The 63,913-nt window shown below is 49.3% G+C and overlaps 2 protein-coding genes across 6 annotated transcripts; one reads left to right on the top strand and one right to left on the bottom strand.

Annotated features, from left to right (window-relative positions):
* Window positions 1-17,619: 17,619 nt before the first annotated feature.
* Window positions 17,620-21,687, top strand: IRGC (immunity related GTPase cinema). 2 transcript variants are annotated; one of them, XM_054463473.1, is made up of 2 exons: window positions 17,620-17,768; window positions 20,141-21,687. In XM_054463473.1, the coding sequence occupies exon 2, from the start codon at window positions 20,206-20,208 to the stop codon at window positions 21,595-21,597; it is 1,392 nt and encodes a 463-aa protein (XP_054319448.1). In that variant the 5' UTR covers window positions 17,620-17,768; window positions 20,141-20,205; the 3' UTR covers window positions 21,598-21,687. The 2 variants fall into 2 exon arrangements, with proteins under 2 accessions (XP_054319448.1, XP_054319449.1); XM_054463474.1 differs by having other exon boundaries at window positions 17,676-17,768; window positions 20,104-21,675.
* An 11,235-nt stretch (window positions 21,688-32,922) lies between these two features.
* On the bottom strand, window positions 32,923-56,994 carry SMG9 (SMG9 nonsense mediated mRNA decay factor). 4 transcript variants are annotated; one of them, XM_054463482.2, is made up of 15 exons: window positions 56,586-56,802; window positions 52,385-52,540; window positions 49,751-49,825; window positions 49,407-49,671; window positions 49,216-49,313; window positions 46,563-46,675; window positions 41,922-42,033; window positions 41,485-41,544; window positions 39,945-40,040; window positions 39,420-39,505; window positions 36,180-36,286; window positions 35,401-35,508; window positions 35,099-35,227; window positions 34,634-34,778; window positions 32,923-33,444 (listed from the first exon to the last, which is right to left on the bottom strand). In XM_054463482.2, the coding sequence occupies exons 2-15, from the start codon at window positions 52,532-52,534 to the stop codon at window positions 33,366-33,368; spliced, it is 1,623 nt and encodes a 540-aa protein (XP_054319457.2). In that variant the 5' UTR covers window positions 52,535-52,540; window positions 56,586-56,802; the 3' UTR covers window positions 32,923-33,365. The 4 variants fall into 4 exon arrangements, with proteins under 4 accessions (XP_054319457.2, XP_054319456.2, XP_054319459.2 ...); XM_054463481.2 differs by having other exon boundaries at window positions 56,492-56,793; XM_054463484.2 differs by lacking the exon at window positions 41,485-41,544 and having other exon boundaries at window positions 56,586-56,994.
* Window positions 56,995-63,913: the final 6,919 nt, after the last annotated feature.

Here is a 63,913-nt window from a genome sequence, read left to right on the forward strand (position 1 = left end):
CTCCACCCTGGGCAACAAGAGTGAAACTCTGTCTCAAAACAAACAAACAAACAAACAAACAAAACAAGATCACCAATTTCACTTTAAGAGTTCGTCAACAGGGAGATAATCTTGGTGAGCTTAATCTACTCACACAAGCCCTTTAAAAGTAGAATGTTTTCTCTTGCTGGTAGCAGATTTGAAGCATGAAAAGGGTTTGATGTGGCATTGCGGGCTTGAACATTGAAGGACTCAGGTGGAAAAGACCCAAGAGTAGCCCCTAGGGGCCAAGAGTGACCCCAGACAAGAGCCAGCAAGAAATTGGGGGCCTCAGTTCTATAACTGCAAGTAACTGATTCTGTTGAACACCTGAATGAGCTTTTCTTTTTAATGTTTTTTTTTTTTTTGAGACAGAGTCTCGCTCTGTTGCCCAGGCTGGAGTACAGTGGCACGATCTTGGCTCACTGCACCCTCCACCTCCCAGGTTCAAGGGATCGAACCGCCTCAGCCCCTGATCCCCACCACTCCTGGTAGCTGGGATTACAGGCATGTGCCACCATGCCTGGCTAATTTTTGTATTTTTAGGAGAGACAGGGTTTCGCCATGTTGGCCAGGCTGGTCTCGAACTCCTAACCTCAGGTGATCCACCCACCTCGCCCTCCCAAAGTGCTGGGATTACAGGCATGAGCCACCGTGCCCTGCCTTTTTTTTTTTTTTTTTAGAGACGGAGTCTTGTTCTGTGGCCCAGGCTGGAGTGCAGTGGCGCGATCTCAGCTCACTGCAACCTCCGACTCCCGGGTTCAAGGGATTTTCCTGTCTCAGCTTCCAAAGTAGCTGGGACTACAGGCGTGTGCCACCACAACCAGCTAATTTTTGTCTTTTTTAGTAGAGACAGGGTTTCACTTTATGTTGGCCAGGCTGGTCTCGAACTCCTGACCTCAGGTGATCTGCCCGCCTTGGCCTCCCAAAGTGCTGGGATTACAGGTGTGAGCCACTGCACCCGGCCTACCTTAATCACTTCTAAGTGTACAATTCAGTAACGTTAAGTATATTCACATTATTGCGGAATCAATCTCCAGAACTTTTTCATTTTGCGAAACTGAAATTCTATACTCGTTAAACAACTCCTTCTTTCCCTCTTCCCAGCCCCTGGCCACCACCATTCTACTTCCTATTTTTATGAATTTGACTACTCTAGATACCTCTTATAAGTGGAATCATACAATATTTATCCTTTTGGGACTGGCTTATTTCACATAGCGTAACGTCTTCAAGGTTCATCCATGTTACAGCATGTGTCAGAATTTCCTTCCTTTTTAAGGTTGAATAATATTCCATTGTATGGATAGACCCAAATGTTGTTGATCTGCTCATTAGTTGATGGACACTTCGGTTACTTTCACCTCTTGGCTATTGTGATGCTGCACCTGCTGAATGATGCTGCAATGAGCATGAGCATGGGTGGGTATACAACTGTCTCTTCAAGACCATGCTTTCAATTATTTTGGATATATACCCTGTAGAATTGGTGGATGTTGTGGTTATTCTTTTTTTTTTTTTTTTTTGAGATAGATTCTTGCTCTGTCGCCCACGCTGGAATGCGGTGGCGCAATCTCGGCTTACTGCAACCTCCGCCTCCCGGATTCAAGCAATTCTTCTGCCTCAGACTCCTGAGTAGCTGGGAGCCACAACGCGTGGCTAATTTTTGTATTTTTAGTAGCGACAGGGTTTTACCATGTTGACCAGGGTGGTCTTGAACTCCTGACCTCGTGATCCACCCGCCTTGGCATCCCGAAGTGCTGGGATGACAGGCGTGAGCCACCGCACCCGGCCTGATGTGGTAATTCTATGTTTAATTTTTTGGGGACCACCGTACTATTTTCCATAGTAGCTACACAATTTTGCATTCCCACCACCACTTGTTATTTTCTGGTGTGTGTGTGTTTTAATTTTTTAATATTTTTTTTAGAGACAGGGTCTCACTCTGTCACCCAGGCTGGAGTACAGTGGTGCAATCATAGCTCACTGCAGCTTCGAACGCCTGGGCTCAAGTGATCCTCCTGAGTAGCTGGGGCTATAGACATGTGGCACTATACTCAGCTAATTTTTTTTTTTTTTGTAGAGACAGGGTCTTGCTCTGTTTCCCAGGCTGGTCTCAAATTCCTGGGCTCTAGCAATCCTTCTACCTCAACCTCCCAAAGTGCTGGGATTTTGAGTGAGCCATCACACCCTGCTTGTTTTTGTTTTTTACAGTAGCCTTCCTAATGGGTGTGTACACATGGCTGCTATTTTAAGCCCCTAGGCTTGTGGTAATTCATTACTCGGCACTAGGTGCCCTTGGGTGAGCATCTCAAGAGAGGGAAGCCAAGTTGCTTTTCTGATGCGCCCTCAGAGGTCGTACAGCATCACTCTTGCCATATTCTGTTCGTCCAAGTTCAAGGGAAGGGGCAAAAGAATAACAGGGTTCTGAAGGAGCATGTAGGGCCTGAAATATTGCTGTGTTCATTTTTGTAATACCACACGTTGGCGGGTTAGGGTTTCAATATATGAATTTCAGGAGACACAAACATTCCATCCATATCACTATTGAAAGTAGGTGGGAATTGAACAGTGAGAACACTTGGACACAGGGTGGGGAACATCACACACCGGGGCCTGTCGTGGGGTGGGGGGAGGGGGGAGGGATAGCATTAGGAGATATACCTAATGTAAATGACGAGTTAACAGAGTTAACGGGTGCAGCACACCAACACAGCACATGTATACATATGTAACAAACCTGCACGTTGTGCACATGTACCCTAGAACTTAAAGTATAATAATAAAAAAAAAAGAAAGGAAAGAGGGAAGGAGGTATTATTTCTGGCTAGCACTGTGTGGATGTTTCACATAATTTATTGCATTTGATGCCCTATGATGTAGGCATTATAAGCCCTTATTTTGCAGATGAGGGATGGAGACTTCTGAGTGTCCATCTCAAAGTTGAACAGCAAGTAGCTGGACTCAGCTATGACTGCTGATTCATGATTCATGTGGATCAAAAGGTCAACAGGTCCCATGTTGGAAGAAAGGTCAGGGATGTCCTTACAAGGACTCTGAACTGTGGGCGGAAGTAACTTAAGTCATTTCCAGCAGATTTCAGAGCTTGAGTGGTTTGTCAGCTGGGTGTGGGGGCTCATGCATGTAATCCCAGCACTTTGGGAGGCCAAGGCAGGTAGATTGCTTGAGCCTAGGAGTTCAAAACCAGCCTTGGCAACATGGCAAGACCCTGTCTCTACAAGAAATTTTAAAAATTAGCCAGGCATGGTGGCGCACACCTGTGGTCCCAGCTACTTGGGAGTCTGAGCCAAGAGGATTGCTTAAGCTCGACAGTTCAAGGCTGCAGTCAGCTATGATTGTGCTATTGCACTCCAGCCTGGGTGACAGAGCAACACCCTGCCTCAAAAAAAAAAAAGTGATTTGCCCTGTCACTGCTCTCTCTGCCATGTGGACCACAAGGTTCCTGATAGAATCCATCTGCGGGTTCTGGAGTGAAGCTGACATTGAACAGAGCCACAGTGGACTCCAGCAGAGATGTGATGGGAGTGAGCAACTCTGCTGTTGTAAGTCACCAAGATGTTGGGGCTGTTTGTTACTGTAGCATCACCTGGCCTATCTTGACTAGTCCAGAAGTCTCCAAGGGGATTGATGACAGAGGTGAGGGGAGAACCAAATATCTCAAATTGCTGCCCCAGATAGGTTGGTGAAGATCTTTGGACTCTTCATGTACCCTATAAATATATGCACCTAATATGTACCCATAAAAATTAAAATAGGGGCCGGGTGTGGTGGCTCACGCCTGTAATCCCAGTACTTTGGGAAGCCGAGGCGGGCAGATCATGAGGTCAGGAGATCAAGACCATCCTGACTAACACAGTGAAACCCCGTCTCTACTAAAAATACAAAAAAAAATATTAGCCAGGCGTGGTGGCGGGCACCTGTAGTCCCAGCTACTCGGGAGGCTGAGGCAGGAGAATGGTGTGAACCCGGGAGGCAGAGCTTGCAGTGAGCCAAGATTGTGCCACTGCACTCCAGCCTGGGCGACAAAGTGAGACTCCGTCTCAGAAAAAAAAAAAAATAAATTAAAATAAAAAAATTGAAAAAAATAAAAGATCTTTGGACTCAAACAGACTTGGCTTTGTGGTGTGGATTCACAGTTTATCTGCAGTGTAGTCTTGGACAAGTTTCATAACATCTCTGAGCCTTGTGTTCCCATATTGTAAGGTGTTATTGTAAGGTACATTAAGTACAAGGCTTGGCCCACCCTAAGCTTTCAACCAATTGAAATAGTCATGTCTTCAGGTTGTTAATCATGAGGACTGTGCTATTATTTATCCACATTGTATAGAGGAGGAAACTGAGGCTGAAGGAGGCTAAGAGACTGCTAGTATGTAGAACATTGGGACTGAACACACATCTGTCTGACTCTAGAAGATAAAATTCCCCCCACTTAAACATTAAGAAAACGTCCAAATATACACAAAAGTAGAGAAAATAGTATAATACGTATAATAGACTGATACCCCAATCTATGATGGGACCAAAATGTGACTGAGCCCAGAGCCCATGGCAGACGCTCAGGAAATGTTTGCAGGCAGAAACGGTCATTAAATGACCCTTCAGGTATCAATCTCCCAGTGTCCAAAATTATCCACATTTTGCCAAATTATCTCTCTCTTCCTTCCCCTCTTCCCTGCCTCCTCCTTTCCTACACCTTCCCCTCTTCCTCCCTCCTCTCCTCTCTCTTTTGCTTTTTTTTTTTTTTTTTTGAGATGGGGTCTCATTCTGTTGCTCAGGCATGATCTTGCCAGTAGCATGATCTTGGCTCACTACAACCTCCGCCAACCAGGTTCCAGCGATTCTCCTGCCTCAGCCTCCAGAGTAGCTGGGATTACAGGCATGCATTACTGTGCCCAGCTAATTTTTGTATTTTTAGTAGAAACGGGGTTTCACCATGTTGGCCAGGCTGGTCTCAAATTCCTGACCTCAAGTGACCCGCCCACCTTGGCCTCCCAAAGTGCTGGGATTACAACATGAGCCACTGCTCCTGGCCTTTCCTTTGCTTTTATCCTCCCTCCTTTGCTCTTTCTGTTTCCCTTCTTCCTTTCTTCCTTCTTTCCTCCTCTTTCTCTTTCTCCCTCCTCTCCTCCCTTCTTTCTTCCTTTCTCCCTTCTTTCCTTCCTATATTCCCTCCCTCTTCCTTTCTTTCCTTTTTGTGCTGAGACATTTAAAGCAAATCCCAGATATCATATTTCACCCATAAATACTTCCGTGTGCATCAGAGCCCATGCTTTCGACTCTTGAAGGACGGACACATCCTTTCTGGGAGGGAGGATGGAATAAAATAAAGCATATTGAGAGTTTAGCATAACCCGCACCCATCCCTGCCTGTTTGCAGAAGGCCTAGAATATCCTAATCCTTCAGGGGAGATCTCCCTTCACCCATGGATCTGTGACATTCTTCCACATCCTTCATAGAAAGCACATATCAAAAGTGACTAGTTCACCTGTCTCTACAAAAAAGTTAAAAATTAGCCTGGGTGTGGGGGCATGCACCGGTGGTCCCAGCTACTCAGGAGGCTGAGGTGGGAGGATCACTTGAGCCTGGGAGGTTGAGGCTGCCGTGAGCTGCGATCGTGCCACTGCACTCCAGCCTGGGTGACAAAGTGAGACCCTGACTCAAAAAAAAAAAAAAAAAGTGACTAGTTCAATATGCGTACAAGAGACATATCCACAGTGCTCAGCATAGTGGTTCAGAGGATGTACTCAGGTTCCAGTCTGTCTGGGTTCGAAAGCCAACACTTCGCCAGTTACTAGTTGTTTTTTTGTTTTGTTTTGTTTTTTTTAACCTTTGGAGACAGAGACTCACTCTGTCACTCAGGCTGGAGTGAAGTGGCGCGAACTCAGCTCACTGCAGCCTCTGCCTCCCAGATTCAAGCGATTCTCCTCCCTCAGCCTCCCCAATAGCTGGGATTACAGGCGCACCACCATGCCCAGCTAATTTTTGTATATTTACTAGAGATAGAGTTTTGCCATGTTGCCCAGGCTGGTCTCCAACTCCTGAGCTCCGGCAATCTGCCTGCCTCGGCCTCCCAAAATGCTGGGATTACCACCATTTTGTGAGCCACTGAGCCCAGTCACTAGTTCAGTTACTAGTGGCCTCAGGTGAGTACCTCGACCTCAGCTTTCCCATTTGTGAAATGGGACAATAATGATTCCTACTCATAGAGTGGACACAGAGGTTGAGAGAGTCCACAGGTACACAGAACTCAGAACAACGCCTGGAATTCAGAGTTCAATGCAGGTAAACAGTGGCCCTTACTGTCATTACTGGGGAGGGGAGTGCTCTTTGGGTCATGAGTCCCATTTCTGTCTTGTTACCCAACATGGCCTCCCGTTGTGAAGGTTGCCTACCCCAAGGTATGGGTGTGAAGGAACCTGGGGGTGGTGAGGAAGGAAGGCAACATCTCTGCCAGACTGGAGTCTCGGGGGATGGGTCCCGGATATGACCCATCCTGGCTGAGTCCAGAGTCCATGGCAGGTGGTCAGGAAACGTTTGTGGAAAACAGTCATTTAATGGTCCTGGAATCTGCAGGGGTAAAAGGGACTTTGGGGATGGGGTGGAGCTAACCTGGGTGAAGAATTTGACGTTATTGTACATTGCTAATTTTCCATAGGGGCATACATGTAGGCATATTATTCAAGTTTTTAAATTTTACTATAAATTATTTAAAACAAACAAAAACAAATAAAGAATAAGTGGAGTCTCTTGGCACTCCGTTGAAAGACAAAAAACATCAAAACATTTGAAATACATACCCAGTGGCCATAGTCGTCCCTGGCCACAGCTCCTTTCCTCTCTCCTCACCCGAGATCACCTCTATCCTGAACATGGGATTTCTAATTTTGCCATCTACAGGCATCAGGCATGCTTTTGATTTTTTTTTTTTTTTTTCAGACAAGGTCTCACTCTGTTGCCCAGGCTGGAGGGCAATGGTGCTATCAATAGCTCACTGCAGCCTCAACCTCCTGGGCTCAAGTGATTCTCCTGCCTCAGCCTCCTGAGTAGCTGGGACCACAGACATGTGCCACCATGCCCAGCTCTTTCTTCCTTCCTTCCTTCTTCCTTTCCTTCTCCTTTCCCTCCCCTCCCCTCCTTTCCCCTCCCCTTCTCTCCCCTTTCCTTCCTTCCTTTCTTTCTCTCTCTCTCTCCCTCCCTCCCTCCCTTCCTTCTTCCTTTTTTTTTTTTGAGATGGAGTCTCGCTCTGTTGCCCAGGCTGGAGTGCGGTGGCATGATCTCAGCTCACTGCAACCTCCGTCTCCCAGGTTCAAGTGATTCTCTCAGCCTCCCAGGTAGGTGGGACTACAGGTGCATGCCACTGCATCTGGCTATTTTTTTTTTTATTTTTAGTAGAGACAGGGTTTCACCAGGTTGGTCAGGCTGGTCTCGAACTCCTGACCTCAGGTGATCCACCCACCTCGGCCTCCCAAAGTGCGGGATTACAGGCATGAGCCACCATGTCCGGTTCCTTCCTTTCTTCCTTCCTTTCTTTTTCTTTCTGGTCTCCCTATGTTGCCCAGGCTGTTCTCAAACTCCTGAGCTCAAGCGATTTTCCTGCTCAGGCTGTTCTCAAACTCCTGAGCTCAAGCAATTTTCCTGCCTCAAACTCCCAAGGTGCCGGGATTACAATTATCAGGGTGAGCCACTATACCCAGCCACCTTTAATTTTTAAAGAGAAGTTTTCTCTTCTTTTCTGCTTGGCTCTCTCCTCACCTTTCTCTTCTCTCCCCCACAGACTCCTTCATAGGAGTGCTCATAGCTCACTGCAGCCTTGATCTCCCGGGCTCAAGTGATTCTTCCACCTCAGCCTCCCACATAGTGGGACCACAGGCATGCACCTCCATTCCAAGCTATATGTATACGTTTTGTAGAGATAGGATCTCACTATGTTGCCCAGGCTGGTCTTGAACTCCTAGGCTCAAGCAATCTGCCCACCCTGGCCTCCCAAAGTGCTGGGATGACAGGCAAGAGCCACTATGCCTGGCCAACTCTCTGCATCTTGTTTTTCTCAGCCCTCTGAGTCATTGATTCACCCTTTCTAATGGCTGTGTGGTGTGGTTTCCATGGCCTATGGCATGGATGTACCAACATTTACTCAGCAGTCATCGTCTTATTGAGGAGAATTCACGCTGTTTTCTCTTTTGTCCTTCCCACTATGAGAGATGCAGCAGTAAACATCCTACTGACAAGACAGTTATCATCTGTTATGTGTCTCCATGTCCTGAATAATTTCTAATGAATTTTAAAAGCTTGGGGCCAGGTGCAGTGGCTCACGCCTATAATTCCAGGACTTTGGGAGGCTGAGGCGGGTAGATCATGAGGTCAGGAGTTTGAGACCAGCCTGACCAACATGGTGAAACCCTGTTTCTACTGAAAATACAAAAATTAGCCGGATGTGGTGGTGCATGCCTGTAATCCCAGCTACTCAGGAGGCTGAGGCAGGAGAATTGCTTGAACCCAGGAGGTGGAGGTTGCAGCCGAGATTGCACCACTGCACTCCAGCCTGGGTGACAAAGCAAGACTCTGTCTCGGAAAAAAAAAAAAAAAAAGCTTGGATGCCATATCCCTTTCATGCATTTTTTAAAAAATTCAAAAATGTGTAATTAAATGAAATTGAAAGTTACAGTTAAAAATTAGAAGTAAGAGGCCGGGTGCAGTGGGTCACACCTGTAATCCCAGCACTTTGGGAGGCCAAGGCGGGAGGATCATTTGAAGTCGGGGGCTTGAGACCAACCTGGCCAACATGGTGAAACCCTCTTTACTGAAAAATAGAAAAATTAGCCAGGTGTGGTGGCGCTCACCTGTAATCCTAGCTACTCGGCAGGCTGAGGCAGAAGAATTGCTTAAACCTGGGAGGCGTAGGTTGCCGTAAGCTGAGATCACGTCACTATACTCCAGCCTGGGCGACAGAGTGAGACTCTGTCTCAAGAAAAAAAAAAAAAAAAGAGAGAAGAAGTGAGAAACAGTGAAGTGGCCCTCACCTCCCCAGGGGTACCCCACTCCCCAGGAGCCATTTCCACCCAGATGGGGCCCCCTAGACATCCTTTCTCCCCTGCGGGCTCCAGGGAGCGGTCAGTGAAATTCCTTCAGTCATGAAAAGGTCCATCGGATAGATCTTTAGGAGTAGGGGTGCTCAACTGAAGGAAATGTGTGCATTTAATTCATTAATAAGTGTCGTCAGATTTGCCTCAAATGTTTCATCTGGGGCCCTCCTGCATGGAGAACACCTGTTTCTCTCCATCAGGCCGAATCCAACTTCCCAGCCATCCCTTCTGCCTCCACCTACTCTCTCTCTCTGAACCTTCCAAGGCCACAACTTGGGGTTCTGACCAGTGTTGCGCTGAGCCACGTGGGGCCTGATACAAAAGGCACCATTTACCCATGCCCCTCTGTCATGGTTTCATGGTGTTTTGTTTTGTTTTGTTTTTGAGACAAGGTCTGGCTCTGTTGCCCAAGCTGGAGTGCAGTGGCTTGATCTCAGCTAAATGCAACCTCCGCCTCCTGGGCTCAAGCCATCCTCCTACCACAGCCTCCAAAGTAGCTGGGACTATAGGCGCCTGCCACCAAGCTCGGCTAATTTTTGTAGAGACCGGATTTTTTCACATTGCCCAGGCTGGTCTCAAACTCCTGGGCCGAAGCAATCTGCCCACCTCGGCCTCCCAAAGTGCTGAGATTACAGGTGTGAGCAACTGCACCTGGCCCTCATGTATTTTTTTTGTTTTTTTGAGACCAAGTCTCTTTCTGTCACCCAGGCTGGAGTGTAGGGGCATGATCTCGGCTCATTGCAACCTCCGCCCCTTGAGTTCAAGCAATTCTCCTGCCTCAGCCTCCCAAGTAGCTGGAACTACAGGCACATGCCACCATGCCCAGCTAATTTTTATATTTTTAGTACAGACAGGGTTTTGCCATGTTGGCCAGCTGGTCTCAAACTCCTGACCTCAGGTGATCTGCCCGCCTTGGCCTCCCAAAGTGCTGGGATTATAGGTGTGAGCCACCGTGCCTGACCCTTCATGTATTTTTTAACGGCTAATTTTTTTCCAGAACATTAAAGTAGTCAAAATAATATTGAAAAGTTATTGAGTGGGTGTATTAAAACTCATGCTACTTCGAGTTAAAATATTTTAATTATAACAATATAAAATGTATTATAATTTTATTTCAGCTTAAGTTAATTAAAAATTATTGAACATCATCACTTGGTTAAGAGAAATTGTCAAGCGTGGAGATTCTCTCAACTGAAAAATGAAATAAGCCAAGATGTAGATTTTGAAAACATTATTGATGAGTTATTTTTCCGTCAAAGCTGGAGTGTATATTTAGGACTTGGCGTGGCATTGGTCTTTATTTAGAATTTTGGTATTTTTTTCATGAAAATATCACAGGGCCGGACACAGTGGCTCACACCAGTAAGCCCAACACTTCGTGAGGCCAAGGAGGGTGTATCACTTGAGGTCAGGAGTTTGAGACCAGCCTGGACAACATGGTGAAACCTCGTCTCTACTAAAAATACAAAAATTAAATGGGCATGGTGACAGGCGCCTGTAATTTCAGCTACTCAGGTGGCTGAGGCACGAGAATCGCTTGAACCTGGGAGGCAGAGGTTGCAGTGAGCCCAGATCACACTCCAGCCTAGGCGACAGGGGAAGACTCTGTCTAAAAAAACAAAAGAACAAACCATGGATTTTTTGGCATTAATTTTGATTAGTTAAAATATTGCATTAAAAATTGCATTAAAATGTAGTTTATCTCAATAACTGAATTTTTGGCACTCCCTTAAATTTTGCACCCAAGGCCAGTTCCTCATTGTCCCTAGTTCTGACCAAATTGAGTCACTGAATGTAGAAGAATCTCACCTCACTCCTGGCTTGTTTCTGGAAAGCCTGTGGGTTGGCTGGGCTCAGCTGTATGGTTCTTCTGCCCCCATGTGGTGTTGGCTGGGGTTACACCTGTGCCTGCATTCAGCTGGAGCTCATCTGTGGCTGAAATGTCCTGGATGGCTTCAAGCTCATCTCCATGTGGCTGCAGTCTCTACATGAGGTCTCTCCAGCAGGGTAGCAGGACCTTGTCGCATAGTAGTTCCGGAGAAAGAAGGAGAAAACAGGAGCTGCCATCTGTTAAGGCCTGGGCTTGGGAGTCCCAGAGTGTCACTTCTTGTGACAAAGAAAGTCACAAGACTGGCCCAAATTTAAGGGAAGGGGAAAGAGACTCTGCCTCTTGCTGGAAAGAGTGGCACATGCCCACAGGGAAGGGAAAATTGCCAGTGGCAGTCTACTCCTTCCCTAAACCCCTTCCCCAACTGCCCATCTCTATCCTCTTGCTTGCTTTTTCTTCGTTTTTCTTATCATTACTTGACACTATCTTAATTACTTTTGTTTATAAGCTCCATGAGAGCGAGGACTGTTTTTGTTTTATTTTATTTTTTGTTGTTTTTTGAGACAGAGTCTTGCTCTATCACCCAAGCTGGATTGCAGTGGCACAATCTCGACTCACTGCAACCTCTGCCTCCTGGGTTCAAGCAATTCTCATGGCTCAGCCTCCCGAGCAGCTGGGACTACAGGTGCCCACCACCACACCTGGCTATTCTTTTATTTATTTATTTATTTTGTAGTTTTAGTAGAGATGGGGTTTTGCCATGTTGGCCAGGCTGGTCTCAAACTCTTGACCTCAAGTGATCCACTCACCTCGGCCTCCCAAAGTGCTGGGATTACAGTCATAAGCCACCATGTCTGGCCCTTTTTCTTCTTCTTCTTTTTTTTTTTAATCACTACTTGACACTATCTTAATTACTTTTTTTATTCTCTACATATGTAAAAAATATATAAGCTCCATGACAGCAAGGGCTTCTGTGTCTTATTCATCACTGTATCTGTGCCTAGCACCTAAAAGGCAGCCAATATTTACATGAATGAATGAATGAATCCCTGAGGACTGACTTCAGGTTTACCCAGGTTGTGGAGAGTAGAGAGAAGGTGGAGGCCACCACGTGTAGATATTCCTAGGAAAGTGCTTTAGAATTTCTAAGAGACGCAGAGAGAAAGGGCAGGGAGGAAAGGAGGCTTGGGAGTGGGCAGGAGAAATGGTTCAGGGACTGTCTTTTTCACTGCTGTGTCTCCAGCCTCGACCAGCCAGGGCCTAGCTCACAGTAGGTGTCCAGAAAGCATGTGTTGAATGAATGAACTTTCTCCAAAAATCCTTCACTGACTCCATCCCCATCCCCAGGCTGGGTCAGGCACCCCCATGGCTCCCACACCTCTCTGGGCAGCTTCAACCCATTGAAACCACTGTGGGTCATCACTGTCTGAGGACGGAGGTGTGTTCCCTACAAGACTCAGAGTCCACAGGGTTGGTGCTGTCTCAGTCACCACTGGGTCCCCAACATCAACCAAGGGGTTCTTGGAGGTAGTAAGTATACTTTGCATCAACCTCCTCTCTGTGGGGCAGAGCCGTCCCATCATTGCTGTATTCTCACCCCGGAGGGACACATAGTACACACTCACAAATCACTTTCATTGATTCTAAGATAGATTCTTTTTCCTTTTTCTTTTTCCACATTTTAACAATTTTTTTTTAAGAGACAGTCTCACTGTTGCCCAGGCTGAAGTGCAGTGATGTGATCACAGCCCACTGTAGCCTTGACCTCCAGGGCTCAAGCAATCCTCCCACCTCAGCCTCCTGAGTAGTGAACCACAGGCACACGCCACCATGCCTGGCTAATTTTAAAATTTTTTTGTAGAGATGGGGTCCCCCTATATTGCCCAGGGTGGTCTCAAACTCCTGGGCTCAAGCAATCCTCCTATCTCGGCCTCCCAAAGTGTTGGGATTACAGGTGTGAGCCACTAGGTCTGGCTGCAACTTAAAAAATAAGACAATTGACTGGATACAGTGGCTCACATCTGTAATCCCACTTTGGGAGGTCGAGGCAGGCAGATCAACTGAGGCCAGGAGTTTGAGACCAGACTGACCAACTTGGTGAAACCCCATCTCTACTAAAAATACAACAATTAGCCAGGCGTGGTGGCACATGCCTGTAATCTCGGCTACTCGGGAGGCAGAGGCAGGAGAATTGCTTGAACCTGGGAGGTGGAGGCTGCAGTGATCTGAGATCGCGCCATTGCGCTCCAGCCTGGGTGACAGAGTGAGACTGGGTCCCAATAAATAAATAAATAAATAAAGACAACAATGAAGTTTGCTGCATCACTTGCCTCTTCCTTTCACAAAAGATTTCTCTGTAGCATGCAATGCTGTTTGATAGCATTCTACCCATGGCAGAGCTTTCAAAATTGAAGGCAATCCTCTCAATCCCTGCTACTGCCTTATCAAGTAAGTTTATGTCATATCCTAAATCCCTTGTTGTCAATTTAACAATATTCGCAGCATCTTCACCAGGCGTAGATTCCATCTCAAGAGACCACTTTCTTTGCTCATCCATAAGAAGCAACTCCTCGCCTATTCAAGTTTGATCATGAGATTGCAGCAATTCAGTCACATCTTCAGGCTCTACTTCTAATTTTAGTTCTCTTGCTATTTCTACCACATCTGCAGTAAATGCCTCCACTGAAGTCTTTTTTTGTTGTTGTTTGTTTTTTGAGATGGAGTCTTGCTCTGTCACTCAGGATGGAGTACAGTGGCATGATCCTGGCTCACTGCAACATCCGCCTCCCAGGTTCAAGCAGTTCTTCTGCCTCAGCCTGCCAAGTATCTGCAATTACAGGTGCACATCGCCATGCCCAGCTAATTTTTATATTTTTAGTAGAGATGGGATTTTGTCATGTTGGCCAGGCCAGTCTCAAATTCCTGACCTCAAGTGATCCACCCGCCTCAGCCTCCCAAAGCGCTGGGTTACAGGCATGAGTCATCATGCCCGGCCTTTTTTTTTTTTTGGAGATAGGGTCTGGCTCTGTTGCCCAGGCTGGAGTACGGTTTTGTAGTCATAGCTCACTGTAACCTTGAACTCTTGGAATCAAACAATTTTCCCTCATCAGCCTCCCAAGTAGCTGGAACTACAGGCACGTGTCACCACACTCAGCTAACTTTAAAGATTTTTTGTAGAGATGGGGCCTCACTATATTGCCCAGGCTGGTCTCAAACTCTTGGCCTCAAGGGATCCTCTCAACTCGGCCTCTCAAAGCGCTGGTATTACAGGCATGAGCCACCACGCCTGGCCCCTGTCTCAGCTTTGGACATGCCTTCTTCACTAAGCTTAATCATTTCTAGCTTTGGATTTAAAGTGAGATACATGTGACTCTTGCTTTTACTTGGACACTTGGAGGCCATTTTAGAGTTATTAATTGGCCTAATTTCATTATGGTTGTGTCTGACAGAAGAGGGAGTTGCAAGGAGAAGGAGACAGACAGGAAAATGGCCGATGAGTGGAGCAGTCAGAACACATACAATGTTTATCAATTAAGTTTGCTGTCTTCTGTGGGCACAGTTTATGGTGCCCCGAAATGATTACAATGGTAACATCAAAGATCACCATATCAGAGATAATAATGGTGAAAAAGTTTGATATGTTGTGAGAATTTCCAAAATGTGACACAGAGACACGAAATGAGCACGTGCTGTTGGAAAAATGGCACCAACCTGCTTACTGGACACAGGGTTGCCACAAACTTTCAATTTGTAAAAACCATAGTATCAGGCCAGGCGGGGTGGCTCATGCCTGTAATCCCAGCACTTTGGGAGGCCAAGGCAGGAAGATCACTTGAGGCCAGGAGTTCAAGACCAGCCTGGCCAAGATAGCAATACCCCGTCTCTATTAAAAATACCAAAATGAGCCAGGCATGGTGGTGCATGCCTGTAGTCCCAGCTACTTGGGAGGCTGAGGTAGGGGAAGCCCTTGAACCTGGGAGGCGGAGGTTGCAGTGAGCCAAGATCATACCACACACTCCAGCCTGGGCAACAAGAGCAAAACTCCATCTTAATAAATAAATGAATAAATAAATAAAACAATAGTTGGGCATGGTGGCACGTGCTTGTGGTCCCAGCTACTTGGGAGGCAAAGGTAGTAGAGTTTGTGTGAGCCCAGGAGGTGGAGGTTGCAGTGAGCCGAGATCACGCCACTGCACTCCAGCCTGGGTGGCAGAGCAAGACCCTCTTCACCACATCCCCCCCGCAAAAAAACCCACATAGTATCTGTGAAGGACAATAAAGCTGAGTGCAATAAAATGAGGTGTGCCTGAAATTGAGTTTATTATTGAACGAATGAAAGTTCTCTCTCAACTCAGGTTCTTTGCAGAGGCTGGTCCCTTAGCCTGGGATGCAACTCCCTAATGTGCCATCTGGCTGACTCCTACTCATCCTTTGGATCTCAGGTCAGGTGCCCCCTCCTCCAGGAAGCCCTCCCTGACTCCCAGGCTGAGTCGGGCTTCCTCCTTTGTGCCCCACAGCCCTCTGGGGTCCCCCATTCCAGTGCTGCCCCCTTTGTCTTCATTATCTTGGGATGGATCTGACTCCACCACTGGACTCTGAATCCTGCAGGGGCAGAGCCTGGCTGTCTTGTTCATTGCTGCATTTCCAGCATGCAGATAGGCAGGGTGCAACCCTTCTCTCTCTGGCTGGTGCTCTCAGGAGCTGCTAGGGGCATCCCTGGGAACATGCCAGTCTGTAGTGGCTCTCTTTCTTGGTCCACAATCATCCTGGGCTGCAATAATCTCCATTTTCTCGGGCCTGGAGCCCCTGAAGCAGTGCCTGGGTTTGATGCATCTCTGGAGCCCTAGCTGCTGCAGCAGAATGAATGAGGTTCCTGAATGGAGTCAGTGGGTTTCGGGGTTTCTGTATATGTTGTCAGTGTGTGATTGTGTCTCTTAAAGTCTGCATGTCTGTGTCCCAGAATGTGTGTGTTTGTGAGGCTTTGGTAACTGTGTGTTTGTCTGAATCTTGCTTTCCTTCAATGACTCTGTTGTTTTGTTTCGTTTATAGACAGAATCTTGCTCAGTCACCCAGGCTGGAGTTCAGTAGCATGATCGTGGCTCACTGCAGCCTTGAACTCCTGGGCTTAAGCAATCCTCCCGCCTCAGCTTCCTGAGTAGCTGGGACTACAGATGTGCACCACCACACCTGGCTAATTTTTTTTTTTTTTTAAGAGAGAGGGTCTTGCTATGTTGCCCAGGCTGGTCTTGACTTCCTGGGCTCAAGTGAACCTCCTACCTTGGCCTCTCAAATTGCTGAGATTACAGGCGTGAGTAAGCCACCGTGCCCAGCCATGAAGTGACTCTGTATTTGAGGCTATTTCTGTGTCTTTCCCTTCTCTCTTGGGCCAGGGGTGTGTGTCCATGCATTTTGGGAAGGAGTCCTGGCTGCCTGCTGGTCTGTGTGCTAGGTGTCCGGGAAAGTTTGAGAACCAAGTCATTCACTCTCTTTGGCTCTGGGCGTTTGTGTCAGTCAGTGACAGCATGGGTGAGTTGTGTGGCTTTTGGCCCGCATGTCCCTTTCACCTGTGGCTTAAGAACTCTGCACTATGCGGCCAACAGCCCACCCTTCCCCAGCTCTCAGGGTGGTTCTGAGCTAGTCTATTCCCCTTCTGGGCCTCTATCTCCTTCTCAGTTGTTTTCAGAGGCTGCTTTCCAGAACTGACGGGCAGATGGTCAGGAAAATCCTCTGAATAGCATTTCTGTAAATTCCCTGCAAAATGGGGATGGAGAAGTCCCTGTGGAGCCTGGCCTGGGCAGAGAGGAAGCCAGGAGGGGAGACAGGACGGAGACATTTATAAAGGACAAGAAGGGGCCGGGCGCAGTGGCTACGCCTGTAATCCTAGCACTTTGGTAGGCCGAGGTGGGCAGATCACCTGAGGTCAGGAGTTCGAGACCAGCCTGGCCAACATGATGAAACCCCGCCTCTACTAAAAATAAAAAAAAAAATTTAGCCAAGCCTGGTGGTGCATGCTAGTAGTCCCAGCTACTTGGGAGGCTGAAGCAGGAGAATCGCTTGAACCCGGGAGGCGGAGGTTGCAGTGAGCCAAGATCACGTCACTGCACTCCAGCCTGGGTGACAGAGCAAGACACTGTTTCAAAAAGAAAAAAAAGAAACCAATGACTAAATTCTTGGGTTTACAAGATAGCAGATCAGCCTCCCAAGTAGCTGGGACTACAGGCATGCACCACCACATCTGACTAATTTTTGTATTTTTAGTAGAGACGGAGTTTCACCACGTTGCCCAGGCTGATCTCAAACTCCTGGCCTCAAGTGATGCACCCACCTCAGCCTCCCAAAGTGCTGGGATTACAGGCGTGAGCCACTGTGCCCACCAGCAATGACCGAGTTTGTATCATCAACTTTCACACTTGTCTGGGGAACTGAGAGTCCCCTGGGTGGAGGGTGGAGTGGTAGCAGGGCCAAGCCCTTGGAAACCAACCTGTGAATCTGAGACTTTGTCCTGGGAGTGATGGAGACCACGGAGGATTTTGAACAGGTCTCAGTGAAAGATCTCTCTGAGGTCTTCAGGGGAACTGGAGGGCCCAGTGTGAGTGGGTGGTGACCCCATGAGCAGTTGGGGTTTGAGGTCCCTGCTCCACCTCCGGGCCCCGCCCCGTGACATCACTGTGGCATTATTGCACCAGGGCTGGCTGACCAATAAGCTGCTGCTTGCTGTTATAATGGGTCCTAGCAACGGTGTCTGACCTTGGCTAAGAGGGAAGGAGATCCTATCAGTGGGGAGAGTGTGAGGGGAGAGGGAGAGCCTGCAGGGCAGGTGAGTCCCCCAGGGCTCTCTCGCTGGGCCCCTGTGCGTGGGCAGAGCAGGAGCTTACGGTCTAATCTGGACCCCTTCAGCCCAAATTCCAACCACTGACTTGTCTGCCCCTTGCTGCCAGGACCTGTTCCAGGTTCCCATTCTTCCCACTGTAGACCATACTAGGGAGAGGGCACACCCAGGATAGGAGGCTCAGATCTGGAGGCAACAATGTTTTTTTTTTCCTTTTTTTTTTTTCTGAGACGGAGTCTCGCTCTGTCGCCCAGGCTGGAGTGCACTGGTGCAATCTTGGCTCACTGCAACCTCCGCCTCCTGGGTTCAAGAGCTGGGACTACAGGCATGCGCCACAACACCCGGCTAATTTTTGTATTTTTAGTGGAGATGGAGTTTCACCATGTTGGCCAGGCTGGTCTCGAACTCCTGACCTCAAGTGATCCACCCACCTCGGCCTCCCAAAGTGCTAGGATTACAGGCGTGAGCCACCATGCCCAGCCGGGAACAATGTCTTAAGGACATATTTCTGTGGGGGGTGGAGTGGGGTAGCAGAGGATGGGGTGAGTGGTGGGAGGTGAAGAGACGGGGTGCAGGGGGCAAGGAGACAAGGCAGGAGGCAGTGACATGCAGCTGAAGGGAGAGCACCTCTCTAGGTGGGTGAAGGAGCCTGGGGACCTGGGTTTGGGTCCTGGCTGTGCCTCTGGATGAGGAGCCCTCATTTGTCTTGTCTGAGCCTCAGTCTTTCTCCCTGTCAAATGGGGACAGTGATCCCAGACATGAGCAGCTCTCCCAGGGCTCCCTGAAGACCCTTAGTGAGTAAATGTATTTTAGAGGTGATGGGCCAGAGGAGGGTGAGTGGGAAGAGGGAGGACCATGCAAGCTCCTGGCCTGGAGCAGGGATCTGAGAGGGGACCATCAAGACAGGAGCTCCAGGGGGTGGGAGGGGAAACTGAACCCCGGGAGGCAAGGGCTGCCATGGCAGGGCTGGGGTTTCATGGAAATGACTCCTGGTGTCCAGGTGGTCCCCATGTCTGGCTTCCCGAACCCAAGGGCGTCTGAACCCAAAGTCAGCCTAGGGCTAGCTGAACAGGGTTTGTGGTCATTATGGCAGCCCTGCGAGGTGGGGAGGAGTATCCCCCACGGGGCAGCTGAGGCTCAGAGAGGGGCAAGGACTTGCTCAAAGTCACACAGCTAAGAATGTTATTAATGATAAGAATAATGATGATGATGATGCCAATGACATGTGGCACCTGCCCTGAGCCAGGCGCTGTTTTATGGGCTATTTTATGTCATAACTCATTCAAGTCACAGAGATCCTAGAAGGTGGTTTGCCATGATTGTAGGTATCATTCTCATGTACAGATGAGGAGAGTGAGGACAGAGTTAAGTAACTTGCCTCACATCACTCAGTGAGTATGTGATGGAGCCAGGATTTGATCCCAGGCAGTCTGGCTCCGGGCCTGGGTCCCCTTCATACTACCCTCCAATCCCAGCCACAGCAGGAGTGCAGCTGTTTCCTCTGAATGGGCCTGTGCCACAGACCAGGAGCTGGGCTTAAGCCCTTTCCTATGCAGCCCTGGCTATGTAATTTGCCCTGGCTATGTAATTTGCAAGGCCCAGTATGAAATGAAAATATGGGGCCCCTGGTTCAAATATTATAAAGAATTTCAGGCCAGGCATGGTGGCTTATGCCCTTAATCCCAGCACTCTGGGAAGCCGAAGCAGGAAGACCTTGATCTCAGAAATTCAAGACCAGCTGGGACAACATAGTGAGACTCCCATCTCTACAAAAAATTTAAAAAGTAGCTGGGCATGGTGGCACGCGCCTGTGGTCCCAGCTATTCAGGAGCCTGAGGTGGGAGGATTGCTAGAGCCAAGGAGATCAAGGCTGCAATGAGCCATGATTGTAGCACTGTGCTGCTCCAGCCTTGATGACAGAGAGACCCTGTCTCAAACAAACAAACAAACAAACAAACAATTTCAGTCAGTGTCAGCAGAGCATTAAACCAAGCACTGGGCCATTCTAAGCACAGAGCCCCCCAGGGCACACGTACACTCAGAAAACTGACCTGTGCCTAGGTTACCCTGGAGACTCCAACAGTGCTCCAAGAGGCTGCTTGGTGGTCATGCCCATTACCCAGAGAGGTGCTTCATTTTGCCCCTGGTCACACAGCAAGTTAGTGGCAGAAAAGGGATGTGAACCTGGGCCTGCCAGACCCCAAAGCCCTCTAACTTGTGCCAAAAATGTGTCCCCAATTCTTGAGGGAGAAAGAGAGCTGTGGGCTTCCAGCGGGACTCCCTTCACATCCGTGGTGTCTGTCTCTCCCCAACCCATGCCAAGGCCCAGGAGGTGTGAATGGCTCCCTTCTCCTCTGCAGGCGCTGAGGATCAGGCATCCTGTGACTCTCCCCTGTCCCCCCCACCCTCTGAACCACTGGCCACCATGGCTACTTCGAAGTTGCCCGTGGTGCCTGGGGAGGAGGAAAACACCATCCTTATGGCCAAGGAAAGGCTGGAGGCCCTGCGCACAGCCTTTGAGTCGGGTGACCTTCCCCAGGCCGCCTCTCACCTCCAAGAGCTGCTGGCCTCCACGGAGAGCACCCGCCTGGAGGTGGGCGTCACGGGCGAGTCGGGCGCGGGCAAGTCCTCCCTCATCAACGCCCTGCGTGGCCTGGAGGCCGAGGACCCTGGCGCGGCTCTCACGGGCGTCGTGGAGACCACGATGCAACCGTCGCCCTATCCGCACCCACAGTTCCCCGACGTGACCCTCTGGGACCTGCCAGGGGCCGGCTCTCCAGGCTGCCCGGCCGATAAGTACCTAAAGCAGGTAGACTTCAGCCGCTATGACTTCTTCCTGCTGGTCTCCCCGCGCCGCTGCGGGGCCATCGAGACCCGCCTGGCCGCCGAGATCCTGTGCCAGGGCAAGAAGTTCTACTTTGTGCGCACCAAGGTGGACGAGGACCTGGCGGCCACGCGCACCCAGCGGCCGTCGGGCTTCAGAGAGGCCGCTGTCCTGCAGGAGATCCGAGACCACTGTGCCGAGCGGCTGCGGGAGGCCGGTGTGGCTGACCCTCGCATCTTCCTTGTGTCCAACCTCTCGCCGGCCCGCTACGACTTTCCCACGCTGGTGTCCACCTGGGAGCACGACCTGCCCGCCCACCGGCGCCACGCTGGCCTGCTGTCGCTCCCCGACATCTCACTGGAGGCCCTGCAGAAGAAGAAGGCCATGCTTCAAGAGCAAGTCCTCAAGACCGCCCTGGTGTTGGGTGTCATCCAGGCCCTGCCGGTCCCAGGGCTGGCAGCCGCCTACGATGATGCGCTGCTCATCCACTCACTGCGTGGCTACCACCGCAGCTTTGGTCTGGACGACGACTCGCTGGCCAAGCTGGCTGAGCAGGTGGGCAAACAGGCAGGTGACCTGCGCTCGGTCATCCGCTCCCCGCTGGCCAACGAGGTCTCGCCTGAGACTGTCCTGCGGCTCTATTCCCAGTCGTCTGACGGCGCCATGCGGGTGGCCCGCGCCTTCGAGAGGGGCATCCCTGTGTTTGGGACGCTGGTGGCTGGCGGCATCAGCTTTGGCGCTGTCTACACCATGCTCCAGGGCTGCCTCAACGAGATGGCTGAGGACGCCCAGCGTGTCCGCATCAAGGCCCTGGAGGAGGACGAGCCGCAGCCGGAGGTCAGCTTGGAAGCGGCCAGTGACAATGGCGTGGAAAAGGGGGGGTCCGGGGAGGGAGGCAGCGAGGAAGCCCCACTCTCAACCCGCAGGAAGCTCGGCCTCCTTCTTAAGTACATTCTGGACAGCTGGAAGAAACACGACTCAGAAGAGAAATAAAGAGTGCAGCCCCGCCCCCCTGCCTCACCCACAAACTAAGTCTTAACAAAATCCAACAAACCAACAAAAAAGGCCAATGTGGTGAATGTGAGGGCTGCAGTTGCCTGGGGGGTGGGTGTGGAGGGAGCCTGTGTCCCTGGCAGGGAGGGGAGCCTGCGTCCTGGGCAGGGCAAAGGAGGGGGCATTGGGGAGGGGAGGAGGGAGGCAGGTGGGTCCAGGGCCAATAGGGGTGTATTGAAAGGGGACAGGAGTGTCCTGGAGAGGGAAGTTGGAGACATGGATGGTGGGCCCAGGATTCCCAGGGTTCCTTGGTGTTGTCTTTCTCCCTAGTCCCCAAGTGGCCAGGAGAAATTTGTGGGGCACAGGACAGCAGGGCCAAGACAGGAGATTGCATCCTGCTTAGGGGCTTTCTATTTTATTTTATTTTATTATTATTATTTTTTGAGATGGAATCTTGCTCTGTCACCCAGGCTGGAGTGCAGTGGCGCGATCTCCGCTCATTGCAACTTCTGCCTCCCAGGTTCAAGCAATTCTCCTGCCTCAGCCTCCTAAGTAGCTGGGATTATAGGTGAGCACCACCACGCCCAGCTAATTTTTTTTTTTTTTTTTTTTCCGAGACTCAGAGCCCAGGCTGGAGTGCTGTGGCACAATCTTGGCTCATTGCAAGCTCCACCTCCCGAGTTCAAGCAATTCTCCTGCCTCAGCCTCCCAAGTAGCTGGGATTACAGGCACACGCCACCGTGTCCAGCTAATTTTTGTATTTTTGGTAGAGAGGGGGTTTCACCATGTTGGCCAGACTGGTCTTGAACTCCTGACCTCAGATAATCCACCCACCTTGGCCTTCTAAAGTGGCGCCCGGCCTAATTTTTGTATTTTTAGCAGAGATGGGGTTTTCACCATGTTGGCCAGGCTGGTCTTGAACTCCTGACCGTGGCCTCTCAAAGTGCTGGGATTACAGGCGTGAGCCACTGCACCTGGCCCCTGCTAAGATACTTTAGTTTCAATCTCATGTCCGTGTCTGAGAACCCAGTGTACCAAAGACAGCCCCTGGGGCCTGGGATGAGCACAGTGGTGTCCAGCAATGGCTAAACAGGTTGGGGAGAGTGGGCATCCATGCCTGCCTGCTGCCTGGGAGCCATGGAGGGTAGGGGGTGGCAGGGAGAGGGAGGCCAGGCGGCCACAGGGCTCACCTCCGTGTGGTGCTTGAGGAGACAGAGAATGGCATGGTGAGAGAGTGACTGGATGTGTCCATGAACATCGGAGGAGAGAGGAGACCGAGGATGCAACTCCGTGGTCTAGCATGAGTCTTACTCCAGAAGGATGGTGGGTGTGTCTCAGAGCAGGAAGGCACATGGCGTTGAGACATCTGTGATTGGGAAGAATCCTGGTCTCTCCATGATTAAAAAAAAAATTTTTTTTTAGAGACAGGGTCTTGCTCTGTTGCCCAGGCTGGAGTGCAGTGGCGTGATCACAGCTCCCTTCAGCCTTGACTTCTTGATTTTGATGCTGTGAGTCTAAGACGGTGACTCATTTGCTGAGTCTGGGGTCACCTGTCTCTGTGGGATTGGGTTGGGGTGCGCGTGTGAATACTGGGACCTGCTGAAAGGTCCTGGGCCTTAACGTGAGGGCAACTATGTGTTGAGGTTGCTGACCAGCCTGGTCAATATGGAGAAACCCCATCTCTATTAAAAATACAAAAATTAGCTGGTGTGGTGGTGCCTGCCTGTAGTCCCAGCTACGCGGGAGGCTGAGGCAGGAAAATCGCTTGAGATCCGGAGGCGAAGGTTACAGTGAGCTGAGATTGTGACTCCGCACTGCAGCCTGGGTGACAAGACTCTGCCTCAAAAAAAAAAAAAAAAAGCTAAGTTTAGAGATTCATGTCTACATTTTTATTTTTCACTTTGACACACTCAAATCTAACTTTCCACTGCTCAAGACCAAATTAAAAAGTAACCATAACAATAAAAGTCATAACAATGCTAGAGTGTCTGAGGCATCACCAGTAATAATACTGAGAGTGTAACCACATGCCAGGCTAAGTACTTTATATTAACTAACATTTATTCATCACTGCTAGGTACTCCTGGCTTATAACAGCCTGGAAAAGAAGCTTCTCTTACTGTTTACATCTGGCACTGAGAGAATGATTAACTTGCTTGGCCAGGTGTGGTGGCTCATGCCTGTAATCTCAGCACTTCGGGAGGCCGAGGCCGGTGGATCACCTGAGGTCAGGAGTTCGAGACCAGCCTGACCAACATGGTGAAACCCGTCTCTACTAAAAATACAAAAATTAGCCAGGCGTGGTGGCAGGCACCTGTAATCTCAGCTACTTGGGAGGCTGAGGCAGGAGAACTGCTTAAACTGGGGAGGTAGATGTTGCAGTGAGCCAAGACTGCGCCACCGCACTCCAGCCTGGGCGACAGAGCAAGACTCTGTCTGAAAAAGACAAACAAAAAGAAAACTTGCCCAGGGCTGTTGTAGGGAGGTGTCAACCAGTATTTGCCCAAGCTTCTATTATCTAATTATGACACTGCTGGAGACCATCAACAATTAAAGGATTAGGAGCATAAATATTTTTGCTATTTTTGTGTGTGTGTGTGTGAGAGACAAGGTCTCGCTTTGTCATCAGGCTGGAGTGTAGTCACATGATATCAGCTCACTGCAACCTCCACCTCCTGGGTTCAAGCAATTCTCCAACCTCAGCCTCCTGAGTTGCTGGGATTACAGGCATGAGCCACCGTGCCTGGCTAATTTTTTGGTACTTTTAGTAGAAATGGGGTTTCACTATGTTGGGCAGGCTGGTCTTGAACACCTGGCCTCAAGTGATCCTCCCGCTTTGGCCTCCCAAAGTGCTGGGATTACAGGTATGAACCACCATGCCTAATGTATTTTTGCATTTAGTTAAATTCTGCTTTTTTGTAGTTTTAGGATCTAATTTCAAAGTTTTTTCTGTATACTGTAGTCACCATTGGGGCAAAACAAGGAAGCTGAACATGTAAGTCTCAAAGTTTGACTTTGTGGCTGGGCGTAGGGCTCATACCTGTAATCCCAGCGCTTTGGGAGTCCGAGGCAGCAGGATCACTCGAGCCCAGGAGTTGGAGACCGGCCTAGGCAACATGGCGAGACCCTGTCTCTACAAAAAATACAAAAAATTAGCCAGGCATGGTGGCAAATGCCTGTAGGCCTAGCTACTCAGGAGGCTGAGGTGGGAGGATCACTTGAGCCTGGGAGGTCAAGGCTGCAGTGAGCCATGATTGTGCCACTGCACTCCAGCCTGGGTGACAGAATGAGATCCTATCTCAAGAAAAGAAAAAATAGGCTGGGCGCGGTGGCTCACGCCTGTAATCCCAGCACTTTGGGAGGCTGAGGTGGGCGGATTACTTGAGGTCAGGAGTTCAAGACCAGCCCGGCCAACATGATGAAACCCCATCTCCACTAAAAACACAAAAACTAGTCGGGCGCAGTGGCAGGCATCTTTAATCCCAGCTACTAGAGAGGCTGAGGCAGGAGAATCGCTTGAACCCAGTGGGCGTAAGTGGCAGTGAGCCGAGATCGTGCCACTGCACTCCAGCCTGGACAACAAGGGCGAAACTCCATCTCAAAAATAAATAAATAAATAAATAAATAAATATGAAAGATGTGGATACAGAAGTCAATGCCCTTTAGTTTGGCAGCACAGGGATTGGTGAGAAGGACTTAATGTGGCTCTTTCTGGTAAGGCTGGATAGAATTCTTGTGTACGTGTCTTTTCCAATAGACAAAGTTGCCAGGCTGCAGATCATGGTGTTGTAGGTCTTTGTCTCCTATGATTGTGCTGTGGAAAGATTGTTCTATCAAAGTATGATTTCTATCCATTGCTTTATTAATGCCTTTACCTTAGTAAGGCTTTATTAATATTGAAGTATGTCAGTTTTGTTTTTGTTTTTGTTTTTGTTTTGAGACAGTGTCTCTCTCTGGTGCCCAGGCTGGAGTACGGTAGCGGGATCTCGGCTCATTGCAACCTCTGCCTCCCGGTTGAAGTGATCGTCCCATCTCAGCATCCTGAGTAGCTGGGACTACAGGTGCACACACAACTACACCCAGCTAATTTTTGTGTTTTTGTAGAGACAGGGTTTTGCCATGTCACCCAAGCTGGTCTCAAACTCCTGGACTCAAGCGATCCCCTTGCCTCAGCCTCCCAAAGTGTTAGGATTACGAGTGTGAGCCACTGCACCCAGATGGACATGTCTCCTTTTATCAACTAAGGGTCAAAAGCAGAGGAGGCCAAGTACATAGGATGGCCTGTGACTATTTCCAAAGGTGAAAGTTTATGAGCCCCAAAGACAGTGGCCTTTAGATTTAATAATACCAAAGGAGGAACTTAGGTCAAGGAAGGTGTAGGTAAATTCTGCCAACTGGGTTTTTTGTTTTTGTTTTTGTTTTTGTTTTGAAATGGAGTCTCACTCTGTCACCTAGGCTGGAGTGCAGCGGCTTGATCTCAGCTCACTGCAACCTCCGTTCCCTGGGTTCAAGCAATTCTCCTGCCTCAGCCTCCCAAGTAGCTGGGATTATAGGCGTGTACCACCACACCCAGCTAATTTTTGTATTTTTAATAGGGATGGGGTTTCACCATGTTGGCCAGGCTGGTCTTGAACTCCTCATCTCAAGTGATCTGCCTGCCTCAGCCTTCCAAAGTGCTGGGGTTACAGGGGTGAGGTACCATGCCCGGCTATCCAACTGGGTTTTTATAGTTTCACTTGTTTGTTCCACTGAGCCAGAAGATTGGGGATTGTAGACAGTGGAAATGCTGAGAAATTGGCCAAACTGAATGCACTTGTTTTATTATATGGCCAGTAAAACGGGCTCCTGATCACGATGTACTTCAAGGGGAGTTCCCTAGGTGGGAATACTTTTTTTCCAGGAGAATTTTGGCCACAGCTGAAGCAGTGGCTTGTCTATCAGGAAAGCCTCTACCCAATAGGAGAACGTGCAAACCGTTACTAGTACATATATATATATATATATATATATATATATATATATATACACATGGAAGTGGCTAGTTGGATAAAATCCATTTGCCAAACCTTGAAGGGCCCTTTAGGTAGATTAAAATGTCCAGGATCAGGATGTACACATTTTCCTGAGTTAAACTTACGGGAGGTGGCACAAGTGCCAAATAGGCTTTTTTTTTTTTTTTTGGCAGTTTTTTTTTTTTTTTTTTTTTTGAGAGAGGGTCTCACTCTGTCACCCAGACTGGAGTGCAATGGCACGATCTCCACTCACTGCAGCCTTGATCTCCTAGGCTCAGGTGACTCTCCCACCTCAGCCTCCCCAGTAGTTGAAACTACTTCTTTATTTTGATATTTTTAGTAGAGACAGGATTTCCCCATATTGCCCAGGCTGGTCTCAAACTCCTGGACTCAAGCAATCCGCCCGCCTCAGCCTCCCAGAGTGCTGGGATTACAGGCCCGAGAGCCACTGCACCCGGCCAGTACAGCTTCTTTTAATGTCACTCCCCCCAATATTGTTTCATAAAACAATTTGTCAGTTCCCCAGTGAGTCAGATTATGTACTGTAGTTAACAATATTGACTTGGAGAGAACTGGTTATCAGGCCTAAAACACAGCTTTTTTTTTTTTTTCAAATCATTGAACTAGCAGTGTGATCTTTCCAATTTTGTTCTTCGGTTTCTGGTGCCCAATTTTGTGCATCTTTGGTAATCATTTTTAGATCACCTTTTAGTGGCTCTTTTAGCTGGGCCTCGAGAGAGATTTGAGGAACCGAACCTTTAACAGCAGCATCCTTTGCGGCATTATCAGCCAAGACTGTTTCCTCTAGCTTCCGCAGAGGCTAACCGTGAATGTCCGGGAGTTTCCATAATAGCCAAGGCAGCTGGCAGCTGGATGGCATCAAGTAAGTCCTGTACATAGGATCCATTTTTAATTTGACCTCCAGTGGAAGTGAGGAAACCCCTTCATTTCCATAGCAGTCCAAAATCAGGAGCAACCCCAAAGGCATATCTACTATCTGTATAGTGTAACAGATTGCCCTTTCACGAGGAGGCCAGCCCAGGTAAGGGCAGTGAGTTTAGCTTTTCATGCAGAAGTAGCCACAGGGGCCAGGCGCAGCAGCTCACACCTGTAATCCCAGCACTTTGAGAGGCTGAGGTAGGCAGATTACTTGAGGTCAGGAGTTCAGGAAGACTGGTCAACATGACGAAACCCTGTCTCTACTAAAAATACAAAAAAAATTAGCTGGGCATGGTGGTGGGCGCCTATAATCCCAGCTACTTGGGAGGCTGAGGCAGGAAAATTGATTGAATCCAGTGGGCAGAAGTTGCAGTGAGCTGAGATTGCGCCACTGTACTCCAGCTTGGGTGACAGAGCAAGACTCTGTCTCAAAAGAAAAAAAAAAAAGTAGCCACAGGTAAGGCGGCGACTTCAGCAACTTCGAAGGAAGTGGTAACTACATATCTTGCAGTTTTTACCATTGTCATCTTTCAGATACGATCCATCTATATCCATAATTCAGCTAGTTCAGCATTATCTAGTAAAAATTCTTGTAAACATTTTTTAGGGAATCAAAAGATAGTGTCAAACAGTCATGGAGAGCTGTGTGCGGTGGCTCACACCTGTAATCCCAGCACTTTGGGAGGCCGAGGTGGGTGGATTACCTGAGGTCAGGAGTTCGAGACCAGCATGGCCAACATATAGTGAAACCCCGTCTCTACTAAAAATACAAAAAATTAGCCGGGGTGGTGGCAGGCACCTGTAATCCCAGCTACTCGGGAGGCTGAGGCTGGAGAATCACTTGAACCCGGGAGGCCAGAGGTTGCAGTGAGTCGCGATTGTGCCACTGCACTCCAGCCTGGGCAACAGAGCTAGACTCTGTCTCAAAAAAAAAAAAAGAACCTGTGGGCCTATGCCTGTATTCCCTTAGGCTTTCCCATGGTGGTTGTGGATTGGCTATTTTAAAGAAAACACGCTTGAAGGGGGAACTTATTTACATGGCTCTGATGTTGACCATCCCATAGGGCCATGGTCAGCCACTGTAGGATGTTGTTGGGTTTTGGATTGGTGAGATGAGGAACAGGTGGGCTAAACTGCAAGCCACAAGGGGAAGGGGAAGTTTTAACTAGGCCAAGGTGATGAGGTTTCGTTGGGTTTCAAACAATGTATGTCAGGCCTAAAAGTGGATGCCAAGGCAGCAAGTATATTGTAACACATTTATGACAGGCATGCAGAGGGATTGGACAATGGGTAACTCAGGGTGAAAATACTCCCTCCCCTGTTCTGCTAAGGGTCACCACGTTCTGAAGCTGGAGAACTAGGGGTCAGGCAACCCATGGCAAGTACAGCCCAGCCAGCCCTCAGCCAGTTCAAGATACTGATGCCGTCGTGAGAGGCGGCCAGGGCTCTGACGGAGGCCTGCAAGGTGGGGAATCTGCCAGCAGTTGCTGCCAAGTTGCAGGCCACACTTTGTTCACTGGAGAATGCAGGCTGCACACTGGCACTACCAAGGGCACAGGCTCAGGCAAGTTGACCTGTCAATACCATAAGAGGCTACGAAATGAAGACCCCAACTGAGCCTGCATGGGTGTGATAGAAACGGCTGTGGACCCTACACCCTACCCGCACCCACAGTCATCATCAGACCCGCCAGGCATAGGCACACCCACTTTTTAGGCTGACAAGTACCTCCAGCAGATGCTGCTGGACCGTTACAACCTCATTATCATTGCATCAGAGCATTTGACCACCGGCCATGCCCAGGTGGCTCGAAAGATCCTGCAGCAGGGCGTTTCTCCTTCCTCTGCTCCAAGATGGAGTTTGCCACCCCCACAGTTGCCACCCCAGTACCTTCTCTGAGGAGAGTGGGCTCAGCCGGATCCTGGATGGCTGTCGACAGTAGCTGGAGGGTCAGGCACAGGCTCTGGGGGACTGGTGGCAGAGAAAGAGAGCCTGGACCCTTGAGATACTGCCCACCCCTTCCCCTTCATCTTCCAGCAGAGGCCCAGAGTGGGAAAAGAGGTCACCCCCAGTACCAGCGCATGACTGAACTAGACTCTACAGTGAAATAATGCTTTTTAGCTGCCATTCCCTAACAGTTGGCACTTCTCAGTCACTGGTGATAGAGACCAATCACTTGCATTAAGGAGAAAGAGTATGTATTGGCTCATTTATTTGCAAAGTTAGAGGATTGCAAAATGCTATGTGCCCAATGCAGACCTGGCGCTTGTGGATGATGGTGGCATCTAACACTTACTGAGGCTCAGCATAGGTCAGGCACTGATATGGTTTGGATCTGTGTCCCCACCAAATCTCATGTCAAATTGTAGTCACCACTGTTGGAGGTGGGGCCTGGTGGGAGGGACTGGATCATGGGGGTGGTTTCTCATGGTTTAGCACCAGCCCCTTGGTACTGTCCTCACAATAGTGAATTCGTTGTGAGAGCTGGTGGTTTCAAAGTGTGTGCCACCTGCTCCCTCTCTTGCTCCTGCTCTGGGCACGTGAAGTGCCTGCTCCCACTTCACCTTCCGCCATGATTGTAAGTTTCCTGAGGCCTCCCCAGAAGCCGAGCAGATGCCAGCACCATGGTTCTGGTACAGCCTGCAGAACTCTGAGCCAATTAAACCCCTTTTCTTTATAAATTACCCAGTCTCAGGTATTTCTTTACAGCAATGCAAGAACCAACTAAAACAGACACCATTATCATGAACTCAATTAATCACCACAACACCCCTAGGAGGTAGGTACAATCATCACCTTATTTTGCAGACAAAACAGATGGCCAGCAAGCTTTAGCAACTTGTCCAATGCCACACAGGTGGTAGATGGCAAAGCTGGGATCTGAACACAGGCAGCCTGGCTGCAGGGCTGACATTCTTAGGCCAAGTGCTGTGCTCATGACAGGCGCTTGAGCCCAGGCAGCTGCCAGCACAACATGGCCTGCTCCACTGTAGCAGCTGATTGAGCGGTGCTCATGTTTCCTGCAGTGGAGGGTGAGGATACCAATGTATTACTGTGTCTGAATTGAAAACCGTTGAGTTCCACCTGCTGGGAATGATGGTGAAGGGACTGGAGAGCCACAAGCAGCAGGCATTCCTGGTGGCCAGGCCCATCTTGCAGCCCATCCTGGAGCAGAAGGCCCCCCTGCAGCAGTATATCTAGCTGGTGTCCACAGTGGCCTACCGGCAACATCAGCCTGAGTCCTCTGCTGGGTGTAAACGGGGTGGCGGGTGACCTGTACATACTTACCCACTGTTCAGAAGGCTACTGCCAGTTTGACTCTTCTGTCAAACTGCCTCAATGGGCCAGCCCCTGCACAAAACCCTGGAGGTGGGACAGGGTCTTTGGACCAAGGTCACCAGATCACCATGGTGCTGGTGGTGGAAACGCTAGGCCGGACTTGCAGAGGTGCCTCATTTCACCCATCCGGGCATCCTGGTCACCTGCAGCACCTCCTTCACCACCATCTACCGGATGCTTCACACGCCCCTGGATTTGGCAGCCAGGGACACCAAGAGTGTGCTGATTCAGACCTTCCTTGGCAACAATGACCACAAGATCACAGGTGAATCCAATCAACAATCTCAGCCCTGAGCTGGGCCAGCAGGAGGTGGCAGATTAGGGCTGGGAGGGCACAGTTCTATGTGTCCCCAGCCTGTGCTGAAAGGGGCTGGGACAATAGAAACTGAAGCTGCAACTCTCCTGGACTGAGCTGCATGCTGTCTGGTGCTGTCTTGCCTTGGGTCTCCCATCTTTCTCTGGCCGTTGCCTCCACCACCTTTCCTACTCTGACAAACCCCCAAATCAACCAGCAGGAAGACCCCCTGGGGAAGCAGGGGTGGGGATGAGACTTGGGGCAGAAGTTTTGACAAGGCAGGGAAGAGCTGGGTTATCTAGCTGGAGAGGACGGTCAGGAGGGTTCTGTAGAGATCACGACAGTGGGACAAAGGATTTAGAAGCATTTCGGTAAAAGGGCAGTGAATGTCACAGCTCTGAAGGGCCTCAAGGATGATCTTAATGTTGGAATAATGGCCAGAGAGGGGAGGCTCCTTGCCTACTATGGTCGCTCAGGAAGTAGCCATGCCACTTATCCACTGGGCCTCCTATCTCCCAGGCCTCAGCCCTCTGTAGAGACTGGCATTCTATCCACTTCTGGCCTGACCTTCTCTGCTGAGTGCTTTCTTCACTGACCCTGCTGAGTGCTTTCTTCACTGACCCCCCACCCCTCCCCACTTCAGTTGTTTCTCAAAAGGCCCCGGATCCCCATGGTATGAAACACCAGGACTGCATGGGATGCTTGAAAGCAGCAGGAAACCAGGGAGACAAATATGTGCCACGGGTGGGGGGTGGGGGGTGGTGGGGGAGGGCAATGGATGAACAGACTCAGCCAGCTGGACTGGAGCTGACTGCTTTACTGAACGGTGGATTAATTTGGGGTGGCGAGACCAATTTGGAGACATACTTTGGGAAACCTCAAACTAAGATCATGTACTGTATTTAACTGAGCAGATGAGGGTTGGTACTGTACCAAATTGCAGAGTGGATTTAACTGAGGGTAGGTTCTGGATTTACATTAAAGGTGAGGGTTGCCGTTTCTAAGCAAGAGTAGATGAGGTTTATGAGAGGAAAGCCACTGTATTTAACCAACAGAAGGCACTGTCTGTACGGGTGAGGCACGGTATTTGGAATAAAGGTAAGTACTTACTACATTTAAGGACAAGTTCTGTTTTTTAAACCAAAAGTAGGCATTTTTTTTTTTGAGATGGAGTCTCGCTCTGTTGCCCAAGCTGGAGTGTGCAGCGGCGTGATCTTGGCTCACTGCAACCTCTGCCTCCCCGGTTCAAGCAGTTCTCCCACCTCAGCCTCCCAAGTAGCTAGGATTACAGGTGTGCGCCACCATGCCCAGCTAATTTTTTTTGTATTTTTAGTAGAGACGGGGTTTCACTATGTTGGCCAGGCTGGTCTCGAACTCCTGACCTCAAGTGATCCGCCTGCCTCAGCCTCCCAAAGTGCTAGGATTATAGACGTGACCCACCGTGCCCAGCCTAGGCATTGTATTTAACTGGGCATTTAACCCAAAGGCAGGTAACTGTCTTTAAGTGAGAGCAGAAGACACAAGGGTAGTTGCTGTACTCAGCTGCACAGTGTATTTTCCCATCCAAAACATACACAGGGGAGGCTTGATGCCACCCCAGGAAACAGAATAACCCCTTCTAGAGACTTCCTTCTTAGCAGAGACTGATCTCCATCTGCCCACAAGGGCTGGGTGTCCAATTTGTCCTGCTTCCCAGAGCTGCATGTTGGGTAGAGGAGTAAGTGGAACATAAGAACAGGCTTGCATGACTGTGTTTATTTGAACCACCAGATCTGCTCCAATAAAGAGCTCTCCAGACCCTGTCTCACCTTACAGGGAAGGGCTTAGAGTCAGGTAAGAGGGGCCTGTTGCTCCTGTCCCTGAAAAAGGAGGTCAAGATGGAGCCCGGACTTCCTGGTGACCATTCAGACTCCTCCCATTGCTTCTCCCTGTAGAGGACGTAGGACGGGCTGCCCCATCTCAGCTTTGGGGTGGGATCGCTCACAGTCACCCCCGGAACAGCCCCCAACTGAGGGTGGGGGGCCTGGCCCTGGACACCTCATGTCTCTGGGCCGGGAAGCCACGATCCCTCATCCATCAGGTCTGCTGCCACTCTCCACCCCAGCGGGGGACGGACATTTGTGCTCCCTCGCAGTACACTGGGGACCAAGGAGGTCCCCTGCATGACATTCCTCTCCTTGGCCTCAGGCCAGCAGGCGGCTGTACTCTGCCAGAGCAGAGGACTTTCTCACCCCGTCCCAGATCCGGGCAGCGTAGTGGAACCTGTGAGGAGGTCAACAGTCAGGGCTGCCTGGCGGGGACTCCCCCAGCCCAGCACCAACCCGGGACAGGTGGAGAAACTGAGGCCCCTTTTATGACCTGAGATGTGACTCTGAGCCTCTTGGAGCCCAATCTCCTCGACTGGGATACAGGCAGGATCATAACAGTGATGGGAGGTGGCCGAACTGTTAAGCGAAGCTGAAGGTTCCAGGTTAAGCGAAGCTGAAGGTTCCAGGGCTTGGACTAAGACCTCAAGTCTCCACCACCTAAACTTCTCTCACTCCGCACAGTGCTGGCTTTGTGGGTGAGGGTTCAGTTTCCACCTCCCTCCAGAGTCTTACGACATAGAAAACATCTAACAGCAGCTGCACAACCCACAATCTTCTCCCTCTCCCCTCTGGGTCCTGGTTTAGACCAATGGCAGGAGCAGAGCTGGGACTCAAAGCTCTGCCCCATCTCTGCCCTACAAGCCCTGAGGGGCTTCCTGCTGCTTTGTCTGCACTCCTGACCCCTTCCAGGCACAGCCAACGGCAAACAGATGTAGGGAGCCAAGTTAGAGAGGCTGCACCCAGTTAGGCTATTTATCTTTCCAATTTTTCTCTTTGAAGTAAGATGAGGAAGACCTGGACTCATTTGCTGAGGGCTCTGGACAAAGAAGTAATGCAAAGTAGGGGCCACAGAGCTAGTGCAGGGCCAAGTGAAAGCAGGGAGACAAAGCCAGAGGCAGGAAACGAGGCAAATGCAGAAGTGTGAACAATGAGACCCTGATGGCTTTCTGGTTCCCATCTGCTGAAGGGCCCTGCTTTCTGTGATCAGGTCCCTGGAATAAATCTTCGTTAAGCTAAATCTGGTCACTGGTCCTACTCCTAGCAATCAAATGACTCCTAGCCACAGATGTGTGGCCTTGCTATGTAACACTTTTCTCCGAGCCTAAATTTCCCCACCAGGAAAACTGGTGACGAGGACCTACATGATGCTAGCTGATTAGGAGGATTCAAAGTCACAGGAAAGAGCATGTTGCCACATGGGTGAGATGCTTACAAGACAGTAGCAATCATCACTGTTCCAGAAAAGGAACCTGAGATCTGGAGAGGAGGGGCTTCACGAGGTCATGCCGATCTAAGGGACACCCCCTTCTCTCTACACCAGGGTGGGGTGCCTCAAATTGACCCCCTCTGCAAAGAGCTCTTACCAGTTCTTCTCGGTGAGGATTGTGTGTGACAGCTGTGGCCGGGCCATGGACATCACTTGGCTCCGGAGCTTGCTCACCAAGGACTGGAAACTGGGGTGGCCACGATACCCAGGCAGCAGGGAGAAGAGTGGGCTGGAACCAGGTCCTGGAAAGTTGGGGCAGGGAGGTAAGAGGGATAGACTGCCAGGGTCTTTCTCCCAGTTAACAGCATCCTGGGCTTCAAGGAGCACCTGAGAGTTCAGTCCCGGCCGAGCTCTTCCTGTACTTTTATGACTCTGAAACACACTCCTAATAAAGGGTCCACGCACCCCAGGAACAAACCAGGGTCTTCTCTCAGACCAGGTAGGCTCCACACTGCTCCCAAACCAGGGCAACCCATGTTGCCTCCTAGACCAGGGGGTGCTGGGTCTCTCTCTGATCAGGACGGGACTTGTCTCTCCATGAACCTGTTGAAGGTAACTGTACCTGCTCTCGGTGGGTTTTCACTCTCTGCTTCACTGTCCATGAAGGGTACCAGGAATAAGTTGACCTCAGAGTCCAGGAAGTCAGGTGGAAGCCCCGGGAAGACATTGCATTGTAACATGGACAAAGTCCCTGGAGGAGAAAACACTTCAGCCTTCAGGTACCATGTTGTGGGTTTGGGGAGTGGGAATTGTTGACAGTCAAGGCAGGATCAGGAGACTAGTCTGGGGGTAGAGACTGACCCACGGGGTTGGATCAGGAATTAGGAGGCTGACTAGCTTGGGGGGTGATGTGGGAACCCTCACCCTTGTAACGCAGGTGGGAGTGGGCCATGAGCTGGTCAATCATCAGGTGCATCTGCCGCAGCTTCCGAGGACAGAAGTCCTCTCGGCGAGCTTTGTTCTGCAAGAAGACTGAGGGTGGGAAGAGACGGGCCCTGTCAGGCAGACATCGCTTGGCTTCATGGACTCCCCTTTCTCACCCCAAAGACCTGTTGTAACCCCTGAGTTCAGATCACTGTGTAAGTATTTATGTAACTTCACTTCACTTTAGCACCAGGCTTGTGTAGGGCAATGCTGGGGACCCAGAAGTGAGTCAGATCTGATTTCTGCCCCTAGTCTCTTTGAGGCCCTAGTGAGGGATCATAAAATGAACTGGGTCTTTGCAGAAGAGTAGAGCGGAAAAAGGATGAAACAGGCAAAGGAACGGCATGTGCAAAGGCTGGAGGAGGGAGAACAGGTGGACCGGGCCACTCAGATGAACCCAACCTAATACTCACTTCCTGAGTTGGGAGATTCCAGGGACCCAGAAATAGGCAGACCTGGGGCCTGTCCCATTCCCATCACAGAGCCAGACACAGGCTCAAGGGTCATGCCCTCAACTGTCAGGATGGGACCAGGGCAGTGGGAACTTGGGAGGAAGGAGCAGCTAATCCTTTTTGACTTTGCTCCTCACAACTCTCAAAAGTGCTCCACCCAGAACCCCACTCCTTCCCTCTCTCTCCCCACTTCTCTAGCGTGCTCCTGGCTTTCAGCCCCTCATTTTTCCTCCTGCCCACCCCTCCAGTCCCCAGAAAGCCTCTCACCCAGGTGGGGGTAGTACTCGGTGCCTTCATCGGAGCCCGATGAGCTGCTGGACTCATGGCTGGGGGATGGGGTGGAGGGCTTCACCATCTCTGCTGTCTGCAGGAACCTTGGGGTTTGGGGTGAGTGGCTGTTGCTCTTGCACTTGCACCCCAGGTCCCACAGCCTGGGACAGGGGCTTCCTTTGAGATTCTGATGAAAGCTACAGCCATGCTCAGAAAAATACCATATACACACCATGTTTCTCACAATTTCAGAGAATTCAGAGATAATCCTCTCAGATACCAATCCATGGACTTACCAACTGTATAAATTCTTTATGAGCTTACCGTATTTTTTTTTTTTAAAGCCTATTTTTTAGAGCAGTTTTAGGTTCACAGCAAAACTGAGCAGAAAGCACGTAGCGTTCCCACACACCCCCTGCACATGCACAGCCTCCCTGACTATCAACATCTCCAACCTGAATGGTTCATTTAAGACCCATGAAGCTGCACTGACACATCATTATCACCCAAAGTCCCTAGTTTACATCAGGGATCACTCTTGGTGCTGTACATCCTACAGGTTTGGACAAATGTATAATGGTGTGTGTCTGCCATTATAGCATCACAAAGAGTAGTTTTACTGCCCTAAAAATCCTCTGTGCTGTCCCTATTCATCCCTCCCTCTCTCCAACCCCTGATTTTTTTACTGTCTCCATACTTCTGCCTTATCCAGACTGTCTGTATAGTTGGAATTACAAGTATATAGCGTTTTCAGATTGGTTTCACTTAATCTGTATCTAATGATCCTCTGTCTTTTTATGGCGAGATAGCTCATTTCTTTTTAGTGCTGAATAATATTCCATTGTCTAGATGTGCCCCTGATTATTTATCCATTCGATTTACTGAAAGACATCTTGGTTGTTTCGAAGTTTTGGCAATTATGGATATAGCTGCTACAAATATCTGTGTGGCCGAGTGTGGTGGCTAACACCTGTAATCTCAGCACTTTGGGGAGCTGAGGCGGGCAGATCACCTGAGGTCAGGAGTTCGAGACCAGCCTGGCCAACATCCCGTTTCACGTGTCTCTACTAAAAATACAAAAAATAGCCGGGCATGGTGGCACACACCTGTAGTCCCAGCTACTTGGGAAGCTGAGGCAGAAGCACTTGAACCCAGGAGGTGGAGGTTGCAGTGAGCCGAGATTGTGCCACTGCACTCCAGCCTGGGTAACAGAGTGAGACTCTGTCTCAAAAAAAAAAAAAAAAAAAAAAAAAAAAACAACTGTGTGGTTTTTTAGTGGAATTTTCAGTTTATGTTATTTTAAAATAATTTTTTAAAATAGGTAAGAGTACATAAACCTGTTTTCTAAGGTAAGGGATAATGGGATTGCTAAAATACGGGGACATTCTCCTCACACACACACAAACACATGTACAATCTCAAGGGGCTCCCCTACTCTGAGAAGCCCACCTGTAGACAAGAGCTTAAAAACAAGGCTCTGCCATGTGCCGGCCTGAGTCAATACCCCCATCAGAATGTAAACTCCCCAAGGAGTTTTATCTGTTTTCTCTCTTTTATCTGTTTTGTTCACACCTGTGTCCCTAGTGCCCAGAACAGTGCCTGGCACACCTAGATGTGAATGAATCCCAGATGGTGGTAGGAATGGGTGTTTCAGAATGAAGTCACAGCTTAGCTGCATTAGATCTGGTCAGAACAACCAACTCCCCAGCAAGCCTTTTTTGCTGTTGGCCAGACCCTCAGCTCATCCCTGTCCCCAGGGTTACTAATACAAACACTAAGTTTTCTTCATCAACTGCTTACTATGTAACAGGGACTAAGCTGAATGCTTTAAATTCCTTAACTCACTGAATGTGCACAACATAATTCTGCTGATGAGGAACTGAAGAGGGAAGAGACACATGCCCAGTAAGAGCTAGGATTCAAAGGCACTACACCTAGCTCTGAAGGCATCTGCTTCCTAATTCCATTTCTCCCCTCCCTATAAGCTCCTGTCCCTTCCTTCTGCCTGGTCCCTGTGCCCAAAGCTGTTCCCCCCAACACCTCCCAGTGGTCTCCTGGGGCCTGAAGCCAGGAAGAGCCCTTGTGGCCATAGGTTCTGAGCCAGTTTCTTCTGGGGGCATTTCTGGAACCTGTGGCTGCTTCAGGCAGGACTCCTGCCAGGTCCTGCCTCCCTGAATACCAACAGGAGGGCACACGAGCCTGAAGGAGATGAACAGCAAAACTCCACGGACCAGACAAGCCAGCTCCTCATGCTCCTTACTCAGCAAATTTGTAGTAAATATTTACTGTGTGCCAGGCACTGTGTGAGGTGCTGGGGACCTTGCCCTCCTAGGGCTTACATTCGAATGGGGGAGAAAGATCATAAGGAAAGCTACAGTATCCTATTAAGGAGAGGTAAATACAATGAAGGAAAACACAGAAGTGGGGGAGAGTAACAGGGGATGCTAAGTTAGATGGTCAGGGCAGGCCTGAAGTTGACTCGAATGGCACAAGGGCGAGAGTCTGAGGAGATCTGTGGGAAGGGTATTTCCCACTGAGGGAGGCGGAGTGCAGAGGTCCTGGGCTGCAGAAAGAACAGCCATGAGGCCCTGTGGCTTTAATAAAGGGAGTGAGGGCAGGCGCGGTGGCTCACGCCTGTAATTCTGGCACTTTAGGTGGCCGAGGCAGGTGGATCACCTGAGGTGAGGAGTTCAAAACCAGCCTAGCCAACGTGGTGAAACCCATCTCTACTAAAAATGCAACAATTAGCTGGGCATGGTGGTAGGTGCCTGTAATCCCAGCTACTCGGGAGGCTGAGGCAGGAGAATCACTTGAACCTAGGAGATGGAGGCTGCAGTGAGCCGAGATTGTGCCACTGCACTCCAGCCTGGGCGACAGAGTGAGACTCCGTCTCAATAAATAAATAAATAAATAAATAAATAAATAAATAAATAAATAAAAATAAAGGGAGCGAGGGGAGGCAGTGAGAGAAGTCAGCAAGGTGACCAGAGGACAAAGGACTTTGTAAGCCATGCACGGGCAGACTTTGGATTTATTCTGGTAGATATGTAAAGTCAGTGGAGGGCTGCGTGTGTGCACAGTGCTTTGAGGGGGAGGTTAGATGGGAGTGATTTGCTCTAACTTACATTTTAAAAGGGTCCCTCTGGCTGCTGTCCCTTGAGTCAGTGGCTCAAGTCTCTGGGCCTTTGTCTCCTGCCTCATTCCTCCTCCCCACCCTCCAACCCCTCAGCTCCTCACCTGTAGAGACTGAGGTCTGTGAACCAGTCCTGGACAACAATCACCACATGGCAGACCGTGAAAAGGAAGGCAGCAATCTGGAGTGACTGAGGGTGGGGAGGAAGGAAGGGAGGTGAGGACCTCTTTTGCCCAGACTAATCAGGAGTCCCTGATCCCAGGACTCAGTTCAGGAGGCAGCAAGGCAAGGAGGCTTCAAGCAGCTACTGTGTGCCCAGCACTGTGATGGCACTTCCCTTACAGGCCATTCCTAACTCAGGAAAGGTGGGAATTATCACCCCTATTTTACACAGGCAGATGCTGAGGCTTCAAAGGGGTGGGGGTGGGAAATGACTTGCCTGAGGGGCAGAGCCAGGAGTTGAGCCAGTTCTGACTCTCAATGTTGTCCTCTTCCTACAGCCCTTGGGGCAGCCAGGGCTCTTATGAAGCAGAAACTAAGTGGACCACCCATACCCAGCTCTCCAGATCCTGGGAGGATGGGGGTGGGGATGTCAAACCTCAGTCCTGGGCCTGGCTTGGCTCCCTCACCTGCATCTCAACGTAAGTGTGGGGAAGGTTGTACTCTGGAGGCAGTTTACGGTCATTATTGATGAGATGGTCTAGGATAGAAGGGCTCAGGATGGGCTGCAGCAAGGAAGAGAACAGAGTGTCACTCAGATACCTAAGTTTCACACATTCAAGGCAAATACATTGTCTATCTCAGGACAAAACAAGGTCAGAAACAAAGGCAGGCAATTTCTAATTAGAACAGCAAGAGGAAGTTAAAGAAAAAAAACTCAAAGCTGATACACTTTTCCAGCTCCTTTACAAATCACTGCTGCTCGCAAGCACCTCATGCCCAAAGAGAAGAAATCGCTTTGTGCTAATGAATTTTTAACGTTTACTCAAATGAGTCATGTCCCTTAAAGGCTCATTTTGTTGTCAGTTGCTTCATACGCTTTCAAAACTTTGCTAAGATAATTACTTAGGTAAAAAAAAAAAAAAAAAATGATTAGTGTGAAAACTGGTGAGAATTTTAAAAACTGCATCAGTATGTACAAGAATCAGTGGTGAGCTCACCGGACTTTTTTTTCTTAAAGGAACATTCAATCAAAAAACTTTAAGAGCTAAATTAAATTAGCTTGATAGTCTACTGGCTTCTTACTGCAGTGAAATTCTTTCAGAAAGGGGCTTTCACAACTGCTCGCTTTCTCAAACTCCAAACATTGAGCAGTGCTCTATTCTGTCTTGTTTAACTTCTGTCCTCCTCTTCACAGGTCTCTGACCCAGACCACAGCTGGTTTGGTTTGTCTCCAGGTCTCCATGGCCCCTGCACAGGGCCTGGCACACAAGGCTCACATCACACTTGTAGATTTTCCACTCTGTGTCATCAATGCCACAGTGACCAGAACTCTGTTCCACCAACTATGAGTGCCAACTAAAGGGCCAGGCCCTGTGTCCCAGCTCTCACCCCCAGAGCCAGGGCTCTGCTCTGAAGAGCTTCAGGCAGGTAGGGAGTGGGAACAGACACGGTGGCAAATCACATGCTATGGTGGGAGGTGCATATGGGCAACAGTGGAAGGGGAGGGCTTCTGAGAGGAGGCCACACCCCAGTGGAGTCTTGAGGAAGAAGAAGGCATTAGCCAGGCAAAAACGCAAGGTGAGAGCCTATTGTACTGATAATGGTATTAATCGCTAAGGGTATTTAGCAACTAACTCCTGTTGGGTGCTGTCATTAGGACTTTACTTGCATCAGTGCACTGAAACCTCATAAAACCCCTATGAGGCAGGCAGTATTGTTTTTCCCACTTAAAACTGAGGAATGAAAATAAATAACTTGACAAGGTCACACAATTCGTTGGTGGTTTCAGGTAAAAACGGGATATGCGAAGTCCAGAAAAGACAGAGATCAGTGTGTGTGTGCTGGGGGTCTGGCGGCTCCTCCAGAGGCGAGGATAGGCAGTCTGAGGGAGGCAAGCCATACCCTCCGAATGCCAGCTTAAGGAATCTGGACTTTGCCTGAGAGCAAGGGAGAAGCCGAGGAAAACTGCCAGGTAAACTAACGACAGTGATGAGCCTGAGCACTAACCTTGTGCCAGGTCCTGGCCAAGCACTTTGCCTGGATTGTTCCACTGAATCCTTGAAACTCCTAAAAGGCTAATAAGTACAGTTATCAACCCTACTTACAGATAAAGAGCTGTGGTTTAAGGGAGTTTAAAACTGAAAGTCACCCAGCTGGTAAGAATTAACAGATAGGATCAGAACACACATTCTCCAGGGCCCACACTTTTCAGCACTATACTAGAAATCCTTTAGGTTACTATGTAGAAGGCGAATGAGATGGCGGCAAAAGTGACAAGAGACTAAGGGCCAAGAACAGACACAATTTGCCCCAGGGCAGCCAGCATGTCCACGGCTTGACTGGAAGCACATGGAATCCACGCAGGGTTCTGGCTTAACCACATTCCAGGAAGAGGCTCAATGCAGGATGTGGCAGGGTGGGGCAAAGGCAGGCGGGGCTGGCACCTGTGTGTCCAGGAAAACAATCCGTTCTTGGGTAATAAAGAAGTCGATGCCACTGGTCTGGTTGCCCCCTCGTTCCTTCATTTCAGCACTCTGGGCCCGGAAAACATAAGTCCTGTGGAGAGGAGCAGGCAGGGGTGCGTGAGAGCTCTGGTTCTCAGCCTTGGATGCATCCGAAGTGTGACCCTGTGAGCTGAGCATGTGAGCCGTGGTGCCCTGCCTGCTCCCTAAGCTTTCCATCTGTGGCCCATGTCAGGGGGTGGGAGGCGGGGGTAGTGCATGTTTTGAAGCATATGATTTCACTCCTATCCATAACGAGATCCAACAGTTCAATTAATGAAGCCAGTACACTGAGGTGTTGAAGGGCAGAGACTCCGCCAGTCTGCCAGGATTCAGATCCCAGCTCTGCCTCTTCCTGGCTGTGTGGCTTTAGGCACACTCCTTAACCTTTTCCATCAGTCTCCTCATCTGTAAAACGGGGATAACCACGTGATCAAAACTCTGTGTATTACTGTGAGGTCGGTATGTGCAAAGCCCTTAGAATGCTGCCTGATATATAATGATATATACTTTTAGATGTTAGTTATCAAATAAACCTACCAGATCCCAGGCATTGGAGAGACAGCACTGAGTGCCCTCCACTCCCACAGTGAGAGGGAGTTTGGGTCTTGTTCCCAGCATCTTCCCCTGTCAGGTGAGTCTCCCTTACTTCTACGTGTGCTGGGTGCTGGGAATATGAGGGCAAAGCAGGCAGAGCTGGGCCGTGCCCTAAACCACTAAGTTCAACTTGGTGACTCTGTGACTTGGGCAAAGTGATTTTACCTTTTGAAATCTGTAAAATCAGGGTAATAGTACCTACCTCTCAAGAGGTAATTTCGATCTCCCCCCATGTTGTCTGACACAAAGCAGGCATCCTTCCACTTTACAAACACTATACGGAAAACCTCCTATTTGCCAGATACCAGGATATAGCAGTGAACAAAAAAGACGAAATCAGCTTCTGGTCTAGTTTACAAATTACCAGAAATCAGTAACTGTGGGTGTTAGAAAGAAGAGGTGTGCAGTGCTCCAAGTGCAGATTGCTTAGTTGGCGGAGCCAGAAAGGGCTGCCCTGGAGAGGGAAATGACAATGCTGAGGGTGAGAGAGAAAGAGGGAGTTAATTGGCACTGGGTGGGGGATGGACGCAGAGGAAGGTTGTATCGGCAGAAGGTAGGTGGCTTGTTGTACCAGGACTCAAAGACCAGCATGGCAAGAGCAGAAAGATGGTGCATGTGGGAGGGGAGGGAGCAAGAAGAGGCTACACAGACCCTTGTGGAGCATGGTAAGGCTTTGGCCTATGAGCCTGGAGAAGCTGCTGGAGAGATGTAAGTAGAGGAGTGACAGGATCAGATCGTGGTTTGAAAGGTCCCCCTTGCTGCTATGTGGTAAGGACCGTAGGGTGGAAAAAGTGGAGATAGGCTTACAAGGCCTAGTGCCAGAGTGCCTCCCTCTGCCTCTCTGGCCTTATCTCCTACCATTCCCCTTCCAAGGTTGCCATGTTCTTCTACACACTATGGGCAAGCTCCCACTTCAGACGCATTGCCCATGCCAGTCCCTCTCACTGGAATGCTCCTCCCAGCATGCTTTTTCTCAAATGTTCCCCTTAGCAAGGCCTTCCCTCACCATCCTATTTAAAACTACAACCTAGTCTGGGCAACACAGCAAGACCTCATCTCTACAAAAAATAAAAAAAAAATGAAGGGCATGGTGGCTCACACCTGTAATCCCAGAGCTTTGGGAGGCCAAGGTGGGAGGATCACTTGAGGTCAGGAGTTCGAGACCAGCCTGGCCAACATGGTGAAACCCTGTCTCTATTAAAAATACAAAAACTAGCCAGATGTGGTGCTGCACGCCTGCTACTCGGGAGGCTGAGGCAGGAGAATTGCCTAAACCTGGGAGATGGAGGTTGCAATGAGCCAAGATTGAGCCACTGCACTCCACCCTGGGTGACACAGCAACACTTGTCTCAAAAATAAAAAATAAATAAATTAGCCAGGCATGGTGGTACACATATGTAGTCCTAGCTACTCAGAAGGCTGAGGTGAAAGGATCATGTGAGCCCAGTCTGGACAACACAGTGAGATCCTGTCTCTACAAAAAATTAAAATTAAAAAATCAGTTGGGCATGGTGGTACATACCTTTGGTTCCCAGCTACTCATATGGCCGAGGTGGGAGGATGGCTTGGGCCCAGGAGTTCAAGGCTGCAGTGAAGCCATGATCAGGCCACTACACTCCAGCCTGGGTGACAGAGCAAGACCCTCGTCTCTTAAAAAATAGTAATAATTTTTAAAACCTGTAACCTAGGCCCAACATCACCTCCCTATAACCCTTTCCCGTTTTGTTATATTCTAACTTGCCAAATAGTGTGTTTATTTTGTTTACTATCTCCCCTATTAAAATATAAGCCCCGCGAGGGCAGATTTTTTCCAGTTTTGTATACCATTGTATCCCCAGCACCTAGAACAGTGCCTGGAGCATAGTAAGCAATTAATATAGTACTTGTCAAACTGAATTAAATCAGGCAGACCAGACAGAAACCTCTTGGTATCCTCCATGTAAGATAATAATGATTTGGACTAAGGAGGTGGGAGTGAAGGAGGGAAGAAACAGATGAATTAGAAAGAGAATTAGGAGGAAGGCCAGGCACAGTGGCCCACACCTGTAATCCTGACACTTTGGGAGGCCGAGGTGGGCAGATCACCTGTCAGGAGTTCAAGACCAGCCTGGTAAACATGCTGAAACCCCACCTCTACTAAAAATATAAAAATAAGCTGGGCATGGTAGTCCCAGCTACTCGGGAGGCTGAGGCACAAGAATCTGTTGAACCCAGGAGATGGAGATTGTGTTAAGCTGAAATTGTGCCACCGCACTCCAGCCTGGGCGACAGAGCGAGACTGTCTCAAAAAAAAAAAAAGAGAGAGAATTAGGAGGCAAAACCTAGACCTGATGAAAAGAGTTGATACTAAAATCTACCACACCATAGGCTGACGTGGCTCAAAAAGACAAGCTGGGCGACAGGATTCTCTCTACCTCAGGAATCTGAACTGAGACCCATGGGGAAAATTTGCTAGTTGGGGTGAAAAGCTGAAATGGAAAGAATGTTATCTAAGACCTGGAACTATTCCAAAATGGAACCAAACTGAGTCATGAGTGAGCAGAAAACAGGAGGGAGAGAGGCAGAGGAACCTCACAGCTCCAGCTTCATGGGATGTGTATTCGCACAACAGTGGTCTTCACCTTTTCTAGATCTCCATCAGCCCACTCTGAGATCTGATGCAAACTAGGGACCTTTTCCCTAGAAGAAAAGCCTGACTGCAAATGTGTGTAAAATTCTGCATATGGCCAGGGGTGGTGGCTCACACCTGTAATCCCAGCACTTTGAGAGGCAAAAGCGGGAGGATTGCTTGAGCCCAAGAGTTTGAGACCAGCCTGGGCAACAGAGGAAGACGCCATCTCTACCAAAAAAGTTAAAAACTAGCTGGTGTGGTGGCATGCCCCTGTAGTCCCAGCTATTTGGGAGGCTGAAGTGGGAAGATCACTTGAACCTGGGAGGTAGAGGATACAGTGGGCTATAATCGTGCCATTGCACTTGAGCCTGGGTGAAAGAACAGGACACTGTCTCAAAAATAAATAAATAAATAAAATTCTGCATATACTGTTAAGGGATTAATGGACCCCTGACGCTCATCCATGGAGGCCAGGGTAGTATCACCTGCTTTACAAAAAAACAGATCCCTGCATTTTTAGGTAACTTCAACGTGTCTCTGTTCTTCACCACCCCAGTGGCTACTATCCATTTTCATTTCCCATTGTGATTCTTCCTTAATGAGATGTGTATCTCCCCCACTCCCAAATTCCTACCTTTTTCCCTTTCTTTCTCTGCCCCCAGTTTCGGGACCTGTTTCTTAAGTTCTCCCCTCCCCAAAACCTGCTCCTGTGCCCTTATGCTTTATCTTCATAATCACATTCCATCCTTACTCAAGAATGTTGTTCAGGCCAGAGAATCCTCATATCTGATCCTCCCCAGCCTGGAGAAGCAGAGCCATTTTCCCAAGGTGACACAGTAGGACTGAGGCTGGTACAGAAACCACTCTCTGTCTCCAGATCTCTTTCCGCACTCTATTTCTCAGATCGCATCAGCTACCATTCTGTGAGTACTTGCACTATGCCAGGTGCTCGTTAACTTTTGCCTTCTTGATCTTATTTTCTCCTCCAAAAATCTACTTGGACAGGGGATACTGGAAATGAAGTGACCTGCCCAAGGTCAACCAGTTATGTAGCAGGGCTGAGCCTGAGGTGGGCCCAAATCCAAAACCTTAACAACTACATCATCCCACTTCCTGTCTAGGGCCTATACCATTTCCTGGGGCCAGGCAGGAAGGGAGGGAGGGAGGGAGGGAGGAACAGGATTGGATGCCTTGGAGCTACACAGATTTAGTCCAGCCCATTATCATCCTCATCTCATGAAGACACTGAGGCCTATGGAAGAAAAGCAACTTTCCAAAGTCCTTTGGTAACACCACTTACAACACCCAAGCCCACCTTGCCCCTGCCCCCGGTGGGTGCCCACCTCCCTCCCGCACCCTACCTGATAGCCCCTCACCTCTGGTCCTCCTCTGGAGTGTTGGCTGACAACAACGACATGACCATGGACTTGCCTGTCCCCTGGAGGCCCAGGACACCAACCACCAACACATCAGTCTGATCCAACAGGTACTGTGGGAAAATACATAAATAAGACTCTGACAAGTCTGTCAGTTGCTGGAGCTGGAATGAGAGGGGGCACTCCAGAGACCCTTGTGGCTCCCCCACCTGTCTTATCATATATGAAGAGAAACTCCTATAGTCCCAACCCCTTCAACTAGGCATAGGAACTCTGTTCCGTGTCATGGTAGGATTATGTGAAATGTTTTAGACACAAAGAACAGTGTCCGTGAGAACTCTGAAGTAGAAAAGAGCCTAGCATGGTCAAGAAGCTAAAAGGAAGTCAGTGTGGCTGAACACAGCGGGAAAAAGGGAAGTCTGATCTTGGAGAAGTCAAAGTGAGAGTCACAGGAACAGAAGGGCAGGTTGGAGAAGATAGGACTCGGCCACTGAGGGCTACTGGCACAGATTCCTGGCAAACCTGAGAAAGCACATAAAAGGGAGTGGTGTGCAAACAGGAGCCACCTAGGCTTTCGTCTGTGTGTGTTTTTTTTTTTTTTTTACATTCATATGCTGTTGTCTGTGGGATTTAAGAGCCCCTCTGGAAATTACTGAGACCAACTCTGGGCCACCAGCTCTGCTTTCACCACCAGGGGGTGTAAGAGACACTCCCCAAGGAAAACAGCTATGTCCTGAACTCTGGCTGTGGCTGCTGCTCCTTAGAATTACCATAAAATTTTGTTTTGTTGTTTTTTAAAAGCGAATCCTATAGGCCAGGTGTGGTGGCCCACGCCTGTAATCCCAGAACTTTATGAGGCCAAGGCAGGAGGATCGCTTGAGGCCAGGAGTTCAACACCAGCCTGGCCAACATGGTGAAACCTCGTCTCTACCAAAAATACAAAACCTGGTTGGGTGCAGTGGCTCACACCTGTAATCCCAGCACTTTGGGAGGCCGAGGCAGGCGGATCACCTGAGGTCGGGAGTTAGAGACCAGCCTGACCAACATGGAGAAACCCCATCTCTACTAAAAATACAAAATTAGTTGGGTGTGGTGGTACATGCCTGTAATCCCAGCTACTTGGAAGGCCGAGGCAGGAGAATTGCTTGAACCCGGGAGGCGGAGGTTGCGGTGAGCCGAGATTGTGCCGCTGCACTCCAGCCTGGGCAACAGGAGTGAAATTCCATCTCAAAAAAACAAAAAAAACCAACTATCTGCATGTGATGTCGCACACTTGTGGTCCCAGCTACCTGGGAAGCTGACGCTGGAGAACTGCTTGAACCTGGGAGGTAGAGGTTGCAGTGAGCCGAGATGGTGCCACTGCACTCCAGCCTAGGCAACAGAGCGAGACCGTCTCCGAAGTAAATAAAGCAAATCCCGGGCCCAATCAGATTTAACGTGCTTTAACACATTAAAGCAGAATATCTAGGGATGCCCTGTTCAATAAGTAGGCATTGATCATACATGGCTATTTAAATTAAGTAAGATTAAACAACATTAAAAATTCTGTTTGGTTGTACTAGCCACATTTCAAGCGCTCTAAAGCCGCATCTGGGGATAGTGGCTACCATACTGGACAGATAGTTCAAATACGTATGATCTTCATCACTGCAGAAAGTTTTCCTTAATAGTGCCGAAGGGTAGGGCTTGGTTCTTTTGTTGTTGTTGTTTGTCTTTTTAAAGCTCCCCAGTTAATTCCAATGTGAGAGTGGACATAGAAGTGGCAGGGGCAAGGCAATAAATGGACTTGAGGCTGTGCTAATAAGTCCAGGCTGCTGGGTAGGAGAGGTGACACCTCTGGGAGAATCTGAGCAGGGGTGTGACAGGTCTGGGGAGAAAAAGTGGAAGAGGGGACACAACGTCTGGGAGACTGGTGGTATGTATGATGATCTAGGAATGTGAGGTCTGAACTAGAGCAGGGGGTGCTGGGACGGATGGGGGCACTTTGGGGGAGTGACATTCAAAACAGTTAACACTGAGACGGCGTGGGTTTCTTGTTCTTTTTTTTTTTTAATGAGACAGGGTCTCACTCTGTTGTCGTGGCTGGAGTGCAATGTCATGATCACAGCTCTCTGCAGCCTTGACCTCCTGGACTCAAGCGATCCTCTTACCTCAGCCTCCTGAGTGGCCTGGATGCCTGCCACCATGCCTGGCTAATTTTTAAATTTTTGGTAGAAATGGAGTATTCCTATGTTGCCCAGGCTGGTCTTGAACTCCTGGGCTTAGGTGATTCTCCTACCTTGGCCTCCCAAAGTGCTGGGATTACAGGCATGAGCCACCAGCAAGGGTTTCAACCAAATAAGAAGGGTACTGGGGCAGGGTCCAAGAGACTCCCCTGCTGTGGATGGCACGGGAGATCCCAGGGATCCTGGGGTGGTAGTGAGAGTACCTCTTTACCAATCAGTACCAAAGCAGTTCGGTATTTTACCAACTAGCAAGCACAGCTGAGCTAGTTGAAATTCCGCTCTGGTTAGGTGAGAATGTTCTGATTCCACCCCCTCTCACTGCTGTAAGTTGCCTGAAAACCCTCCAGTCTGGTGTTGCCTACAAAGAGGTGGAGGATCAGAGGATGCAGGACGTGCGGAAGCTCAGGCAGGGCGGGACCCCTCGGTACCTCGATGGCACTGTCACACCAATTCATCTGGTCATCCACCAACTTGATGCTGTGCTTCATGCGCTCTGGGGGCAGTAGTTTGGCCTGACCCACGACAGCTGGAGATTGGAGAAAGCAGGAGACAGAGGATGCAGTGAGGATCTGTGAGGAGATGCCAGTTCCCAACCCGGTCCTGCCCCGCCCCAACTCACGGTCCATGGCTGCTGGTGCGGCAGTGCCCATGCCCCGGTTCTGGATCTGGTACACAGGCTGTGTGGGTCTCTGCCCTTCCTTCTCCCCCTTGGGTGGCGCCGGGGCTGCAGGGGGTGGTGGGGCGGTGCCCTCAGGGGTAGAGGCACCTGTACCGGCCACAGGCCCCTTCCCCTCCTCCCGCGGCTTCATGAGAACGATGGGCTTCTCCAGAGCGGCCGGCGCAGGCGGGGCAGCAGCGGCTGTTGGAGGTGGTGGCTGTTTTGACTGCGGAGGTAAAAAAAATCCATCAATGGGGGCAATCCCTTCCCTAACGGCTCCCCCTCCTCCCTCCTTCTCTGCTCACCCGCTCTGCTGGAGGTTTTGAGAGGATAATGGGGGTTTTCTGCATGACGGAAGTGCTTGTCTCTTCGCTGGCATCCTGTGGGGAGGGAGGGCAGTTACTCACGAATGGCTCACTGGCGCTCCTGGACATTCCAGATCTTTATGTACCATGAACTATTCTAAATGCCGAAATATATTAACTACCTTGATCCTACTAACAGCCCTGTGAGATAGATACTATTATTACCCCCACTTTACAGATGAAGAAAATGAAGCCTAGAAAGGTGAAGCAGATTGCCCAAAGTCACAAAGCCCAGGCAGCCTGGCTGCAGAACCAAATCCTCAAGCATTCTGCTCAGCTGCCTCTGCGAGGCAACAAGCCCAGGAGGAAAGGAACTAAGAGCTAGACAGGTCTGGGTGCAAACCTGGTCCCGTCCCGTGTTGGCTGTGTGAACTTGAATAAGGACCCACCCTCGCCACCTTCACTTATGCCTCATTTTCCCATCTGTGAGTGGGTATGGGAATTCCTTCCTCACAGATTATTATGAGGATGAAAGGAGATAGAACTCATCAAGTGTCTAGCGTGGCACCTAACACATGGCAGGTGCTCACTATGTGAGAGCTGCTGGTGGCACTTGCTATCCTGATCACCTCTGCCTCAGGCCCCTCCTGCTCTGGCAAAGCTGGCAGGCTGATCCCACGCCTTGACCTCTTCATGCCTCCCCAACTCACCCTCAGTCTGCTGAAGAGGGGAGAAATTTGAGTCTGAGTCCCGTTCTTTCTCTAGTTCCTTGAGTAACCTCAGGAGAGTCTTGACCCCTAACTGCGTCTGTTTTTTCATCAATATACTGAGGACACTTACTTAAACCCTGCTCACTTCACTGGCTTACGGTGAAGAACAAACAAAAAGACGAAGTGAAAGTGCTTCAAAAAGAAGTTTCAAGGGAAAAACTACAGGAGGAGAGGCTGTGGACTTCCAGGAGGCTAGGAAGGGGGAGATGATACAGGCTGAGTATCTCTTATCTCAGATGCCTGGGACCAGAAGTGTTCTGAATTTGGGATTTTTTTGAACTTTGGAATATTTGCGTATTTACTGGTTGAGCACCCCAAATCCATCTGCAAGGCTCCAATAAACATTTCCCTTAAATGTCATGTTGGTGCTCAAAACATTTGAAATTCTGGAGCACTTCGGATATTCAGTCTGTACCTGGGATGAACGCCGTGAGGGTAGAGAGAAGACACACAGATATAACCAGGAGGCAGAATGTAAAGCACTGGTGCCTGACTAGCACAGAGGAAGCAGGGGAGAGGCGAGAGAGGCATTCAGGATAAGGCCCAATGGGCTGTCACTGATATGGGAGAAAAAAATGGGAAGAGGAAAAATGGCAGAAAGATGCTGAGGTCAGCAGGGGGCACAGAGGATAAGAAGCCCATGGGTGTGACAGGAGGCTACCAGGGCGCGGTAGCACATTTAGAGACAAAGATGAGATTTAGGAGTTGCTTGTTCAGGGATTAAACCTGACGGTGTGGAGGGATAACATTCCCCAGGAGAACATTATGTGGAAAGAAGAGAGACTACATGTTCTCATTTAAGCTGTGGCCCAAGAGAAGGAGCAAGTAAGAGCCCAGCTCACTGTGAATAAACTATTCTTCGTGTTTGTACAGTTTTATAGCTCAGAAGCTGGCCCCAATTGTTACCTACTTCCACCCTAACAGACATCTCTGAGGTGGACAGGGCCCTAGAGAAAAAAGCCCAGGGGGCAGGTTCTGGCAGTGAGTCACCTAAGTACAGGAGGGGAGTGAGGGAGGGCCTGGGCACAAGCTGATCCCTCCTGATTCCCAGCCCAGGGCGCTCTCTACAGCAGGCAGAGTGGTGCTATATGTGAGACTAAGCTGGACCAGGATCTGAGTCCTGGACCCAAAATTTATTGACTCTGATTTTGGAAAAGTCCCTTCACCTCTGGGGCTCATTTTCCTCATTAGTGAAAATCAGATCTATCATAGAATCTACTTCATGGGGTACCTATAAGGGTTAAGAAGACCCAAAGGATATAAAGGACTTTGCACAGTGCAAGCACAGTGTAGGCTGCTCAGTAAAAAGAGTAACAGTTGTTGTTATTATGACATGACTCTTTAAAACACAAGCTATGGCACCTCTCAGCTCAAACTCTCCAATGCCAATTTCACTCAGTGAAATACAAAGTTCTTTCCAAGGCCTACCAGGTCCTACATGATCTGGCCCCAGTTACCTGACTTCATCTCCTATCTCTCTCCCTCCTTCCTCATCGATTGCAGCCATCCTGACCTCCTATGGCTACTCCTTGAACACGCCAGATATGGGCCACCTCAAGGCCTTTGCGCTTGCTGTTCTTTCTGTCTGGAATGCTCTTCATCTCAGATGTTGGCATGGCTTATTCTCTCATCTCCTTCAAGTCTCTGCTAAAAAGTCACCTCTTCAGAGAGACCTTCTCCAACCATGTTATCTAGAACAGTCTCCTTTATCACTCTCCACCTTCTTTATCCATGAGGGCGGTAGGTTTTGTGTACAGATATATCCCCGGCATCTGGATTAGTGCCTGGCACATGGCAGGTGCTCAATAAACATTTGTGGAACCAAATGGATACATGAATGCTGCTCCTGGGTCCAGACACTCACCCGTCTCTCTCTTTCCCATGGTGCAATGTAGTCCCTCTCCCGACCACCAGGCCCAGAGAGATTCTGGGGGCCACCAGAGCCAGGCTCCTTCCACCGTCGCCGCCGCTCTATCCCATAGAGTCCAGGCTGACTGTGTCCAGACTCAGACATGGCCACCTACGGAGGGAATGAGGGGATTTCAGGATGACAGAGTCTCTTCCTACTCTACTTGGCATATCCTAGACTATATGAAGTCCCTTCTTTTTTTTTTTTTGGAGATGGAGTCTCTCTGTCGCCCAGGCTGGAGTACAGTGGCCTGATCTTGGCTCACTGCAACCTCTGCCTCCCGGGTTCAAGCGATTCTTCTGTCTCAGCCTCCCAAGTAGCTGGGATTACAGGCACCCACCACCATGCCTGGCTAATTTTTGTATTTTTAGTAGAGATGGGGTTTCACCATGTTGGCCAGGCTGGTCTCGAACTCCTGACCTCTGGTGATGCACCTACCTTGGCCTCCCCAAGTGCTGGGATTACAGATCTGAGCCACTGTGCCCAACCAAGGCTCTTCCTTTCTTCTTTTTTCTGAGACGGAGTTTTGCTCTTGTCGCCCAGGCTGGCATGCAATGGCGCGATCTTGGCTCACTGCAGCCTCCACCTCACAGATTCAAGCAATTCTCCTGACTCAGTCTCCTGAGTAGCTGGGATTACAGGTACCCGCCACCACGCCCGACTAATTTTTTTTGTATTTTTAGTAGAGATGGGGTTTCACCATGTTGGCCAGGCTGGTCTCGAACTCCTGACCTCAGGCAATCCGCCTGCCTCAGCCTCCCAAAGGGCTGGGATCACAGGCGTGAGCCACCGTGCCCGGCCAAGGCCCTTCCTTTCAACAGAGCTCTGGGCCTGTGGTAGCAACTACAAGCCGGCTCCCAACATCCACTCCTGACTTCTTCCAAAAAAGTAAAACCCTCAGTTCTGAGCTAGGTACATGGCTATCCAGAACAAACTTCTCATCCTTGTTTGCAGTTAGGTGTGGCCATGTGAGTAAGTACTTTCTGGCTATGGTATGACACTAGAAGTGTGGCTTGGCAGCTTCCAGAAACTTCCCTTCACAGACTCTGGCACATGCCTTTTGCCCCTTCCTCCCAGTGACAGGAATGTGGGTGTGGAGGCTGGAGCTCAAGCAGCTATCCTGGGCTGTAAGGCAATTTAATGGAAGGTACAATAAAACGAGACACAAGGTTGGGGGGGTTCCACGTTAACCTTGAATTGCCTACTTCGAGAGGCAGTGAAAAACAAACACACGTCTATCTCTTACTTGCGGCCAAAACTATTCCCAACTATTAAAATGCTCCAACATAAATAAACTCACAGAGGCAAGTTCACATAAAAATAGGATATTCTCCTTACCAAAATGCAGCAAGGCATTTGCTTACAAACCAGCAATGTGATCCTCAGTCCAACAGCTACTCTTGATTAGCCATTACTAGCGTATGTCATGGTGGGGCTCCAGCCACTTACTAGTGTACATCATGGTGGGGTTCCAACACTCAAGGGCCTATTTTCACCTGGTATCCCACTACATTTCAGTGTCTGTCTGTCTTCCGTTCCTGACGGTCTGCCTGTCTTCCATTCCTGACGGTCTGCCTTCCCTCACAGTGAATTTCATTTCAAGGTGTCTCCAGTGTTTATTCTATTTGAGATGTTATATAATGTCTGGCTACCTATGCAACCCACTCTCCACCATTTCAGTATCTGTTTACAGGTCCTTAGAGAGTTTTCCCGGCTGTTCACACATCAGTCTAGGGTGGTATTTGACTACTTAACTGTTTGTAGAACTCAATGGGGCTATCCGCTCAAGCTCAGAAGTCAGGCTGACAAAGTGTGGCCTAGGGGTCAAATCTGGTCTGCCTTCTGTTTTTGTAAATAGAAAGTTTTATCGGAACATGGCCACATCCATCAATTTAGAAACTGTCTGTGGCTGCCTTCTTGATGCAATGGCAGAGCTGAGACAGACAATACAGTCTGCAGGGCCTAAAATAATTACTCTCTGGCCTTAACAGAAAGTTTTACTGAATGGCCGAGTATGGTGGCTCACACCTGTAATCCTGACACTTTGGGAGGCCGAGACAGGAGGACTGCTTGAGCCCAGGATTTCGAGACCAGCTTGGGCAACATAGCAAGATCCTGTCTCTATAAAACATTTAAAAAAGAAAAAAGTAGCTGGGCGTGGTGACATGCACCTGTAGTCCCAGCTACTTGGGAGGCTGAGGTGGTGGGATGACTTGAGCCTGGGAGGTCAAGGCTGCCATGATCATGCTGCACCACTGCACTCTAGCCTGGGTAACAAAGCAAGACCCTGCCTCAAAAAAAAAAAAAAAAAAAAAGCAGAACCCTGTCTCAAAAAAAAAAGTTTGCTGACCCTTGCTTAGCTTGGAAGTATCTGTTAAATCCCTCCATGAATCCTCCCCCGCCCCACCTCATAATGACATAAACAGGTCCCTCCGAGACTCTCCAGAATGGAAGGGTCTGTTTATAAGATGTAGTCATAATTTTGCTAGCCAGACAAGTGGCTTGTCTAGCTCCTCTCTTACTGTGCTACATGACCTCTCCCCCAGCCACAAGCCAGGTTGAAGGCTGCTTTCCTAGACAGAGGAGGACAAGGGCCTGTTTACAGATGCTTAGGGAAAATGACTCATTCAATACTGAAATGACTGCTTAGTCTGGGATGGAGATTCTCCCCAGAATCTGAGACTCCTCCCTCCCTTGCAATTAAGTGTCTTTACACATTATTCTGAAATCTACCCAGTGCTTAAGTACTTGTCTTCATGCCTCAATTGGGATTCCGCCCAGCCCTGAAGTTTCTGTTTACCGGCCTATGAGGATGCCCTTTCCTGTGCAAAGTAAGCGCCCCTGTGTGAATGCTTTTCTTTTCTTTTTTTTTTTTTTTTTTTTTTTTGAGACAGTCTTGCTCTGTTGCCCAGGCTGGAGTGCAGTGGCGCGATCTCAGCTCACTGCAGCCTCTGCCTCCTGGGTTCAGGCAATTCTCCTGCCTCAGCCTCCCGAGTAGGTGGGATTACAGGTGCATACCACCAGGCCGGGCTAAGTTTTGCATTTTCAGTAGAGACGGGGTTTCGCCATGTTGGCCAGGCTGGTCTCGAACTCCTGGCCTCAAGTGATTCGCCGGCCTCGGTCTCCCAAAGTGATGGGATTCCCCGGGTGAGCCACGGCACCTGGCCTCCCTGTGCCCTTTATTCTGGGAGCTTCCACAGTATCTGAATGTGGGGAGTTCCTCGGAACTTAAGAGACCACCTAAGCCAGGTGTGGAGGATACAGTGAGCCGAGATCGTGCCACTGCACTCCAGCCTGGGCGACAGAGCGAGAATCTTGTCTCAAAGAAAAAAAAAAAAAAAAAGCCCACCCACATGCAAGCTGGGGACTTCCAATGCTGTTTCCGAGCTCCTTTGGGGGATTCCCTCCAAAGTTAGGAAAGCTGGTCTATTTAAGTGTCTACTGATGGACTTCTAGGGTGACTTCCCGAAAATTAACAATCGAATTTACATATTTTGGGGGAGTGTCTCCTCAGTACTTAGGCATCGCTTCACACACTCCCTTCGGGGATCTCCCAGAACCTCACTATTTGCAAATATTTGGGGAGATTCTCCCGATTCCTGAGTATGTAAGCCCACTTCGTGGGACACTCCCCACCCCAGAACTGTAGTCGATTTGCACATTTTCCTAAGGACTCCCTAGGATTTAAACTTCTCTCTACGGGGTTCTAGAAGGGGGTCTCCCCCGGATTTAGGCATTGATTTACAAAGCTTCCCTCGGGGAACCCAACTCAAGTTTCTCGTTACACGTTATTGGGGCGGCCTCCCCAGTACTTGACGGGCAGTTTGCACGCTCTACTTGGATCTCGCAGAGCAGAAGTTTCTCATTTACACGTTATTTCCGTCCCCCGCCCCCATTCCTGCCAACCCTGTATCGAATTGACGGTCGCCGGCCCCCTACTCAGTGCCGCACCCCCGCCGGACGTCCCAGCGACCTTTCGATGGCCAAGGCGGGGGCGGGGACTGCCGGCGCGCCCCGCCCCCCGCCGGTTCGGAGCCTCGCGCGGGCTCGCGGCCCCCTTACCTAAGGCGGCTGCTGATTGGTTCTCGGGGCGCGGTGTGCGCTCTCCCGTGACGGGAGTCGGGTGGGGGCGGGGAAGCTGACCCAAGCCACCCACCTGTAAATGGCGTCTGGGGCCCAGGAACGTGGGAAAGAGAGAAAATGGGCACTCCCCACTCCGAAACCGGCCTGGCGTCCGGGTTGCGGCCCCTAAGGAAAGCTGGCCCGAAGGAGGAAGAGGAGGAAGAGTTAACGCTGGGCCAAGCTGAGATCAGTTCCCTCAGGCGGCTGGTCCTGCGCATGCGCTGAGGGCTGGACGCACAAGAACTGAAAGCGCGCGCTGGGCTGAGCATGCGTGGATGGAGGCGGTCGGCTTCAGCACGCATGCGGGTTCCGGGGGGGGAGGCGGGAGGACGCCGCGGCTCTGACTCCATGCGCGTGCGCGCGGTTGGGGGGTTGAGGGTGGGGAGATGAGAAGGGAAATGGATACGCCGAGGAGCGGGCAGGAGGGAGGGCGGCCCGGATCTGGGGTTCGAGTTGTGCCTCTTCAGTGATGTTGGCGGGATGCAGTGGGGTGGGGCGACAGGGAGGAATTTCACTGTTCTGGGCTGAGTGTCAAGAACACATGAATGAATCAGACTTGGCGTGCGCCCTGGAAGACACCCCGGCCTGTGGAGAGACTGCCAGGGCCTCAAATCACTTAGGAAAGGGCGCGGGTCCGGTTGGACCTTGAAGGACAGGCAGGCGAGGGCACTCCAGGGAACAGCTAAGCAAAGGCGGCGAAGACCCCGGGGGAGAAGTCTAGACTGGCTTGGATTCAGGGTCCCCCCGGGTGGGAGGTGAGGCAGCAGAATGGGCAGGTCAGACCCTGAAGGGTCTCCAGTGTCAGTTTTATTCTTAAGGCCTGGGAGATGCAGAATAGTCCGAGAGAGAACTATGTTTAAAACCCTCGAAGGCTGCGTTGGAGGAGGGAATCCGCTCCAGGGTCGAAAATTTAAACGCCCGTGGGCGGAGTCTTGTGCGCGCCAAAGAGAAACATTGGGCGAGGGGCGCGGCCTGGAGAGCGCATGCGCAGTCGGAAGGTTCAGAGGTTCCCCAGTGGGCAGAGTGGGTGAATGGGAAGGTTCTAGCTTTTTATTTGAAATTTTATTTATTTTTATTTTATTTATTTATTTAGAGACGGAGTCTCGCCCTGTCACCCAGGCTGGCGTGCAGTGGCAAGATCTCGGATCACTGCAGTCTCCACCTCCTGAAATTCAAGCGATTCTCCTGCCTCAGCCTCCCGAGTAGCTGGGATTACAGGCGCCCACCATGCCTGGCTTATTTTTTGTATTTTTAGTAGAGACTGGGTTTTGCCATGTTGGCCAGGCTGGTCTCGAACTCCTGACCTCAAGTGATCCGCCCGCCTTGGCCTCCCAAAGTGCTAGGATGACAGGCGTGAGCCACCGTGGCTGGTCTAAAAAAATGTTTTTAAAATTATATTTGAACAGGTATTACATGTACATACATAATTCAAACCTCTATGGCTGTATACAATAAAAGTAAGTCTCCACCTCTGGTTCCCATTTTCCTTTCCTAAAGCACTGGTTCCCGGTTTCCTTCTGGAGCTACTGTCATAATAAAGCATTGGAGTTAAGAGCATGTATTGAGTTCATATAATTAGCGGCTGACCTTGACCAAGTGACTTAATACTCTCTACTTCTACGTCCCTGTTTGTGAATTGGGTGTGGTATAACCTTACAACATTGCCGCCAGCATTAAATCGGTGAGAGTGCATAGAACAGTGCCTGTTGCCTAATAGCACTGTGTGTTGTCACTGTATTATTTTGTGTTCTACCATGATGATAGTTGTAGATTCTGAGCAGCCCTCTCCCCTCCAGGCCTCATCCCTACTGCCATTGTCCCAGTACCAGTACCAGGTGGAGCCACCTCTCCAGGCTGCCACAGGTAGAAACACCAGTCACCCAGAATGACTTGAGTCCACTGTTGATGGATTCTGGGGAGAGATTCTGGGTGTTTGATAAAGATACACATGACAGGCCATCTCTGTATTATGTCTATCAGTGTCCAATTTTACTTCTTCAGCTCAGGCCATATCTGAATTTCTCAACCCCAGATCACTCACGATTGCCAGTTTCACATCAGGGCAACCCTCAGAGGTAGAATTTTCTTAAAAGAGGGAAAGAAGAGGCCTGCCATTGACCTTGGACCCACTATGTACCAGGCTGTGTGTTCTCTGCTTTATATACATCACTATAACCTTCTCCCCTAATTTGTTTAACAGATGTTGGTCCACGCAGTGACTCACGCTTGTAATCTCAGCACTTTGGGAGGCCGAGGCAGGCAGATCACCTGAGATCAGGAGTTCAAGACCAGCCTGGCCAACATAGCGAAACCCCATCTCTACTAAAAATACAAAAATTAGCCGGGCGTGATGGCATGCGCCTGTAATGCCAGCTGCTCGGGAGGCTGAGGCACAAGAATCACTTGAACCCGGGAGGTGGAGGTTGCAGTGAGCTGATATTGCACCACCACACTCTATCCAGCCTGGGTGACAGAGTGAGACTCTGTCTCAAAAAAGAAAAAAAAACACACCAGATGTAGACAAATGAGCCTGGAAGAGAGAAGGGCCTTACTGAAGTCCCCATAGCCAGGAAGCAGCAGGGCCTGGATTCATACCCAAGCCTGTCTCACTCCAGAGCAAGCCTACACTTTTTCCCTGGCATCGGGGAGCCAGCCTGGTGATGAGTCAGCAGTACAGTCAGGCACCCAGTGAGCTGCCTTTTGTATTAGTGGCGTGGTATGCTGTTCTGGAGATATATCATACTTTAACACTTTCTCTATTGATGAGCATTTAGACTGTTGCTGAACTTCTGCTCTTACAAACATTTACTGCAGGGGTTTGTGTGTATGTTTCTGTTTTCTAATTTTTTCTTTTTCAGACATGGTCTTGCTGTCTTGCCCAGGCTGGAGTCCTGTAATACAGTTGTGGTTCACTGCAGCCTCAACCTCCTGGGCTTAAGCAATCCTCCCACCTCAGCCTGAGGAGTAGCTGGGACCACAGGCATGTGCTACCACACCCAGCTAATTTTCTATTTTTTGTAGTGACGGGGTTTCACTATGTTGCCCAGGCTGTCTCAAACTCCTGGCTCAAGCAGTCCTCCTGCCTCAGCCTCCCAAAGTGCTGAGATTATGCTACAGTTACTATCCTTGTACACGTGACTGCATGTATATGTTAGTATTGTCAGTAGACTATCTCATTTGAAGTGCAGGTAGAATTGCTGGGTCAAAGGGTGTGCGCATGGGGAATTTTGAGAGCCATTGCCAAATGATCTGTTCATCTCTTTATTTTTTGTTTTTGAGACAGGTTCTCCCTCTGTCACCCAGGCTGGAGTACAGTGGCATGATCACAGCTCACTGCAGCCTCAACTTCCCAGGTTCAAGCAATTCTCCTGTCTCAGCCTCCCGAGTAGCTGGGACAACAGGTGTGCGCCACCACACCTGGCTAATTTTTGTATTTCTTGTAGAGACAGAGTTTCACCATGTTGCCGAGGCTGGGCTCAAGCAGTCCTTCCACCTCAGCTTCCCAAAGTGCTGGGACTACAGGTGTGAGCCACTGCACCTGGCCCTGTTCATCTCTTTTTCACTTCTCTGTTCATTTCTTTCATTTATATGTTGAATGAATTATGGAACTCTAGTCATCCGCCAGGCACAGCTGTAGGCTGGAGATCCTGTAGTGAATAGGAAGAGCACCTGCCCTTTGGGAGCAGATATTCTAGTGGGGCAGATGACATCAGATAAAGGATGCTTGGAAGAAAAGAAAATTGGGGGTGAGGATTGGGAAGACCAATATTGCAAAGGATACAAAATTTCATTTAGACAGGAGGAATAAATTCAAGAGATCTAGTCCACAACATGGTAACTATAGTTAGTAACAATGTATACTTGAAAATTGCTAAGAGGATAAATTTTCAGTGTCCTCACCACAAAAATGATAAATATGTGAAATAATGCATATGTTAACTAGCTTGATTTAGCCATTGTGCAATGTATAAATATACAAAACATGTTGTACACCATAAATATATACAATTTTTATTTTTCAATTAAAAATAAAGTCAGGTGCCGGGCGCAGTGGCTCACGCCTGTAATCCCAGCACTTTGGGAGGCCGAGGCGGGCGGATCACGAGGTCAGGAGATCGAGACCATCCTGGCTAACATGGTGAAACCCCGTCTCTACTAAAAATACAAAAAATTAGCCAAGCGTGGTGGCGGGTGCCTGTAGTCCCAGCTACTCCGGAGGCTGAGGCAGGAGAATGGCGTGAACCCAGGAGGCGGAGCTTGCAGTGAGCCAAGATCACACCAGTGCACTCCAGCCTGGGCAACAGAGCGAGACTCTGTCTCAAAAAAAAATAAAATAAAGTCAGGTTACAGGAATTGAGAGTGATAGAGGTCACAGAGAGTGACAGGTGGCCAGGGAAGGCCGCCTTGAGGGGGTGACATTTGATCAGAGGCCTGAATGCAGTTAAGGAAGGTCAGGAAATGAGCCATCTAAAGATGCCGAAGAACGGCCAGTAAAAGACCCCAAAGTGGGAGTGGGCCTGGCTGTCCAAGGATGGTCAAGGTGGCCAGAGTGGCTGAAACAGAGAAAGGGAGGGAAAGAAGGGCAGGATTATTGAGAGACGGAGCTGTAGAAAGGACCAGTTTACATAAAGTCTTATAGGCCATGGTAAGCATTTGGAATTTACTTCCAAATGTAACAAAGCCATTGCAGGGCTGCAAACAAGCACCGGCTTGTTCCAATGAATGTTTACAAAGACTCTCCAGTGAACAACAAAAATGAACAGTGATTGCCTATAGGGATGAGGGTTATAGACAGATGTGGGTCAGGGCTATGGGGACTTAAAAAGCGTTGTTGTTTTTTTAAACCACATAATTATTAGCTATGCGCAAAAATGTTCATTGAAAACAGTGCTGGTTGCTGTGAGGAGAATGGCCTGCAGGGGCGGAAGCAGGAGATGAGAAAGCTGGTGTCCTTGCCTGAGCGAGAAATGATAGTGGTTCTGGAAGAGGGTGGTGCTGATAGATGAGTTGAGAAGGGTCAGGAACTGGGATCTGTTTTGAAGGTAGCGCCAAGAAATTACACATGGGGTGTGAGAGGAAGAATGAATCAGGGATGATTTAAAAGTCATCCTAGAGATCTGTTGTACAACAGGGTGACTCTAATTCATAACAATGTGTTATATACTTGAAACTTACTAAAATAATAGATTTTAAGTTTTCTCACACCACAAAAAAATAAGTACGTGAAATAATGCATATGTTAATTAGCTTGATTTAGCCATTCCACAATGTGTACATACATTAAAACATCATGTTATTTGCAGCATTAAAAAAAGTTCTAGAGCTTTTGGGCCTGGCCAACTGCCTGAGGCTTTTTTTTTTTTTTTTTTTTTTTGAGACGGAGTCTTGCTCTCTGTCACCCAGGCTGGAGTATGGTGGTGCGATCTCAGCTCACTGCAAGCTCCGCTTCCTGGGTTCACGCCATTCTCCTGCCTCAGCCTCCCGAGTAGCTGGGACTACAGGTGCCCACCACCACGCCCGGCTAATATTTTTGTATTTTTAGCAGAGTCGGGGTTTCACCATGTTAGCCAGGATGGTCTTGATCTCCTGACCTCATGATCCACCCACCTCGGCCTCCCAAAGTGCTGGAATTACAGGCGTGAGCCACCACGCCTGGCCTAAGACTGTGGCTTTTTACTGGGATGAGGAAAAGTACTTTTGATGGGAAATCAACAAGCTTTGAAATTCTTAACTTTGAGATGCACGTTGGTCATCAAATAAGTGGTTGGAGTTGGGGGAAAAAGCCGGGGTTTGTAGATAAAGACTTTCTGACTTTTCATTACAGAATTTAGTTTAATTAATTAATTTATTTTGAGACAAAGTCTTGCACTGTCACCCAGGCTGGAATGCAACGGCACGATCTTGGCTCCCTGCAACCTCCACCTCCCAAGCTCAAGCAATCCTCCTGCCTCAGCCTCCCAAGTAGCTGGGACCACATATGCTCTAGCACACCCGGCTAATTTTTTAGAGATGAGGGTTCACTATGCTGCCTAGGCTGATCTCGAACCCCTGGGTTCAAGCAATCCACCCCCTTCAGCCTCCCAAAGTGTTAGATTACAGTCACTACAGAATTTTAAAAATACACACAAAGATATTACGGTATGACGAGACTCCCACGTACCATCGCTCAATATTGACAGACATCTGCATTTTTCTTGTCTTATGTCTTCTATTTTTCCCTCCCACATATAAGCACACTTCCCGCCACCCCATGGAGTTTTGTTTGTTTTAAGAAAATCACAGATAACCTGTCATTTTGTTAATAACTATACAAGTACGCTAAATTTTGGAGCTGCCTATTTATAGATGATATTTAAAGCTATGATTTGCTGAGATCATCTAGGCTGAGAGGTTGAAGAGAGCAGGGACTAGGCCTGAGCATCCCGCATGTAGGCGCCAGGATCCTGGAGAGGGGCCGAGATGGAGCCAGGAGTGTCAGGAGAGGGGATGACCTGGCAACATGGGAGCAAAGGGTTCCAAAGAGAAGATAATAGACTAAGGAGCAGAGACACGGGGCAGCAGCTGGAGGCGGATGTGGGGTCCACCATGGAAAAGACATGGCTTTTGATCCCCCATCTAACTATGTTATGGAACCTTCTCAGTATCTATAAGGAAAAATGTGTAAGTACTTATTTTTCTTTATTTTTATTTATTTTCTTTTTGGGTGAAGTATAACTTAAGTGTGGTAAAGTATATAAAGGGCACAGATCTTAAGTGTACCAGGCAATGAATTTTTACAAATTTATGCATCCATGTAACCGCTAATCAGAGAACATTTCCAGCACCCAGACGTCTTCCTTGTGCTCTTTCCCTGTCAATTCCCCTGCTCCAGAAGCAACCACCCATCTAATGCCTTTCAAAAACAGGCACAGAGATTCGTTGTGTCTGTTTTTGAACTTCATGCGAATGAAATCTTACAGCATGTCTTCTGTGTGTCTGGCATCTTTAGCTCTTTATGTCTGGGAAAGTCTTTTATGTCATTCTATGTAGCAGGAATTTAGAAACAACTTTATGGCCAGGCTTGGTGGCTCACATCTGTAATCCCAGCACTTTGGGAGGCAGAGGCAGGCAGAACACGTGAGGCTAGGAGTTCGAGACCAGCCTGGCCAACATAATGAAACCCCATCTCTACTAAAAATACAAAAAATTAGCTGGGCATGGTGGAGGTGCACGCCTGTAATCCCAGCTACACTCAGGAGGCCGAGGCACGAGAATTGCTTGAAGCTGAGAGGCAGAGGTTGCAGTGAGCTGAGATCACACCATTGCACTCCAGCCTAGGTGACAGAGCGACAGATATTTTGCAGTTCGGTGAATAGTGAACTT

The sequence above is a fragment of the Pongo pygmaeus genome, chromosome 20, assembly GCF_028885625.2.
Source record: "Pongo pygmaeus isolate AG05252 chromosome 20, NHGRI_mPonPyg2-v2.0_pri, whole genome shotgun sequence".
NCBI lineage: Eukaryota > Metazoa > Chordata > Mammalia > Primates > Hominidae > Pongo > Pongo pygmaeus.

Coding starts and splice junctions, on each gene's coding strand:
- IRGC (XM_054463474.1), top strand. CDS start 20,119: ATGGCTCCCTTCTCCTCTGCAGGCGCTGAGGATCAGGCATCCTGTGAC.
- SMG9 (XM_054463482.2), bottom strand. CDS start 52,534: ATGTCTGAGTCTGGACACAGTCAGCCTGGACTCTATGGGATAGAGCGG. Junction 49,672..49,750: donor CAAAACCTCCAGCAGAGCGG/GTGAGCAGAGAA, acceptor TTACCTCCGCAG/TCAAAACAGCCACCACCTCC. Junction 35,228..35,400: donor CTCCCACCTGCGTTACAAGG/GTGAGGGTTCCC, acceptor TTTCTCCTCCAG/GGACTTTGTCCATGTTACAA.